This window comes from Bicyclus anynana, chromosome 5 (assembly GCF_947172395.1).
Source record: "Bicyclus anynana chromosome 5, ilBicAnyn1.1, whole genome shotgun sequence".
Taxonomy (NCBI): domain Eukaryota; kingdom Metazoa; phylum Arthropoda; class Insecta; order Lepidoptera; family Nymphalidae; genus Bicyclus; species Bicyclus anynana.
In genome coordinates this window covers 1,734,078-1,804,761 of record NC_069087.1, presented here as the reverse complement: position 1 = coordinate 1,804,761, position 70,684 = coordinate 1,734,078, and the positions used below count along the sequence as shown (strand labels likewise).

General features: G+C 36.6%; 8 protein-coding genes across 9 annotated transcripts in view; 3 read left to right on the top strand and 5 right to left on the bottom strand.

The window, feature by feature from the left end:
* Window positions 1–10,364, bottom strand: part of LOC112056865 (GTP-binding protein 1) — a 12,732-nt gene extending 2,368 nt beyond the window's left edge. Inside the window, exons 1-9 of the mRNA XM_052881463.1 lie at window positions 9,861–10,364; window positions 8,115–8,226; window positions 6,807–6,981; window positions 6,255–6,433; window positions 5,416–5,579; window positions 4,777–4,899; window positions 2,924–3,039; window positions 2,261–2,405; window positions 1,263–1,445 (exon numbers count right to left, since the gene is read on the bottom strand). Of these exons, the coding sequence (XP_052737423.1) occupies window positions 1,263–1,445; window positions 2,261–2,405; window positions 2,924–3,039; window positions 4,777–4,899; window positions 5,416–5,579; window positions 6,255–6,433; window positions 6,807–6,981; window positions 8,115–8,226; window positions 9,861–9,956 (1,293 nt within the window). The 5' untranslated portion in view covers window positions 9,957–10,364. The remainder of the gene's footprint in view (window positions 1–1,262; window positions 1,446–2,260; window positions 2,406–2,923; window positions 3,040–4,776; window positions 4,900–5,415; window positions 5,580–6,254; window positions 6,434–6,806; window positions 6,982–8,114; window positions 8,227–9,860) is intronic.
* Window positions 10,365–11,692: 1,328 nt separating this feature from the next.
* Window positions 11,693–13,928, top strand: LOC112056869 (uncharacterized). The gene has a single exon (XM_024097354.2). The coding sequence runs from the start codon at window positions 11,871–11,873 to the stop codon at window positions 12,549–12,551; it is 681 nt and encodes a 226-aa protein (XP_023953122.1). The 5' UTR covers window positions 11,693–11,870; the 3' UTR covers window positions 12,552–13,928.
* Window positions 13,929–14,735: 807 nt separating this feature from the next.
* On the bottom strand, window positions 14,736–34,611 carry LOC112054259 (E3 ubiquitin-protein ligase MGRN1). 2 transcript variants are annotated; one of them, XM_052881514.1, is made up of 14 exons: window positions 34,385–34,611; window positions 33,466–33,584; window positions 32,798–33,066; window positions 32,342–32,529; window positions 31,679–31,833; window positions 30,499–30,747; window positions 29,103–29,240; window positions 27,472–27,576; window positions 26,477–26,593; window positions 26,105–26,254; window positions 24,596–24,725; window positions 23,075–23,172; window positions 18,761–18,836; window positions 14,736–18,120 (listed from the first exon to the last, which is right to left on the bottom strand). In XM_052881514.1, exons 1-14 carry the CDS (start codon window positions 34,470–34,472, stop codon window positions 18,008–18,010), a joined length of 1,995 nt encoding a protein of 664 aa, XP_052737474.1. In that variant the 5' UTR covers window positions 34,473–34,611; the 3' UTR covers window positions 14,736–18,007. The 2 variants fall into 2 exon arrangements, 1 of the variants encoding a protein (XP_052737474.1); XR_008250832.1 differs by lacking the exon at window positions 23,075–23,172 and having other exon boundaries at window positions 18,054–18,120; window positions 34,385–34,610.
* Window positions 34,612–35,054: 443 nt separating this feature from the next.
* On the top strand, window positions 35,055–37,970 carry LOC112054272 (60S ribosomal protein L10). The gene is made up of 5 exons (XM_024093977.2): window positions 35,055–35,181; window positions 35,306–35,334; window positions 35,427–35,732; window positions 37,106–37,268; window positions 37,770–37,970. The coding sequence occupies exons 2-5, from the start codon at window positions 35,312–35,314 to the stop codon at window positions 37,935–37,937; spliced, it is 660 nt and encodes a 219-aa protein (XP_023949745.1). The 5' UTR covers window positions 35,055–35,181; window positions 35,306–35,311; the 3' UTR covers window positions 37,938–37,970.
* Window positions 37,971–38,672: 702 nt separating this feature from the next.
* Window positions 38,673–44,130, bottom strand: LOC112054270 (DNA polymerase eta). Its single transcript, XM_024093975.2, has 8 exons — window positions 43,808–44,130; window positions 43,063–43,197; window positions 42,505–42,607; window positions 41,980–42,196; window positions 41,496–41,613; window positions 40,817–40,957; window positions 40,385–40,749; window positions 38,673–40,054 (listed from the first exon to the last, which is right to left on the bottom strand). The coding sequence occupies exons 1-8, from the start codon at window positions 43,939–43,941 to the stop codon at window positions 38,781–38,783; spliced, it is 2,487 nt and encodes an 828-aa protein (XP_023949743.2). The 5' UTR covers window positions 43,942–44,130; the 3' UTR covers window positions 38,673–38,780.
* A 360-nt stretch (window positions 44,131–44,490) lies between these two features.
* LOC112054271 (fidgetin-like protein 1) lies at window positions 44,491–50,661 on the bottom strand. The gene is made up of 10 exons (XM_024093976.2): window positions 50,303–50,661; window positions 50,014–50,184; window positions 49,210–49,815; window positions 48,944–49,056; window positions 48,295–48,450; window positions 47,242–47,375; window positions 46,481–46,595; window positions 45,615–45,727; window positions 44,962–45,153; window positions 44,491–44,651 (listed from the first exon to the last, which is right to left on the bottom strand). Exons 1-10 carry the CDS (start codon window positions 50,410–50,412, stop codon window positions 44,532–44,534), a joined length of 1,830 nt encoding a protein of 609 aa, XP_023949744.2. The 5' UTR covers window positions 50,413–50,661; the 3' UTR covers window positions 44,491–44,531.
* Window positions 50,662–51,015: 354 nt separating this feature from the next.
* Window positions 51,016–61,795, top strand: LOC112054261 (josephin-1). Its single transcript, XM_024093962.2, has 4 exons — window positions 51,016–51,308; window positions 52,072–52,244; window positions 52,813–52,993; window positions 53,313–61,795. The coding sequence occupies exons 1-4, from the start codon at window positions 51,228–51,230 to the stop codon at window positions 53,574–53,576; spliced, it is 699 nt and encodes a 232-aa protein (XP_023949730.2). The 5' UTR covers window positions 51,016–51,227; the 3' UTR covers window positions 53,577–61,795.
* Window positions 61,796–63,060: 1,265 nt separating this feature from the next.
* Window positions 63,061–70,174, bottom strand: LOC112054263 (apolipoprotein D-like). The gene is made up of 4 exons (XM_024093964.2): window positions 69,789–70,174; window positions 66,658–66,788; window positions 65,935–66,137; window positions 63,061–63,254 (listed from the first exon to the last, which is right to left on the bottom strand). The coding sequence occupies exons 1-4, from the start codon at window positions 69,921–69,923 to the stop codon at window positions 63,073–63,075; spliced, it is 651 nt and encodes a 216-aa protein (XP_023949732.1). The 5' UTR covers window positions 69,924–70,174; the 3' UTR covers window positions 63,061–63,072.
* Between the last annotated feature and the right edge of the window lie 510 nt (window positions 70,175–70,684).

Below are 70,684 nucleotides of genomic sequence, written 5' to 3'. Positions count from 1 at the left end.
AAAAAAATTCTCTGGTATACAGGTTTCCTCACGATGTTTATCCTTCAACGTTTGTGACACGTGATATTTATTTCTTAAAATGCACACAACTGAAAAGTTGGAGGTGCATGCCCCCACCGGATTCGAACCCACACCCTCCGGAATCATATCCGTAAGATAAATATTTTTTTCTAGGGTACCCTACAAGTAAAGTGCGAACGATTTTTTTGAAACGATGTCATCGAAAAGATGTATATAAAATAATTTTTCAATTCAGAGATCTTATGAAATATTAAGGTTTGAATTGGTATTTTTTGTTACAGTCAAGTGCAATTCCTCTCTCCAATTTAATTTTCCTTTGCTTTTATCGTCTTTGATAAATTTGCCCTGTGACGGACGTAATCCTGTTTATAGCGAATCACAATTTCGTCGACCTCTCATATAGCTTCCTCGGCGTAATAGAAGCGGTGACCGACACGATGTCACGGAGGACTCGGTTCGATTCCCGACTCTCGGAATAATGAAGATGTTAAAAACTCATGGTATTTACTTTTTAGAAATTAATTTTGTTTTTCAAAAAAAAAATAAAGGTTGGCTATGAGAGCCATTTACGAGTCAGTATATATGTACTTTTTTTAAATGTGTGTTATTTTGTGATTTTATGATATTACGTATGTATATATCATAAAATATATATATATCATAAAATTGTAAAATATAAGAACATAATAAAATGTTATGTTATGTAGTTTTGTATGTGAGAGTATACAAGTTACAAAACAATCGAAACTAAATATATAAAGAATGCAAATCTACTATTAAATAATAATTGCTTTTCATTATAATTAGTCTAAAACAGGAAAACAGCTTGACCTATTCCAATATGTATTTTTATCCAATATTTTTTCTTAATGCGGTGTTAAAACTATAAAATTCGTTCCAAACGAAAATCTGCGGGATCTACATTTCTAATTCGAATATATTCTCCCATCTTCTTCTGAATAAAAGCGAAATGTCTTATAATCATCATCGCACGCCGTGACCTGCTGCTCCTCGGTTGCGCACCTTTCACTTTTCAGGCGTACTATTGTGACGTACATAGTGTATGCTGCGAGGCAACGTACACCTAGACAGTCGATCTGAAAGAGTAAACTCCATTCGTGCGTCGAAGATTACACACTTTTTTTAAAATTATATCTTCATAGTTAACTTAATGATAGGGGGGGCACACAGAGGAAGATTGCTTATGGCACCCTGTCACCTTGCTCCGGCACTGGTCTTACCTTCTTGAGCGCGAAGCTGGCCGTCTGTCCGCCGCGCACCTCGGCCACGGCCATGCGCTTGCGGTGGATGCTCTTCACCGTGATGGGCGTGAAGCGGCCCAGCGGGTCGGGGCCCAGCAGCAGCGTGTCGTTCAGCCGGATCACGCCCGCCAGTGTCGTGCCCGACACCACCGTGCCCACGCCCTGCAACAGTGCCCACATTGAGCTACATGGTCAACAGTGCTCCACTTGCGTGACATGGTCAGCAGTGCCTAGCTTTAGAAAACTGGTCAGGAATGCCTAGCTTGAGAAAAGTGGTTAGGAGTCCAGCAACTTGGTCAAGAATACCCAGCTTGAGCGACACGATCAATAGTGACCACGCTCTGAAGTAGTGCGCAGCTTGAGCGACATGATCAATAGTGACAACGCTCTGAAGTAGTGCGCAGCTTGAGCGACATGATCAATAGTGGCAACGCTCTCACATAGTGCCCAGCTTAAGCGACTTGTCCAGCAGTGCTCCTTTCGAGCGACATGGTGCCTAGCTTGGGAAACATGGTCAGGAGTGCCCAACTTTAGCAACTTGGCCATTAATATCCAGCTTGAGCGACATGGTCAATAATGCTCTACTTAAGTGACATGGTCAGCAGTGCCTAGCTTGACAAAACTGGTCAGCAATGCCCAACTTAAGCAAATTGGTCAACAACACCTAACTTGAACGACATGGTCGATAGTGGCCACTCTGAAATAATACCCAGCTTGTGTGACTGGTTCAGCAGTGTCCAACTTGAAAGAACATAGTCAACAGTGCCGAACTTGAGGCTTTAGGCAGCTGTGATTATTCTTTATAACACTGCCCAGCTTGAGCAACATAGTTACCAATGTCCCACCTGAATGACATAGTCAGCAGTGCCCAAGCCTTGTAACATGGCTAGCTTGAGAATAGCATGAGAAAAATAGTTAGTATATAGTTATCGTAGTTGGAATATCAACATGGCCTGCAACAACACTTGTACACTAACAGGCACAGAGTAGGTGTCGTCGATCTGGAACTCGGCCGGCTTGTCGTCCTGCGACGGCATGCGCGTCTTCAGCAGGTTGAGGAACATCGTCAGCAGCTCCAGGTTGTCGCCCGTCACGTTCGACACTTGGAATATTGGGCATAGCCTGCGGAAAAAACAATATTTTAGTGTCATTTATTTATCAAATTACTTACAATATTTACACTCAACACAGTGTGCTGTCAATATTTTTTACGTTTGAGACATTTGATTTGGTATTAAAAACACTATAAAATCCCAGAGGATATCGCATTTCAATATCTAGATCTCTCTCTTTCTCTTGCTTAAAGACCTTGACCGCTCTAGAACTGCAGCAAGTTCTTTATTAGACCAAGTATCCAAAGCTGCTCAAATAAAATTTTACCACACTAGGCAGGGAGAATAACATGAGCGAAGGAGGGGAGTGTTAATCGATTGTCAAGGCATTCCTTAACCCTACGTTCTTTGGTCACAAGTCCAGAACTCTGCTCGAAGTTTTCTTTCTACCACGGGATGGACCTGGCACCCGCACGGTGAATACATGGAATGCTAAGATATTCATCTCTGTGCCAAATTGTTTCCCCATTCCACATTAAGTGTTTAATAAAACTTGTTCAATTTCCTCATCATAATAAATTACTTTACCTCTGAGAAACGAAGTTGGTAGCGCTGACGATGACGTCATCCTTGGTCTTCACCATCACCGGCACCTTGCGGCAGCCGGACGATTTGAGGATCCTAATCAGCAGCTTCAGGTTATCCTGTCCACAAAATGTTTAGTGGTGATCACTCCCAATCATAATTGTGGGAGCACTGGGAAATCAGAGAAAATGTAAACGCCAACAACTAAATAGACCTACAATCATAGCTGGGCACCGTTAATCAAATAGTTAACTTCGTTAATCGTTAATCCGCTGCCAAAAAAGTCAGCTTCGTTAAACGTTAAAGCGTTACATTCCGGAAGAATTAACGCAAGTTAACGTTAATCGTTAATCCGTTAATATGACTGTGTTAATATTACATTTTTATATCATTGTGTGAGATCACCAATTGGAAAAATAATGATGAGCACTGGGGAAAAGTGCCATAATTTGTTTTTTGTTGATTTTATCTATATTTTACATAAATATAGTAATTTGTTGATTTCTTTAAAAAAAAAATCATTCATTTCTTACTTGTCTGAACCTGTTTTTCGCGTCGCGCGGTAAATAGTAGGCATTGGATTAACGATTAACGGACTTCTGCATATTAACGGAAGTTAAGGTGTCCGTTAACATTTTCAAAAGTTAACTTAAAAGTTAATCCGTTAATCAAAATGTTAACGTCGTTAATTAACGATTAACGGATTAACGAGTTAATGCCCAGCTATGCCTACAATGACATATCTCACCTTCTTTCTTTTGTTTTTTTTACAACAAACGAATATATTGATCGACAGTCTTCCTTTCAGCGCGAGATATCTCATCAAAGATTCTACTACAGATATATTACGTGCCTACAAAATCACCGCTAAAGTAATCCGAATTTAACTACCTACTACACTGAGCGCACACGTGCATAATATTGTGTTTACTTACATTATATATTTAGTATATTTGACTCATTAAACCAACTGTTTTTGTTTATAATTACTTCTAGCTAATAAACTGACTGACTTAAACTATGTATTAGTTTATTTTCAACCAACTTCAAAAAAGAGGCTGTTCTCAATTCGACGCGTATGTTCGTATGATTATTTTTAATGTTTGTTATCTCATAACTTCGTCATTTATTAACTAATTTTGAAAATTATTTTTTGTTTGAAATAATAAATAAAATAAAGTATACTTTCAGATTCATTTTCATAAAAATCGGTTTAATAATTTTGTGTTAAAATCATAATAACTGAAATACATCTTTGAAGTCGGTTTCATTTTTATGTTGAAAAGATTATATAATATTGTAAGAAATAGTAGTCTGAGACGGATATGACGTCAGGTGGCGCGAATTGTTTCCGTAAAGAGTGGGGAGTTAGAGAGGGGTAGACATCAGGCAAGAACGACTGGCGATATAAGGCGCTTGCCGTATGGTCTAGCTCATTAATTCTTGTCGTGGCATTCGATCCGTCCACACCTTTTGTTGGATAATCCTTCATGGGTGATTTTGGGATAGGCGGGGAGAGTGCCTTGAGTGGAAAAGGGGAGTGTTTATTAACTGTCAAGGGGCCTTAACCCTACCCACAACGTTCAAAAGCGTGACTCCACTCAAGATCATTCTCTGCCATTCTAGGGTCTTATTTTGGTTACAATTTGATTTGTTAATTAAGTTGTCCTGACAAATATTGTGAATAATCTTTGTTTGACATTGGTTTTCTTATTTTTTGTAATCCACTTATGGGTCTGCTAAAAATATGTATTTTAGTTGTTGTATTTATATGTGTGTATCTGGTGCATTTATTAGTGTGTAATTATTGGTAAATAAACAAATAAATCCATGCTGTATATGTAAGCGTGTACTACCTGTAGCACGTTGGGTGGGCACATGTCAATCTTGGTGACGACCACGAACACGGGCACGGCCAGCGCCAGCGCCAGCCCCAAGTGCTCCTTGGTCATCCCCACTATGCCAGCGTTTGCACCAATCTGCCACAAACACACCAACTGGATACAGTCTAAATTTGCCATATCTTTTTAAATATGACCAATATTCCCATTACTTTGCAATTAGTCGGGAAAGACTGTATTAGGAGTGGGTACAACAATAGACCAATGGGACGGGGAATATAATATGTATTTCACTTGTGAGATACATAGTCTTCATGCGATGGCCAAGTCAATCTATGTTATTTGAAATGCTTTGTCAAGTCAATCTATGTTATTTAAGATTTTTAATATTGATATGGTAACTATAAGATGTTATTAAGTTAGCTAATTACATAATGATTTAATACAGACAGTTCTATTAAGTACTGAATAATGTAACCATCTAGGTATTACATGGATCTCACAACTTTTTACGGTAGAAGAACTGAGTTGCGAGAAGTTAATGGCATAATTATTTTACACAATACTAAAACACAATTGGGATTTTTTAAAATTTTTTTTTTGTCTGTTTGCCTGTCTGTCTGTTTGTTTGTTACTAGAAATATTATTCTTTACCATGAGCATGCCGAAGTCTGGCGCGTGTCCCGTCATGCCGAACACGGTGGTCTTGAGGTACCGCTCGTGGCCCGCCAGGTCGATGAACGTGATCACCTTGGACGACTTCTCGCAGATCTTCACCCAGTCCAGCGCGCCGTGCTCCGGCTTGTTCACCACGTTACCTGACACACCAAACACAACTTCATTAATATGTCATAGCCGGGAAAATGTATTCTCTTTTTTTGTATTGCACATAATAGGATACCAGCAACACACACTGATATCCTTGCTTTTCGTATCAGGACGCCAGGCGTAGAGCAGCGCATTCATCATTATGAGCTTCTTTTAACAAACACCTACAGGGCAAACCCAGCCTTAGACCCACAATCCTGCTCCTATGCGGGTCGGCGGGCTTAGAATAATAATGTTAAATCCATTAACAAACACAATCATATGTTAATGATAATAATCAGAACCGACGGCTTAACGTGCTATTCGAAGCACGGGATTGTAATACCATCAATTTCCCAACTCCAGACTGAGAATTTGATGTATCTCATGATGCCCGACCCAGGACCTCGGGAACCCAAATCACATAGGTAAGCCCGAGAGCAGCTCGTGCTTGTGTCGGAACAGCCGCTGTTGTCCAGCTCGCTGTGAGTCAGCACGGACTTGCCCGCATCTTACCACCGCCACCACTCACCTATGCTGTCGAAACCCAGGATGTCATTCCCACAGAGCTACATCTGCAGCTCTTAGCCTCATGCTTGCGGCGGAACAGCCGGTGTTATCCAACTCGCTGTGATTCATCATAACCAGCTGCGCGAATTTGCCCGCATCCCACCACCGCGACTCACCTATACTGTCGAAACCCAGAATGTCGTTGCCCACGGAGCTGGTCCTGCCACTCTCGGCCTCGTGCTTGTGTCGGAACAGCCGCTGGCGCGCGTAGCCACGCCCGTTGTCCAGCTCGCCGTGCGTCAGCACACCCAGCAGCGTGGACTTGCCCGCGTCCACGTTGCCCACCACTGCCACCCTACAAAATATCAAAGTCCACTTGTCAGTAGCCAAGTTGGTTTGCTTATGACTTTACTATTAAATTGAGGAAAGCAGAGAAAGTACTACTACTATACGATAGGCAAATTCTAATGTCCAGACAGTTATTAGTTCACTAGCAAACATTGTCAAGCTTCGCTTCGACTTATATGTAATCAACTATTTTCGTTTTTTCTTTTCTGTCATATGTTGGACACAGCACTAACATTGAATCCATAAAATGCTAAGTGTAAATAAGCTAAGCTTCTGGAGCAAGCTCGACTGGCTGAAGAGACTCCAGAAGGGATTAGCAACAGTGGACCTACACACCAAGACCAACATTGTGACCAAGTCTGGAAGAAGAAGAATCTCACCTGATCTCCATAAAGTCATTGTGGTCGAGCTCGGTGCGCAGCAGGTACTGTCCGGTGAGGCCGCTGCCGCAGTCCCAGCGCCGCAGCTCCACACACGAGATGCGCTCGCCGCTCACCAGCGACTGCAGCGTCGCCACTGAAGCACTGTACTCATCCTCTGTCAACCCTCTGCCATCTGTTGACAAACTCATTTCAACTCATTGACTCAGTCTCATTGCTTTGAGTTCGCAACTGTGAGTTGCCTTTAACAAATTATCTACTTCATCTGTATCTTTGGTCTGGTACCACATCTGTAGACCTAAGAGATAGCATAAATAATGCTCTCTATAAAAAAAATGGGAATTTTCCAATTTTTCTCACCTTTTAAGCCTTCCCATGAACCGATACCTCCAAGAGCTCAACACCAAGATAAGATAAATCTGTTCAACTGTTCTCGAGTTTAAGCATGACTAACAAACAAAAGTTCATTTTTATATATATAAATGGAGAAAAATTATTTGCATGCAGTATTATAGTAGCTCCGCTCCATCAAGCCATCTTGCTTATAACTTGCTGCAATCAATATTACATTACATAAGCTAACCCTTTAATATCTTCTCTAAAAATACATAATTAATCTATAAACATTACATATTGCATACAGTTATTTGATATTATCAAATAGTGATATATTATCAATGTTACTGGAAATAGTTATGAAAACCTCAGTGACGTCATACTTTTATATCTCTTATCATATATGACTGAGGTTTTTATTGCAAAACATAATTTTTACTATTTATATTATTATTCAATTGCAGAACTCTATTTTTGTACAATTATGCAGTCTAACACTAAGTTTTATTTTTCAATAAAAAAAAGTATCAATTAAAGTCGGTAGTGTTTCACCCTACCCTTAGATTGCATCATCACCAGTAGGTGAGATTGTAGTCAAAGGATAACTTGTAGAAAAAACCCTCATGCCTCAGAGATCACAAAAAGCTCCCAGACATTATCATTAACATATGAAAGTGATCATAAAAGAGTTTGAAATTGCTATACTAAGCCAGCCAACCCACATAGGAGCAGCATAGAGGGTCTAAGTTCTATATCCCCTCTCCTAGGCCTGGCCTTGTGGGCTATTGAAATAGGTTGATAACAATGAGATGAATGATTAGAGCCTCAATAGCTCAATGGTAAAGCTATGGGACTCATCACTGCGGGGTGATGGTTTGAACCCTGCCCCATTGGACTGTTGTCAACCCACTCTTAATACAGTCTTTTCTGACTAGTTAGATATAGCAAATATTCTTAAAAAAAATGACGTACCTTCTCCATGTCCTATATCATAGATGACTTCTCCATTGCCTGTGTCCAGCCTCTCTAGCAAATGCTTGCGCAGTAGGTCATACTCATCAGCTGTGGGGCTCACCAAGATCATCTAAAATAACAATGTAATTGCAATTTAACTGATGGCCGAGAATACATTACATACTTTTAACTAAAAAGCTTAAGTTCTTTAGGGTGAAAATAATGGTTGAGATTACATACTTGAAATATTATTTTAGGCAGTTACTACTTATATTAACCTTCCTTTTTACTTTTTTAGTTATAAGGAATTAAAATCTTCCTGTTACTTAGATTTGCACATGTGTAATAAGAAAACCTAATGAGATATTTTATTTGAGCATTTTTAAAATAAAATGCAACATTGTAATTATTTGGTGATAACAAAATCAATCATTTCCTTATTTGAAATACTTATGCCATAGCGCAGCCCTTATTTCATCATACAACAGAGTATTTCAAAGATTCAAGGTAATTGAACTTCAAGATACCAATGATGCAATATTGCAACAAATACAGATGCAATACAACAATGCAAACATTATGATGTGTCAGAAGTTAGCTGTGGATGTTGCTACATGCAGGTCATACATAGAGTATGCTAAAGTCAAGACCAGTGAAAGGGGACAGTGTCACTGCACCTCCATGTTCTGATGATACTTAAAATTTTGTAATGTGCATCATAATGCATGATAAAGTTTGCACCTTACTATACAATACTATTGTATAATACAAAATAACAATTGGAAAAGTTGCATTTTATCTAAAGTATTCATAAATAACAATTTAACAATATTTTTTGGTGAATGAAATGAATCTATTATAAAAAATAATATTCAACCAAACCAAAATTTATTGATGAGGATTCCCCATGATAATATTTTTTTCATGTGTTTGTTATTTTTAATGATGTAATACCAAGTAGGTACCTTTTCTTGGTTTTTAATTTCATTTAACATAAATAAAACCCAATTTCTAAACTCTATTGAAAGTTTCATATACTTTATCTTATATTGTTTTTAGCAAAAGTAACATATTTTTTAATGATGCAATATCATACTTCTGGAATACTTATTTACATTATACACATCTTAGACAGCACTATAAGAAAGCAGACATTAAATATTATACAACTAAGCTCTATTGATGGGGATTCCCCTGATAACAGATAACAGTTTTAATGATGCAATATCAAAATCTTTTAGGGAATTTCTGTTTATAGTCAGCAAAAACTTTAGATAACAAAATTACTTATTGAATTCTTAAACATGCATTAAAGAAAACTACCTTCCTATTAATCTATGTTCAAACTATTCACTGACTGAAATTGATCATTTTAACTTTTCTGCTTTTCCCAACCTTTCTCTGACTTATCATGTGGGCAACTTAATTGTTTTTCATGAATGAAATGTACCATTTTATAGAAAAAAGGCAGGCAGATACTGCTATGTATCGCAGCTAAACATACTTACTATGGTGAAACTATGATGGGATGTATACAAATATCCATATAATGATTATGATGGATAATTTCCATAAATGATGTACAATAGTCTCTTAAGAAAAGCATATGTATGATGATGATGATGATGATGATGTGTTTTTATTAGTTTTGTTCTAATTTTTCTTTTTGTGCAATAAGTATCAATCAATAAATATATAACTCTAAGTGGTTTCGCGCGGAAATGATGTAAACAATCAATAAACAGAACATGTTTAGAAACACACCTTCCCCCTAATACTGGAGTAGTCAGTCTCACAGTCCCGCGCCTCAGGTTCTGGCAGCGGGCTGGCAGCAGTTGGCGAATCCATATTCTGTTCCATTATCGTGAAGTTTCAGAATTTTCTTTCACAAGCGAACGATTACACCATTATGTCATCAAAATACTTGTACTGTTATTAGTTGTTACCAGCACTGTACACTTCAAAAACCTTTAAATATTAACAATGAACCTGTTATTTATTCCGGGAGTTTAAAGTTTATTAAAACGAAATCACTTTTAGAGTTTATTAAAAAAAAATGTTATAGATACGTAATTTTAGTTATAAGAAATCTCTGTTGTGAAGCGAAAACACTTTTCTAGTAATACAGATTTTGAACAATGACTTTATTCATACACAAAATACACATGAAATACTCAAATCGAGATTATGAAAATAGATTCAAGCTGATCAAGCAAAATAAAACAGATGGAACATAATCTGCCTTGTGCCAACTTTTTGACAATATGTTGACAACACAAGAGCGAAAGTGACATTTGTAGTATTTGAGTTTGACAACTCACCTTTTACGTTACGCCATCTATGGCCAATTACGTGACTCACAATATAACTTTGGTCGCAGAAAACATATGTACAAGTGCAGAAGATTCACTCCGTAACGCCATTTGACTCCTAAATGGACGACCGGTCGTCCATCGTATCCGTTATGTGACATGTAAAAAAATATAAAGTAAACCCACTAAGGGCAATAGGCGAGCACAGTATCATGGTACGCGCGATAGAGGAATATAAAGATTTTTAAATGGCTTACAACGGTAGATTAAAACCGCATTCCCTGACTGTCGGCTTCTTCAACTCGGCTTCAAACGGCTCACCGATAAAATACTCGCGAATCCGCGAATGGTTAAAATTAATTGCAACTCTCGCTACAACACAATACGGCGCAATTCAGTTCGAACTGAATTAAATAAAAAAAAATATTAGCAAGCCGTTTTATTTACCTACAGTTTTATATTTATTACATCTACTCAAACAAAGTTAGGGTTGTCATCAAATACAAAATACTTACTACTAGATTTACTTCGCGGCGATGTTCGCATACCTTGTTAATAAAATAAAAAAGTAGTTATTTTTATTGAATTAAAATAAGTCAGTTTTCCACATTTTGAACGTCTCAGTTTTGATACGCTAGTGCCCCATCTCTAGTATAAAATATCATTGAACCTAACCATTAATTTTTGAGCCACTCAAGTTTTTAGGAGTATGTTGTAGTTTACAATCTTTCGACAGTTCACAATCTCGCGAGTTATATAATAATAACGGTATTTACAATTTTACGGTAACACAATCGATGTTTTGCTGTTCCGTCAGAAGAATCGATTCCTTTTGGATATTGTTTTTATTACAAATTTGATATAATTGAGTTAGAAATAAACGTAACTTCATCTTTTAGTAAACTTGAAGTTATTGCCATTTTTATAGCATGCAACTATTTGACATTATATACTATGATGCAACTACATAAACCGCCATTTGTAGGGAGCTCTTTACACGACGAAAACGATTACACCATCGATAGAAAAAGTTTATTCGAACATGAAGTTGTACTAGTGGTAACTGGTGGTAACGTCTAGCAAGTCTAAGGTAATTAGTCTGAGGTGGTGCGGAGTATATACCACAGACGACAAATGAAGGTACTTGTACCGAATCGTAAATCTATGAGTAGCACAGTTGGTCCGTGGCTTGGTGGTAATAACTAGTGTATACTCCAAGGAACATATTTACTCAGGAGGTATACTCTATGGACGGCGCTTTAAAAAAAACAACCTTCATTTGTGGTCTGTGAAAACAACAAAAAAACTTCATCGATCCGTGATCGCATATTTATAATTCGATATATTTTATTAATTGCATTTTTATTTACTTAGATATTTTAGAGTAATTTAATATAACAATTGGATATATTATTATATTAAACAATGATTTTGTGGATACCATTGTCGGTAAATAATCAGTATGGGTGATCTCAGTGCCTCGGATTGTTCATGGAAGAAAATGGTGATAGCAAAATCAAACAACGAATGGTTTACCTCGATTGTAAAAAGTGAACCTGATGAATCTATGGACGCAATCATGAATACAAACAATTTATCTGTGGAAGAAGATCCTTTTAATTTCGAGATTAAGAAAGAAAACAATGTCGATTGTAACGAAAAGAGCAGCGACGAAGACAGTGACGGGTCGGCGCCGATGGAAATAGTAGAGTCGTTTCTATCGCCGGAAATAACCAAGAAGCGGCGTATCAGTGTGGGACCGAAGAATGAGACGCCCGAGGAGAGGGCGGCGAGGCTCGCTAAGATGTCCGCGTACGCTGCGAAGAGGCTGGCGAATGAATCTCCGGATCAACGCGCTCAACGCTTGAAGCGAATGTCGGAGTACGCTGCCAAGCGCTTGGCGCAAGAGACCAGCGAGCAGAGAGCCAAGCGCTTAGCTCGTATGTCGGCCTACGCTGCCAGGCGCTTGGCCAGCGAATCTCCAGAGCAAAGGGCGTTGAGACTGTCCAGAATGTCTGCATACGCTGCTCGGCGGCAAGCTATGAAGAAAGTGATGGCCTCCCCGAGGCACCTGAACACCACAGGTGTGGACATGAATACAGATTTTGTAGCCATAAACAGTGCAAATGATAACCAAAGTTGAGATTGGTCTCCCATAGTCATATGATCATCTGGATTTGTATGTTTATGGATAATAGTGATGTAAAAACTATTCATTTTAAAACATTCTATTACTTGTGTACACACTAGATGACTAAAACAAAAGAAAGGAACTTTAAGCACAAGCAGTGATGGCCTCTAACTTTATTGTGAATATATGTAAATACCTAAGGTATTTTGGCTCAAAATGCATGTTTTTTTTCATTGAATGGTGTCTGATGATACCTAGCATTACATGATCACTTAAATTATTCTGCTACAAACCTCAAAAATATATTAGCATAATAAATATTGTTGTAAAAAGATATGGGAAAGAAAAATGATTTGATTCTTACCCAAAGTTGAGGTTGTGGTCACCTAGTGTGCGAGAGCCTTGAACCTAGACCCTAGTGTGTGTGTGTGTGTGTACAGAGATTTTATGATGTAAATAATTACTTTCCAGCAAGAAGCAATATATTTAACATATGTATTCTCTCAGGCTAAGTTACACAAGGCAAGTTTTTAAAAATGGGATTGCTTCAGATTATAGAATAGAATAGAAAACACTTTATCTGTTAACACAACACATTGAAAACTTAAAACTAATACACATCTTGATACTTATAAACTATTATTTATATAATTAAATGTGTTGTGCCAATAAAATGAATCCAACTCAGCTACAAAGTTGCAGGTACATACAGTACCTACAACGCTGATATTCTGCCAGATCCTATTGAGGGAAGAATTTTTATACAAAGTTTCATCATCGTCTCCCATTTACGGGTATCCAAAGCTGCTTTAGCTGGATCTTACCAAATTTGGTTAGGCAGGGAGAACAACACGAGTGGAGAAGGCAAGTGTTAATCAATTGTCAAGGAATTCCTTAACCCTAAATCCATTGGTCACAAGTCTAGGAGTCTGCTCTGAGTTTTTCTCTACTGTGCAATGGACCTGGCATCCGCATTGTGAATCCATGGTTTGCTAAAATATTCATCTCAGCCATTGTGACTCAGTGGTACAAATGGGGTAGACCAATTTAAAAAGATCTTTTAACATTGGAAAGCTACATTAGCAGCGAGTAACATTAGCATTTTATCCCAGTAATTCCACAGTAAGGAATTATGCAGGTGGTACAGGATGTCTGCTTCTACACCTATCAATTTCTCCACAATCCTTGGCAATAGGAGTAATGCTTTTCACATCCAAGAAACACCTTAAGTAACTTAGCCTTTATGAAATGTGAAGATGAAGATATTTAGTAGTGATAATATGTATATGCAATATGCATGTAATAATTAAGAGCTTTTGCATTTTTAAGCAGCTAGTGAACTAAGCTTTTACTGAAACTACAAATAAATAGTCATTTTTATAATCACAATATTTTTTCTTCTGGAAACCAATATGCTACCCTGATTGAATAATATGATTTTCTAGTACAGCTTTTTGAGACAGATTTCATTTACAGAGATACCACTACACTTCTTGCCTATAACCAGCATTGCTGTCCCATTCTGTATCACACTCGCAAGATTGTTACAGAGAGATTAGTAGGATTTGTTCCTTGCATTTAGGTGTTACTCTGTTTATATGTTTCAGGCATCTGCTTAGTGCAATTATCTCTAATTACAATAAATCTGTTGAGAGGTCAATTCTGTACATGAAATATATTTCCAAAATTACTATATGGGGGGGTGATTAGTGATCAATATTGATGCAAAAATGCAATCAGTAAAATTTTTGTCTCTGTCTGTATGTTCGTTATAGAAACAAAAACTATGATGGATTTTAATGAAACTAGGTACAATTATTCTTCATATTCCCTGCAGGTTATAGTATACATTTCAACAGGGTATGATCAATAGGAGCAGAGCAGTGCAGGGAAATGTTGGGAAAATGGGAGAAGTTCTCCATTTTTACAGTGATACTAGTGTAAGAGCTGGATTAAAGAGGTTTAAGGGCAGACAAAGTCGCGGGCGTCCGCTAGTATCAAATAAATATGTATTTTACTTCTTTGGGTTTCTGTACCATGAAAACTAGAATCCAGTGAGGTTGTTGACTTAACAGACTAAAGTAAATCAGCTGGTAAATCTGGAACATCTACAGAACAATAATAAAATATTCTTTGAAAATAAAATCTGATATCTGAACGAAAATCATTGCTTTTCATAAATAACATAAAACACAATTACATAAATAACATATTTTATTTCAGTTACTTTTATATTATTATAACTATTTAGAATTTAAGAACATTATTCGAATTTATTTTCATACATTTTATACATTTGAGATTCAAATACAGAAGGAATGTTTCACTCAGTCTAATAAAAATAGAATTACACAGTGTTCTTTATTTCTAATGTACTGACTTTTAAAGTACCTTTTAAAAAAGGAGCCCCTTTTGTTTCTACTATCTTTTATTTTAAAGAATATTTGCCATATCTTTTAAATTCCCATTTTCTTCCAACTAAGAAATACTGTAATAAGAGTGGGTATGACAATAGACAAGACAAATAAAGATAGAGGATTCTTTGTACAATTATTATTGTTACATATTTATTTCCAACCCTAACTAACAAGGCCTAAGAACGACATATTATATCTTGAAATGTCGACCAATGGCAGCTGAGCTGTTCTAGTCGCATCTCTTTCGTCCCAACGCAACAAAAGAGATGGCGATATTTCCGGTTGCGCTCTTAGTTGTTTATTTCTGTTCAGGAGATATATTGTTTTTAGTCGCATGGCCTTCAGGTATTGTATTGTATAGTCGGATGCAGTCTTTTTGACGTTTCCAAACATAGTGCGTTAAGCTGCGCAATACAACATTTTAGGTGTCAGCGGTAACGCAGGGGCGCGGCGGGATAGTATCACCCTGCGCACGTTTCCCACTCACCCGAAGTAGTCTCAAGAGTCTAGATTTTTGTATGAACTGCGCTTTATTTCGGTGACGTCATAAAGATTGCATCCAACTATAGTTAGCCTATCTCATCATCTCTTACACAAACACCTTGTAAGTAAAGTAAAGAGACGCCACCACTGCAGAAACAAGTTGTTACATAGCAACCTGTTTACCAACAAACGAACCATTGTAAGAAATTTCATAACTCAATATTTATAAATGTTTTTGCTTAGCTACCGCCCTTTAGTTTCACACACAAGCTCAGTCATGGCATAGTGTGCATGTCTGTCCCAGCTAAACAGTCTTCCGAAAATAGAATATCTATAACGTTTCTAAAACTGTTGTAGATCTAGTCTAGATACATACTGCAAAGTTGGTTTGATTAAGTATAGTACAGAATAATATGGCTATTTGAGAACTCTGTCTAATACACAGATATTTTAGAAAAAATCGATATATTTTACACTATAGCTGCAACTTTCTTTAATACATTATGAGAGTATATAATATAATAATTATATTATACAATAATATAGTATATAATCTAGAGATTATATATATGTCTATATCTAAATGTGTAAACGAAAAAAAGAACAAATTGTGCTGCGCAAACTCGATTTTTAAAGTATAGAAATATAATATTTCTAACAATATTTTTATCTTACACATAAATTAATAGTTCCACGTTGATTGAATACATACCCCAAAACTAAGTATTTGATTGCTTTTATAGTATGTTAAACAAGGCGAGATAAGGAATGTAAACAAATTGACAACATAATTGTTTACGACAGATAATGACAGAGATAATATTTGTTTACGTATTTATCTCGTTTCGTAAACACACTATACATCTGTCTATATAGTTTAGGATTTATATACAATCACTAAATTAAAAAAAAATACTAATTCTAACGTACTATAGCTATCTGTATGCTTATTATATACACTAATCTTTTTTATAAATTCCAGTCCCATTATAATTTATACAAATCAATTATTTGTAATCGTTAAATTAAATACATCTACACTCTGTTTTGTTTTAATATTAAATATACTAATTAAAACTAATACTTAATGCAGTAAAATTACCAAAATACATAATTACATATATTGATTTTGATTAAAACATTTATAGTAAATAAACAATATAATTTATAGAAATTTAACAATTAATGCAGTGTTTTAGTTAATACTTCAATTGCGCTTATTTAATACTCCGAAATAGTTGCCCATACAGTTACTGTAATCATTGTAACCAGTAGGCCTGACATGAGCACCACGACATGTTTCAAGTCGAGAAAAAGACAAATGTCGACCAATAGCGGCGCAATCGAAAATATCACTCTTTTTAATTGCTACGACAAAGAGCTACATTTTCAATTTAGCCACTGTTGGTCGACATGTCTTTTTCTCTTCTCGCGATATGTCGTGGTGCGCATCTTAGGCCTACAGAATTTAAAAATAAATAAAAAAATACGTTTTATCACATTGACATGCAGAATATTTATTGGTTTCACGTCTTTGATAATATCAAAGTATACAATATTGCCGTTTTTTCTATAATTAATAATTGTGTTGATTAATTTTTTTTTCACAAGTTGTGGATATTTTAACGTCATCAACCCATATTCGGCTCACTGCTGAGCTCGAGTCTCCTCTCAGAATGAGAGGGGTTAGGCCAATAGTCCACCACGATGGCCCAATGCGGATTGGCAGACTTCACACACGCAGAGAATTAAGATAATTCTCTGGTATGCAGGTTTCCTCACGATATATTCCTTCACCGATTGAGACACGTGATATTTAATTTCTTAAAATGCACACAACTGAAAAGTTGGAGGTGCATGCCCCGGACCGGATTCGAACCCACACCCTCCGGAATCAGAGGCAGAGGTCATATCCACTGGGCTATCACGGCTCTAATTTATATATATATATATATATATATATATATATATATATATATATATATATAAATATATACGGATATTTTAACAAATGTGTGTAAATGCATTTCAATGATTCAGTGTAACGCCTAGTTCTAAACTATATTTTGCCATAGTTTCATATTGTTTTGTAAATAAACAGGGCCGATTTAAAGATAATATTTTACGTATAAATCATTAATAAGCGGTAAATGCCACATATTATGTTTTAGGTAGAACATTCAATCAATGTTTTAGTATTCGTTACATAATTAATGTATGTTTAAAACATTTTAAACAATAATCCAGGTTTAAACCCTTATTTCAAATGAACTTTTGTCATCAACAATTTATTTGCAAATGTAGCATGTTGTTTTTGTCAACCGGTGTAAATGGGGTACGATTTTACAAGCGATGCGACTGGCACCGCGGTAGGTAATCGACCCGTGTAAATACTCCTTTAGAGTTCATTTACACGAGCGGCAACTGCTACCGACCGTCGTCTACCGCCGCCGAGACGTCGCTGACTGCAGTCGGTAGCAGCTGCCGCTCGTGTAAATGAACACTTAGTGGTCACGGCTAGAAGGTCCCTTCGAAGTGCGTGAGCGTGGGCTGGAGGCGGGCGCGGCGCTAGCACGGCGTGTCGGCGGCTAGCGGCGCGGCGGCCAGCAGCTGGCGCGTAGACGACGTGGAGCTGTACGAGTCGCCCGACGAGCGGACGCTCGACGCCGACAGCGGTGTGCCTGCCATGCCATTGGCATTATAAACTTTTTTTTTTTAATTTGCTGGCTCTTGATTCTAGCTATTTTGAGCCCCTTTTTTTTAAGAGAGAAAAGAAAGATAGCCAACCGTGTCTTTGTAAGGTCGGGCAAATCATGTTGTTTTATATAGTCAGAATACGACTACAGAATATGTCTACTTAACAGCGCACCAACATACAACTATTGTTTGGTGTGAATATGATACATACAGGACTATGGTAAGGCTTAACCTACAATATGGCATTCTGTTTTATCTTCTACTTTGTCTCAATAACTTATCACACATAACTATTATAATTGCACTATATTTTGATGTCGCAATACATACTAAAACATTTTTAATTACCGCACTATTGTGCAACTTGAGACAAATTAAGCTATTATTTTCAGTGTATGGTTTTCCTTTCATCCTGATATGTATTAGTACTATACATTATGTGTGCCAACAAATTCGCGGTCGTCTCTGTTCCTTTTGCCTGAATACAAAGCGAATGGCGGCGTAGTGTACAAAAACGTATCCCAGCATTGTTAACCTACACATAGTCGCGTCAGAGGGAACTAAAACTTTGACGAGGACCTGGAGGATCACACCTACTTCTCAAATGTTACAAAGCCAACTAACCAGGTAGAGACGTGACATGATGCGGTAGAGCCCAGCGCTGCGGGGTGCACTCGCCCGGCGCACCGCTCGGCACCTCCTGCAACAAACATCATGTTTTGAACTAAACTAAATGTAAATTAATTAATTTACATTCAGATTTAATTAATCAACCAGCATTTATAAACTTCGCAGTGCGCGCTTGCTCCTTGCCTCCCACTATTGGACCGAAAGCTGATAGACATTTGTAGGTTTTTGTGAGACAAGCTGAAAACACTAACTAGTGTAGTCTCAGACCAATTACCATAGGACCTACCTTGCTAAAAAGTTAAACAAAGGCTTCATCTACAGTTCTTTTCAATAGACAGATAAATGAAATCGAAAGTTTCAAAGCTTTTAAACAAGTGTCGCGACCATAACAGACAAACTGATCATATAAAATTCTAACTGAGCCGTTCATTTATTTTATTAATAAGGAAACAGCTTTAAGGAAAAAAAGAAAAAAATATGTGATTGGTAAAATTTAGCACGCAAACTTAGCTACATAAACAAATAAATATAAAAGTTACAAAATATAGCCTAACCAGAAAATTAGAAAAGCCACGTTAATTTTTAGCAATCTGTGCATAGTATGTAAATGTAATAAATTAGACCTCAAAAGGGCCTCACTCACAGTCGTCAAATCAGGTAAAAATTAAAAAAAAAAAGTTCCGTTTTTATCCGCAACACGGCGAGTATTTCTGGTCAGGCTATACAATATACATCGTAATGTCAACTTATCTCATCCATACTACATTATATACCTATAATAAAACAATGAAAACAAATAAAATATTACAAAGCTAAACTATTTAGGTATACCAAACCAAAATACTAATAACTACAATTACTTACAAAATGACGGAAGCCGGTTAGGTGATGACTAGTACTAAACATCGGAAACAGGTGAAAACGAAAAGCAACACAAAGTCCAGCAGCGAATGACGTCACACCTAAATATACGCGCCGATTCTGGCACTTCTTTGAATCATGCTATAACTACGTCACACAAAGCTCTCAAGTACTTCATTGGTTCAATAGTACAAGTTGCATTAGCATTTTAGTAGAAAGAGAGAGCGATATTTTAACTCCGCCGCTATTGGTCGACAATATGTCTTTTTTTCTTCATGAGATAATTTCGATGATGCATGCTAGGCCGAATACGTACTATACGTTTGATCTATAGAAAATATACATGTGATTCGAATTAAGGCTAAGCAGTACTCCATTAACATACAACAATTTTCTTCAAGTATTTTACTCATTTTAAATTATGAATTTAGTTATTAAAAATAAAAAATACCAATTAAGTTCAGAACTTCTTCCTTTTTGAAGTCGGTTATAAGGTATGTAAAATCCCCGGGAAATCAATAATAGAAAAATTTCGCTATTGGTCTGTTCGAAGTGAGGGAATTTTCGACGTTAACAAGTTCAGGCAACCAATAGAAAAGAGCCTTTTGACACTTGTGTCGTCATAGTCCACGTAGTTGCGTGCGCTTATCGCGTCAAAATGTTTTAAATGCTTAAAATATGTCAACTATTTTAACAATGAACACAAAATTTTAATTTTTTTTTTAATTTAATAAAAAAATAGTTTAGTTTGGTAAAAATAATTATTTTATCTCGGAATAATGGGAAATATGTTTATATTATTTTTATATGTTTAATATAATATAAGCATATTTCCCATTATCTTCCTTACAAGAAGTCTATGATTATACCAGAAAAATACTAAAAATAAAGTATTACAAGATTTTTTTTTAATTCTACGTTTTGAGTAAATTGTAAACATTTTTGTAAAATGATTTGTGGATTTTGAAAAATGATTAGTATTATAATTATATAAAACATGTGAAAATATAAATAGAAGGGTGTAAAATAGGGATTGCCAGTTTACATCGATTTTCGTGACAGGACGAAGTCGCGGACGAATGGCGTCCGCTAGTTCTTAATAAGACCGGAAATGCTAATGTGACCCTAATCCCTAAAATCTCTTCGAACGTCGTTAGCCTTGGAGAGCTCGTTAAGCCGTCGGTCTAGGTCACGTTCATTAACATCTGAGTAATCGTACAGGGTCAAACATTATCTTTAGGGTGAACTTGTCCCGAGGCGATTGCGTTATGACTCCGATTAGTATGTGTTCAGTGGCGTAGTGTGCTTAAGGGGTTCTGTATCAAAATTAGTTTGGGGGCCCATTGATAGACCAGCAAATCCTGAATAATTCTTTAGTATTTGATTTAACCCTAACTCTTTCACCATAGTGCACATGTTCATATATGCTTTTTTTGGGTTCCATTGTGGACGACTGAAATAAACTATGAAAGTCAACTTTTTATATTGTTTTTTTTTTTGAGAAACAAGCCCGCGACTTCGTCCGCGTGAAAGTCGTTGTAAACTTTCAACTACCCCTACCCTAACCTACCTCTACCCTACCCCTACCCTACCCTATCCCAACCCTATCCCTACCTTACCACTATCCTACCCTACTCATTAAGGCTGCACTTCTTTATTTATTCCTCCCACAGCGAGTCGCGTCGAGCGCGGCAACCGTTACACAAAAATAATCCTTACAGCATGAATTAGTATTCACGCGCGATGGATTAGCGTATTTCATGTATAACTTTGGTGTTTCTTTACTGATTTTTATGATTCTTTTTTTATTCAATAGGTAATAATGTTAACTTTCTTATTAGGGATGACTGATGAGTGTTATAAACAAAAGAGTAGACAAATATAATTAGAAAGCTCCGAACTGCTAAGCTATCGGGAGTTACACGTGTTATTGTGAGTCAACCATAAAAGATAGACATATATATGCTGTTGTGTTTTTATACATAACTTTAAGGAGAACATTTCCGTCATACATGATTTCTATGTAGCTTTAACCATTAAGGCTGTACACGCGACGGAATCTTGAAAAATTGTGTAACTTCTCCCGTTTTCTCAACATTTCTCTTCACTGCTCTGCTCCTATTGATGGTAGCGTAATGAAAAGTATACTATAACCTGCCAAGGAGTATGTTGAATAATTGTACCAAGTTTCGTTAAAATCCGTCCAGTCGTTTTTGTTTCTATAAAGAACATACAGACAGACAGACAGACAGACAAAAATTTTACTGATTGCATTTTTGGCATCAGTATCGATCACTAATCACCCCCTGATAGTTATTTTGGAAATATATTTCATGTACAGAATTGACCTCTCTACAGATTTATTATAAGTATAGATGTGGGTTACATTTTACTAATTTCATACGTAAGGGTCCCCTGTAGTTCGGGGACCCACCCGTATCATTGATACGGCTGATACGGTGGTGGTGCAGTAGTTGCAACAGTTTCATACAAAGACTTCTCGACTTGTGTTGATTTTCGAGTCGTGTCCTTTAACCTACAAACCGTTATCTATACTAATATTATATAGTGTTGTAGGGGGCGTAATCTCTGGATCTACTAAGCAGATTTTAAAAGTTCTATTACCTACTACTATAGAGCCACGTTATTTATGAATGTGATAGGCTATATTTTAATTTTGTATTCTCATGGGAATGGGAACTCCGCGGTTAGTAAGTATAAGAGAGAAGTTAGCCCAACTCCGACGTTGTATCACGTGAGTTTTAGCCGTGTTTCATAATATATTTAATATGGATTAATTTACAATAACATCGCCTATGAACGTAGTGTGTGACGCAGTTAACATAACATGACTCATATCCTCAGACCAATTATAGAAGGACCTGTATCGCACTCATTGTCACAAATAAAATTGTCTGTCATTTTCTGAGGAAAACGATCATAGATATGGTATATGTCTTATACTAAACTATTTTATTTTTATTTTTATTCTGTACAAGTTAGCCCTTGACTACAATCTCATGGTAAGTGATGATGCAGTCTAAGATGGGAAGCGGGCTAACTTGTTAGGAGGAAGATGAAAATCCACACTCCTTTCGGTTTCTACACGACATCGTACCGGAACGCTAAATCGCTTGGCGGTACGTCTTTGTCGGTAGGGTGGTAACTAGCCACGGCCGAAGCCTCCCACCAGCCAAAACTAGAAGTTTTTGTCCGTTTTTTACTCCATTCAACTACACAAAAGGTATTTTTACGGAGCTGTTTATCCGACGAACACGATTACTACTATATAACATCGATTCTATAGAGACAGCTTTTATAATCGCATTAGATCGTCGATCATATACTTTGACAGAAAAGTAACACCAAGCGAGGCAGGTCCTATACAATAGTTGGTCTGAGCTCATACCAGAAGCGCAGAGCCGGCGCAAGGCAACACAGACTCACAGCTGGCTTGGGCACGGTGAGTATGGTGGTGGCGGTGTCCTCCGGCGTGAAGTAGTCCGAGTCGTCGGCGGGCGCTCCCTCGCGCGCCTCGGGCGCCGCTGCGGCGACCAACACACAACACGGTACTGACGACGCTACATGCTGACCACCGGGGGAGCAAGGTCCCCCGCGACGCACCCGGGCAAGGAGGCAATGCCTCGAGACCCGTCTACACGGGCCGAAGAAGACCCACACATCACATCACATACTGACTGTTGTAATAGACTTTGAGGGCCCACTTATTTCCTATTAGTTAGCCTCTATATTACACATACACTAGCGGGAACCCGCAACTTCGTCCGCGTGGAAACCATTGGCGATCATTTTAATAAATCTTTATTTTAATAAAGCATCTTCGCGAATAGAATTAGATAGATAGATTAGATATTAGATAAAGAGTGCATCTGTGCTTGCACAAGTGTGTACAAGCACAAATGCACTCTCTATTCCCTCACTCTCAGTCCGACCGATGAAAAATCCCAGAAAAATCCATGGTTCCCGAGGGATTATTTTGTAAAAAACTAAATTTTACGCGGACGAAGTCACGGGCGTCCGCTACTCATAGATGTAGTGTCGTCATACCGTGGCCCCTGACGTCTAAAGAGAAAATATATTTAAAGCAATCCTAAGGAGATTACACTGGAAGTCCACCGGTTTCCTTATTTACATAAAAACATATTCATTTTCTATGTATACATGCTTACCGGTAAAACAATGTAACCTCCTTACCAATGCAAGGCCACACCACTGTACACACCCCATCGACATTATTCATATAGACACAATATTTATGGCAGAAATAACTAGACTTAGAAAACCAATTAAATTTTCATATTTCAGGTCATAATTTCAATTATCATCTGAATTGTAAGTTTGATTGAAATGTTGATGCCAGAAAAACACTATGTTATCACCTACACAGCAAATGTTAACTAAGTTTTCTTTGCAACATTACCCCTTCTGTAATAATAAAAAAAGTTGTTTTTTTTTTTCGCTCGGTTGGACATTATTTCGGTACTTATTGTGTCGTTCAATCACTATTTTATTTAGTATCTAATTATTGATTAATAAGTTTAAATTTTACAATATATTTCCAACAGTAGGCAAAGCAATTGACCGTAAATTAAAATAACAAAATTCAAATATGAATTATTATTGGTTTGTATTATTAATAACATACTATAGCTTGGCAAATTCGTTCGTAACACTCTCGAAGGTCCGCGGGGGCCGGGAGGGGGGTAGCGATATCCCGTGCTCACGACTTCATACCCGCGCAGTTATTCTGAGGTCGTCCCGTCGCCCGCATATCATAGGAGTGTCATCAACGAACTTATTAATTTTTATTTTTAAGATTGGCTAAGATGCCTTTAGACACATTAGATAAGGGTAAGACACTATCTCCTGCAACACATGATCCGAAATACATACATATTAGTAAAATTGTTATAAATAGATGTTTATTATGATAATAGAGTTACTCACACAGATGCGGCTGGTCGGGCTCGTCGGTGTCAGTGTCGTCGATGTGTGCGAGCGGCGAGCCGCGCAGTTCCGCGCCCGCTCCCGCTCCCGCTACCGCGCCCGCGCTCGGCATGCCCGCACCCTTCGCCGTCTAAATACAATAACGGTGCTGTTTGAATATCGCTTTAAAATTATAGCAACACCAGATACCAACAAAAATGAAGTGTCATAATTCCATCATTATTAACCCATATTCGGCTCACTGCTGTGCTCGAGTCTCCTCTCAGAATGAGAGGGGTTAGGCCAATAGTCCACCACGCTGGCCCAATGTGGATTGACAGACATCAAACGCGCAGAGAATTAAGAAAATTCTCGCGTATATAGGTTTCCTCACGATATTTTTCCTTGACGTGACACGTGATGCTTAATTTTCTAAATGCACACAACTAAAAAGTTGGAGGTGCATGCCCCGGACCGGATTCGAAACCACACCCTCCGAAATCGGTTGTTGTAAGGACGTCCAAAATATCAATTTAAAAATTGTCTTAAATTGATTGCAAAACAGTCAAAAATATTTTTTTTTTATATATAAATTAGGTTGGAGAATAAGTTATGACTCAGACCAGCAGTATCACACCCAAGTTCACGAAGAAAAAAGTCTGTCACTTTTTGAACGAAAACGAACTTAGATTTGGTATGTATCTTATACTAAACTATAAGTTTTGCCTGTTTTTTACACCACAAAGGTATTAACGGAGCTCTTTGAAAGACGAAAATGATTACAACTATGAAACATCGATACTATAGCGACAATTATCATAATCGCATTAGATCGTTGATCACATACTTTGACAGAAAAGTAACGTCTAGCGAGGCAGGTCCTATACAATCATTGGTCTGAGGCCTGTAATGATCGACATATGAATGTATTCATCAATGATTTGCATATTTATGCTCGTTGTAAAGACTACATTCCTTGTTAAAAAAAAATGTTGATGTTTTTTATTTGCTTCATTTGGCTTTGTTATATGGGATGTTCAAAATGTATGTATATGAAGGGAAATTTCGTCACATTTTACAATCAATTAATTAATCAACTAGAGTTTTTTGGCAATGACCAAACCTTATGAAAGATAAGGCTAAATTTAAATGGCAACATCAACTTTACTTTTGTTTTTTTACTATTAATTTGCTTTTTCTTCTTTGTTCACTTTTGCTTTCTTTATATGTTTATTTTTTGTGTTAATTGTAGTTTATATTGTTTTATAGTGTGTTTTTTATCTGCTTATATCCTAATTATTTCTGTGTCTACTGTACAAGCCAGTTATTGATGTTTATGTTTTAAATCTGTATTTCCAGTATAACTATTTCATATCATATTATATAAATTATTTTGTGTGCAAAAAGGTTGTTGGCCTGTCTAAATAAATAAATAAATAAACAGCAGCCATAAAATGTCAAAAGGTTAAAAATCAAAAAGTCTTGAAAAATCACGTTAAAAATTGATTACTTATTCCCTAAACATATTACCCCGTTGGCGACGGGAGTGAGCAGCGGCGAGCGTCGCTCGGCGTCGCTGTCGGGCTCGGCCTCCGCCTCCGGCGCCTCGCTCGGCTCCTCGGCTATGGGCGTGCTTTCCTCCTCAAACTCCTCCGAGCGCTGCTCAGAGTTAAGTGATGTCTGGAAGTTAACGGTTATAGTCACTGTTAATAAAACGGTTGCAAATGTTAAATTAGATTTTCTAGGCTCCCACACGTCATGACCAAAATTCAGCTTTCTTGGTTAGTTTGCATTTCCAAATGTTTATAACCACTGGGCTGCTAGACTTTACTCAAAATCTCCCTAGCTCCCTTCCACCAGTACGCTACTTCACACAAGTAGCGCGTAATGCCAGAACCATACCTTGGAGAGTTTGTCGAGCGCGCTGATGCTGTTCCTGCTGTAGAGCAGCGGGCTGGCGGCCTTCTCCTCCGCGCGCTTCGCCTCCTCCTCGCGCGCCAGCAGCACCGACATGCGGAACTGACGCACACACATTATTAGAAAAAAAAAAAACAAAAAATGCAGACTCGATAAAATAGAACTGTTTCCTTAAATCTTCCGAAATCCTTAAACCGAAAGGGGTGTGGATTTTCATAATCCCCCTAACAAATTAGCCTGCTTCCATCTTAGATAGCATGATCACTTACATGTGATTAATAATAATTATTTAGTCTAGATTCGTTTGTTGGTAAACTGCACATTGATGCCTCGATCGCACGTACCGAGTAAAAGGGCGAGAGAGTAAAATGTTTCTCGGCCGAGACAGTGATGTAAGCGAGTAGCTGTTCACACGTGTTTTGAAATTAGCACAGCCAGTTCAGTTCTATTGAGACTACAATTCGGATAAGATGGATCGTAAACGATTATTAGAAAATATACAAAGTTACTCATTCCACTATAAGTAGAAGAATTAAAGGAATTGTTGGAAATAGAGCACTAAAGAATTAAAGGAGTTGAATGTTATACAGGCACGGATATAGTTTATATAACTGTATAAATTTAATAGTTGTTTCGACATTCCATTTGTTACCAACAGACATAGTGTATTTTATTTGGAATTGTTTGAAACTAAAATTATCATAAGAAAAGGCGCATGCGCAGGCGACGTGACGATAATCATGTGGCCGCCGGCCGAGCGAGTGGTGAGACAGTGCGGGAAGCGGGAGGGTGGACACTCGGCCTAGTAGATAGAACGGGGGCCGAGCTACTGTCTCGGCGCTTCAATCGGCCGAGTGCTCGGCCGAGCACTCGTCGATATGTTTATACATACCGAGTACTCGGCCGAGGGTACTGTCTCGCCCGTTTGCTCGGTACGTGTGATCAAGGCATGAGTACGGCTTTAGTGTGTAAGTGAGTACCTCCGGCGTGAGCGGGTGGATGGGCGCGCGCTTGCGGCTGCTGCTGCTGCCCAGGCTGGTGGACGAGCTGCGCTCCAGGTTGCAGCGGTTCAGCACCTCCGCCGCCTGCCAACAGTGGAACAGTGGGAACAGCTGAGCGGACAACCCCAGAGTTAAACGTCATACAACGTGCCATCATCATCTTCATCATAATCATCTTCATCATAGTCATACTCATCCTCATCATCATCATAGTCATGGTCATCTTCATCTTCATCATAGTCTTCATCATAGTCTTAGTCATCGTCATCTTCATCAACATCATCATCGTCGTCATCATCATCATCATCATGGTCATCTTCATCTTAGTCATCATCATCATCGTCATCGTCATCATCATCATCATCATCATCATCATCATCATCATCAACCGATAGATGATCACGGTCTCTGGCCGCCAGTGGCTCCCGGAGACCCTCATGATGTTGTCGGTCCATCTAGTAGGGGGTCGATAACATTGCCACTTTGCGACTCGCTGAGCTATGTCGGTGACTTTTGTTCTTCTGCAGAAGATCATCAGAATTATTTCTGATTCTATCACGCAGAGAAAATCAGCTACTGACGAAAACGTACATTTTTATTTGACATCTTTTAAACATGTTCAAATTCGAATAAGATGTATTATAGGTGAAAAGTTGGTAGACGAATGTAATATAGTAGAATGCGATTCTACTATTTTACACTGTGTTGTTGTCACTCTGTTACCATATTATATGCGTATTAATTACTAGGACGTACGTCGCGATATTTACCCACAGTTGACTATCGCTATATCTTTCGTAGCATCGCAACGCAAAAGAACGATATTTTAGATTTCGTCTCAATAGGTCAACAAAATATATAAAATCTCTCTCGGTATGTCGTTGACGCAAGCTAGGCGTGCTTATGAGACAATTCAACTATACTCCAGCTTTTCTTGATGAATACTGTTTATCAACAAAGAAATTAGAAATGAAGGTAGAAAACGCATGTCATTTTATTTTATTTTTTTTATTAAAATATGTATGTGTTTATAAAATGTTTTTTAAAATATATTAGCCATATCTAATTGTTCTAAGCTTATTATTCTAATTTATTTTCTTTAATTTAATAACAAGTTGATTATAATTATTATTAGTTACGAAATGACTAGTGAATTATAGAATAGAATAGAAAATTTTTATTTGTTAACACCACACATCGAAAACTTTAAACGAATACACATCATGATACTTATAAAATATATAAATAATATAGAATTAAATGTGTCGGATCCAATAAAATGGATCCGACTCAGCTAGAATGTTGTGGGTATAACAGTACATACAACGCTGATATTCTGCCGAATCCTATTGAGGGAAGAACAAAACAAAGAAGCTTAGAAGAAGGTTATAAACCTAATATGTAATAATTAAATAGAGAAAGCAGTGTAAAATCATTATGAAAAAAAAATAAATTATAGAAAGCAAAATTAAATTATAGAAAACAAAATTAAATTATAGAATACAAAATTAAATTATAGAAAACCCTCATTTGTAATTTGTTTGTTGGTAAACAGTTTTCATCAAGAAAGGCTTTAGTATAAGTGCACTAAGTGCAAGTGTCAGGTGTACCTGCGAGGCGGTGTCGGTGTCGGGGCTGGCGATGGCGGGCGCGGCGGGCGGCGGGCGCGCGCGCGCCGGCGGCGGCCCGTTCAGCGCCTCGATCAGCGACACCGGCTCGTAGCCCGCCGGGATGTTCTCCATGCTGCCCTATACACGAATAACAAACAGTTTTACTACCTATTTGTATGAAAGTCATTAAAAATAACTAAAGCTTGACGGAGCAGAACATGTAAAGAAGAGAGATATAATCAGAGTTATTATAATAAGTCGACAAATATTCAGAAGGTCACAAGTATATAACAAACAAAATGGGACCCAACACTGACCCTGTGGCACATTTATTAAGAAAGGTTCGTTTTTTGAATATTTTTATGCACGTTTTTAGAGATATATAAGTAAATAAGCGATGCGATGAACCTGAATGCAATGTCTTTGACACCATAATGGTTGAATTACATCATCAAAGTTTCATGATTAATACAATCAAATGCTTTAGTTAGATCACAAAAAATACAAATAGCATTCCACGATCTTCCCCAAGCTTCGTATGTATTCGGAAAGGGACAGGGCACATCCTTGAAGAGATTTTTCACTCTCTATGTTATTCTTTTTTTTTTTTTGTGTTCAGTTACATCTATCAGTGATCAGTCGCTTGACTATAAACTGAATTTTTCATAGCAGATCATGTTTCTAGTTAAAGGTCACTCCATTAAGTGACTCTTCGTGTTATGGTCCTTTTTTCGGGTATTACTGTCCACCACATAATTCATCCACAGTGGATCGCTTTAGCCTTTTGGTCTTACCAGGCGTGATAAGCAATTTGGCAAGACTATTTGTGTGTTCTTGTAGTCTGCTTTTGTGTTTTATGGCGTACTTTCTTATTTCTTCCTTGACAGTCGGCATTTCAAGATACTCATGCATGTCTGCTGTTTTGGTGAACCAGGGGGCGTTTAGTATTGTGCGGAATACTAGGTTCTGGTATCTCTGGAGAATCTCAATATTGGAGTGACTGGCTGTGCCCCACAGCTCCAAGCCATACGTCCAGATTGGCTTTAGAACACTTTTGTACACGAGTAGTACAAAAGTGTTCTAAAGCCAATAGTATGTTATTCTAGCCATAGGATTGTACTTTAGGAGAACTTCTGCGCTCGTTGGTAAAACACCCTGGCGACGCTGCTGGGGTCTCATTAGTATTGTAAGGGTCGATGTAGACTAAAGCCGGGCGGGTTGGCAGTGCCGGCGGTAGCTGGGTTGGTGATGCGTTGCTATATGCGGAAGGGCGTATGGTAGATGGAGCAGTTATTGGCCTGGTGGCTCAGCAAATCACACAGACACAGGTGGCTAAACGGCAGGCTCAGTGTGTCGCGCACGTCACACATGCAGATCATTGCCAAAGTGGACTCACGTCAGGCGGGCTGGCGGCAGCGGCAGCGGCGGCGGCGGGGTTGGTGATGCGCTGCAGCGCACGGATCTGCAGTAGCGCGCGGAAGGGCGCGCGGCAGATGGGGCAGTTGTTGGCCTGGTAGCGCAGCGAGTCGGCGCACGAGTTGCACAGGCACAGGTGGCGACACGGCAGTATCAGAGTGTCGCGCACGTCGCACATGCAGATCACGCACTCCGAGCCGCCATCCTCTGTCTCCTCATCCGAGCTCGGCTGGCAACAACACATACAACTTAATTATAGGTTCTTAAAGTATAATATGATAATGCCCCTGTGTGCTAAACTTTCAAGGACTTGACCAGTCACTAAGTGAATCGTCTTTAAGGACATTTGACTTATGGAGTCAGAGAGAGGAGAGAGTTGCGTACTGCATTCTATGAGCATAATGAAACGGTGTTATTTTAAACTACCAGTAGATGGCGTTCTCAGAGAACTTAGAAACAATCCCTTTTTGTACACTTCAAGGACCTGTTGCCATGCAGTTATGCCTGATGCTCATAGATGGCGTTTTGATTGTTATTTTTTATAGAAGTTTTATTTAAGTTGTGTGGTCTTAAGCTCCCTCTTTTGTAGCCATACAAAAACCAAAAAACTCTTATAACCACTTTTACAATCACGAAATCATCATGATTTTAGTTACTAAAAATAATGTCTGTGATGGACCTGCCAATGCATAGCTTTAAGCAATGTGTTAAAAAACATTTACTTAGTCGAGGGTACTACAACATTGATGAGTTCCTTAATAATAAAGATACTTGGAGGCCGTTGGATCAGCTTCCACCTTCACACAGGAAGTAAAACTATAAGAAATGTAAACAGTAATTGTTATCAGTTGTAAATTATAATACTGTATGACTTTTTCAAAAGAGCAACTGTTGAGTTTCTTGCCAGTATCTTCTCAGCAGAACCTAACTTCTGAACCGGTGGTAGAATCTTTACAAATAGTCAACTGACGTTTCAAAGGTGCTTGTAAAATGAGCCTACTTGAAATAAATGATTTTTGATTTGATTTGATTTAATGTAAGGAATAAAGCAATTGCTTTTGCCAACCATATTACACAAACATAATATCCTAAAAATACTTTTTGCTCAAGTTTATAGGATTCAAGGAAGGAAGTCTTTAGTCTGGATGATGCTGAAGTACCTTAGTGTCAAGATTCTTGTTCTCAATGCCATATATCTCCTGCAGCAAGTAGCACAGTCCATCCACAAACAGCTTCTGTTTGAGTGCTTTAAGCACATACATGCCATCTGAATGTTTCTCCACCACTGCTATAGTTGTGTGTGACTGCCTTATTTCTGCAATAAAAGGAAAATGTGATAATATTTTTTTTACCCTTCTACTTCTACTGTAATTAATACTACAGTTGTAGTATTGTGTCAGGCAGGATAGCTTAGCTTTTGTTGTATGACACCAAACAGAGGTTTTGTTGTACAACCTATAGGCTTACAATGCACTCCACAGCATATCTGGTGACAATCTCACATGAAAGTGAGAGCAATATTTTTGATTCTCAAGATATTGCTTGACATTTGTCTTTTTTCCATCTCGAGATATAAACATGAAACATGTTATAAACTAACTGGTTATATGTTGCCATACATATCTGTTATGTATGGTAGTTACACTTTTTCACTTTGTATAAGATAAAGTAAAGTAAGTGAGGGTAGGCTGTTAGAAAATGAGTCAGTTCTAATTTTACAAGCAACAAAGTCATACGATGTTTTCAAGAACTCAAGTATGTTAATTATGAAATCCCAGACATTAATACCCTAGCCTAAAAATTTATTGACATTATATACATACCATCCTGTCCTTCGTCTACAACACAGTAAATGGCAACAGGTATTATCTCTCTATCAGCATTGTACACAAGGTCTTCTTCAGGGTACTTAGAAGGGTCAAACACATGCAGTATTTGACAGAATTGTTGATTGGCCCCCTTCTTGTAGTGGTATGTTTGTGATGTCATTGTTGTTTCCCGAGGATAGTACCTAAATAATATCAATGATACATTTTCATCTGACTGAGTTCACAAGTTATATAGTTAGAGAAAAAATAAAAATTAAGCAACAAATTATAAAACTGTTCCTTTTTAGAAGTGGATTACAGAAAGGAATAAACTATAAAGCATGAATAAAATTTATGTTTTTACAACAGCCATTTTTTTAAATGCAGGTAAATTTGAATGCAATAAAATAACTGGTAATTTGTGTGTGACCCCTTTCATACAGAAAAAAAAAATACAAACTTTTAACTTACACAACACCTGTGGGAGTGACTTCCTCTGTACAGAAATAGAATATAGTAATTGCGCATCTTGCATCACAGTCAAAAGTGAACTCAATGTTGTAATATGTGCCCTTCCCATTACATTCTACAGACTTTATGACTCCATCCCCAATTTTGTTATCTGTTATCTTCCCCACTGGTTCAGGGCAGCGCACAAATCGTAAAGACTCCTTCCGTATGTTGATGAGACTTCTTAATGTTTTTGTGGGCTCATTTGACTGTGGTGGTGGGTAGGGAAACTGTAAGACAATCAATAAAATATGTTTTCAATTCATTTATGTGTTTCTGTTTTACATATTTTTAGAAACATAAATGAAATATACAATTAATAACATTCAAAATGAGTAGTAAGTAAACAATATTCATTTCACTATGTTTTTTTAAAATGTTCTGTTATTCCAAAGTTAAAGCCTGTCCTAAGAGTGAGTGGAAAAATAGTTTAGCATACATGGATCAAACCCAAGTCCTTTCAGATTTGAGTCTTTTAACTTTGGAACTATTAAAATTCAAAATTCCTTCAATGGAGACCATGCTTTATTCTTCTGTGAAGGATAATTCTTATGGATATCATGCCATACCCAAGTTGCACCACACTTTAGATGCAAATTCTAGTTATTTAAAAAATCAAAGTAACTCACTGGTGTAGGTCTGCTGCCAAGAAAATTTAGATCAGCATTTTCACCAAACAAGTATGCCTCTGGTTGTGGAGTGTCAAACCTTTCTCCTCCCATTATGAAATGACTTCCAAAATAGTTTCCTAAAAAATATATTATACACTAGCAGACCCCCTCGACTCACTTATCACACTCGCTTAAATTTAGTTTTTTACAAATCTCTCGGGAATCATGGATTTTTCTAGGTTGAAAATAACCTATGTGTTAATCCAGAGTAAAATCTATTTCCATACCAAATTTCAGCCAAATCAGTGCAGTAGTTGTGTTGTTAAAGAGTAACAAACATCCATACAAACTTTTGCGTTTATAATATGAAATATGTTTATTTTAAATATTACTCAGGGGTTTTTATATAATGATCAGTAGACGCCCATGGCTTTGTCTGCCCTTAGACCTCCTTTATCCGACCCTGTCGCAAAAGCAGTTCTTATTGGATGTCTACTAACTCCCTACCTTCCTGAAAATTTTCATCTTTGTACATCAAGCGTCGTAGATTGTATAATATAGATATAATAGATAGATTAACGTGTGGGTAAAGTCACAAGTGTCTGCTTGTACAAATAAATGTTTTAAATAGGTATTTTTAGTAAAATTATTAATTACACATAACAGAATTTAAATAGTGAGACTTCTGTAGGTAATTAATTTACATAGAGTGTTAAATAATTATTATGGACGGTCTAAATTATATATATGCATAATTATTACGGGCGGTATAAATTATAAATAAACGTGACCATTCTTAGTTATACTCTAATTTAGTACTTTGTTTACTTTTAACTTTCAGAAAGGAATAGTATATCTTATAATTAATCGGTCGTAATAGCAGAAGAGGAAACAAAATAATGGATAAAAGTAGTCAACAAATAGAGGTCATACGAACCCGATCTCGGAGGGTACTTGTAGGCATGATTGGAAATTACGTCGGCCTCCTCTACCCCAGCGTGCTGCCTGCTTGCCAGAGCACCCATTTCCCAAAACGATATTGTTATTTATCTTGCAAATAACTAAATAGTGTACATGTATGTCTTAGAAAAAAGTTATTTCAAACAACAAAATCTGTATTGATTAAACTTTTTTTTCTATTTTCTCTGAGAAATGACAGATGACAGCTGTTCATGGATTGACAGCTGTGATTGACACTTGACAGCTAGCTGGACGCTGACATTTTGTCTTTTTTTTTCTGTAGTCTTGCCTATGGGGAAAAAGCAAAGGTATTACACCGTAAGCCATGTCTTCAAAAGACATTTTGTCACAATTTCACAATAATATTATGTAAATTATTCAATTTATATCGTAAATAATCCTAAATATGGTATATAAAAAATATCGGCAGTAAAAGCAAAAATTGTTCGTACTCGACTAAAATACTAAAATAGTATGTACGGCCTCTTAGGCCTAGTTCGGACTACTGTACTTTGGTATTTTTAACCGACTTCCAAAAAGGAGGAGACGTTTGGCTGTATGTATGTTTTTGTCGAGTGCGAGCAACTTTTGGTCGGAAAATCTAAAAATTGTTTGTACTCGACTGAAATCTTAGAGAAGTCCGAACTAAATAGGCGTAAACACTAGTACTCAGAGCCGTAAAGCCAGTTAAAAAATAGTAGTCGTACTGTCACACTACCTGTCAAGTGTCAAATTTGTCAAACTTCTTTCAAAGTCGGGGTGCCACTTGTGAAGGTGCTTATTAAAATTTTTCGATTAAAATCTCAAAAAATCACTGTGTTATCAGCATATTTTGCCGTGTAATTGTAATATTTAAGTTCGTTTTCATGTACTAAGTGTATTTTTCTTTGTATTTCAGTTCACAATGGGGCGCCGACCAGCGAGATGGTAAATATCGTGAACTGTCAGAAAACTTTCTTGTGGAATAATTTTTTTATTTATTGTTCTATCTAAATAATTAAGTGTTTCTGTGTTTTTAGCTATCGGTACTGTAAAAACAAACCGTACCCAAAATCGCGGTTCTGCCGTGGTGTGCCTGATCCAAAGATTCGCATCTTCGATTTGGGCAAAAAGAAAGCAGCCGTGGACGACTTCCCACTATGCGTGCACTTGGTGTCCGACGAGTATGAACAGCTCAGCTCTGAAGCCCTGGAGGCCGGGCGCATTTGCTGCAACAAATACTTGGTGAAGAACTGCGGCAAAGACCAGTTCCACATCCGCATAAGGTTGCATCCATTCCACGTTATCCGCATCAACAAAATGTTGTCATGCGCTGGGGCTGATAGGTGAGTAAACTTTCGTTATTATTTTTTTTTCGTAAAAATTAGTGTTAAAACTTAAAATGTGCTACAGTGCATTTTAAGAAATTAAATAAACGGTGAAGGAAAATAAATGTGAGGAAACCTGCATACCAGAGAATTTTCTTAATTCTCTGTGTGAGTGAAGTCTGCTAATCTGCATTGGGCCAGTGTGGCAGACTATTGGCATATATTCAGCAGTGAGCCAAATATCGGTTGATGATGATGAACTTAATAATAATTTAAAGGTACAGTATGTGCTTTACCTTTAAAGTTCTCTAAATTTGGCTCCTAAATACTATACTACAAAAGCAAACATTTAAAATTAGGATTAACATAGCTAACTAGATTTTGAAAATAGCATACAATAGTAGTAGTTAATATCTCTAATTTTTCTTTTTTTCTTATTCTATTTAGGTAACTGTGTTAAGAAAACTAAAGTATAATTTCTTTTTCAATTTACCTTTTTATATAACAACTAGGATTTAGAATATTAATAGTGAAATAAAAAGTTATATTTGATAAGATTTGTTATCTCAATATGCATTAGAATTGTGTGCTTACAAAGGTTACGGAAAAATCACTGTCATGATATAAATTGCAAGCTCATGTATTACAAATAATGACTCTGCAAATGTAAGTTAGCATTGCACAATAATTATGTGAATGATTTTAGTAATAGTAATTGGCTATTAATTAATAAATAAAGTTGATTAATGATTCAAAAATTTCAAAGACAGAAATTAAATTTATAAAATACAATTAAAATTATGAAACACAATTTATCAATAACTAACTGGAGTTATTCATCTGCATACTTCCAGCGCTGTTAAAATTATGGGGATAAAATATAGTATAAGACACTTGAAAATAACATGGCTTTATAATGGTAAAAGAATTTCCAAAATTGGTTGGGAAGACATAGACATTACCCTCTACATCTACGACCTCAAAAACTTTACCTCTTTATAATATTAGTATAGAAGTACTTTTAAACATTGCATTTTACAAGGACATTTTTTTTGTTCGGCATCATGGCACATGATCAAATAAGCCACTCTTCTGTTTGATAAATCTACTCTTATCTTAGTTCTCTTTGGGAGCTAGACTAGATTTCTAATTAAAGACCTACACCTTGGGCTGGTTATAAATCTGTTCTTTAATTCAGTGACGCTGAGTCTAGCCTTAATTATTGTACTTTAGACAGAAGAAAGAGATCTATTATTTATTTTAGATTATTAATGTAAAAGCTTCACCTTGTTTTTACCTTGTATTATAAGTAACCAAGAACAACTATGAACAGAATAACAAATTTGTTCTAACCCAACAGTCGTAATATTATTTGTATCAATAAATTCCAGGCTCCAGACTGGGATGAGAGGTGCGTTTGGCAAGCCACAAGGCACGGTAGCCCGTGTGCGCATCGGCCAGCCCATCATGTCCGTGCGCTCCAGTGACAGGTGGAAGGCGCAGGTCATTGAGGCTCTGCGTCGTGCCAAGTTCAAGTTCCCTGGTCGTCAGAAGGTTTGTGTTTATATTTATCTGTATTATTAATTGTCTCAATGCTCCACTCGTTAGCCTAAGTGGCTATGCACGATGGCCAAGCTAAACAGCTCTAAAGGAAGAAGCCTTTAGATTATTTAGTTATTACATATTACAAGTTAGTAGGTCAGGTACAGTACTGAACTTTTGTTTTTTCTATGAAATTTTCAGTGAAATAATACACCCTTGAGTTAGGTGTTAGATCCCTTTGCTCATAGATCATAACTTTAATGAAATTATAAATATAATGAACTATGTTATTGTGGCCGTGTTCCATTGGAGTTATCTTCCAGATTTAGATTTCAGTGCATCCAATAACAAATGTCTTCTGAAAAATGTCCAATAAATTTGTCCCAACTTATTGTTATGTATTTAAATATCTTTCTTTATATTAATATGCAATAATTACTTATCTCTCGTATTAGTTAGTCTTTGTTGTTTTGTCCATTTTGGTAGGAGATTTTATGTAGATTCTTTCCCCAGATCTATGTATCCAAGAGATGGGGCTTCACAAAGTACGACCGCGACGAGTATGAGAAGTTGCGTGACGACGGACGCCTCGCCAACGACGGCTGCAACGTGCGCTACCGGCCCGAGCACGGCCCGCTCGACACCTGGCGCAAGGTGCAGACCGAGCTGCACAATGTGTAGACCTTACATTTGTAATATACTGTGCTTTCACTAGCTCTTTGTTTTATTTATTGCCTATTATGCATTAGCACAAGTCTCAACAACAAAGCAATAGAAATGCAAATGCGTGAATTTGAACATCAGTAGAGAGAACTAAAATTTCTATGAGCAACCCGAAATATTGATCTGTCCAATATTACGTCAGCCACATTCACTTGTTCGGTGTTCGGAAACCAAATGTATGAAATCAATATAAAATACATTAAATGTTGCTCACATATTTTGTTTTCCGAACGGAATAAATTCCGCGCGTATGTAGTGAACGCGAACCTTCCGAATGAAGAAAAACTAGTCTCATGGTTAATTCGAATCGAATTTAACGCGTTCATAATATCATGCAGAAAGCTGCGCAATGTTATATTTTAGGTGTCAGCGGTATAGTAGGGGCGCGGCGGAAGGCCGTCACCCCGACCGCGCGTATCAAAATTTTAATGTACTACATGTACGACCTGCGGCGGACCTCGTCTGAAGCGGCGCAGGCTAACCACTGGACCAGACCAAATCAAAATCCTATATTTGAAAGATTTTGAACCAGATACATATTGTTTTCATTATTTTAAATTTAACTACACACCATACCAACAATACCAGTAGTCCGGTAGCTTGACTATTTGTACATATGTTTTCTGTGGCTTAACCGTGGTGCTATTAAAGCTTTTTAATTAAGAAAAAATAATTTGAATAAAACGTAAAACGTGAAACAACTTAATTTTATTTACACATTGTACAATATAAATATTCGCATGATTCAGTCCATTGCTATTAATTTTTAAATATTCGAAAACTACAGAAAAACTCATTATGTTACCGAAAAAACAGATCTATTGACTTGCATTGCATTTTAGGCTTCTTGGTTGGTGAACCAGGTTTCCTCTTCCTTTTACTACTACTCGTACTTGTTACACTTGTATGAGGAAAAGCTGTTCTCTTATTTAACTCTCTACTTAACTTTTGGGCTTCATGAAAATCTTGATGTTCTAAAAACTTTTCTACAACAATTTTCTTTCCACATTCTGAACAAATTCTTGTGGGTACTCCATTGTCTATCTTTGTTAAAAAACTTGTAATTGATGTCAGTGTCTCATTTTTATTGTTCATTTCTTCCGAAATTGGTTTCTTTTTATGGTGTTTTTCTTTGTTGTCCAGATCTTTTACAGCATTAATTTCTCTTTCTTTACGCACTTCATTTCTCTCTTCCTCTCTTAACTTTAACGCTAAATGATAATCAGCATGTTCATCTAATTTATTTACAGGTATTGGTTTTCCACATTCAGAGCAATTTATAATGCTAACATCTTTGGGTTTAGGCAGCAAGGGTGATAGACGTGTCGGTTGCGGTTCAACTGTATTTCTTTCATAATTTTTGTGTGTTACGTCATTTTCTAATGTCTCTTCTTTTTTATTCAGTAGTTCTCTCATATTACTGACACGAACGATTTCTTCTGGGTCTTCTTCAAAAAGAGCAATACTTTTATTTATTTCGTCATTAATTGTCGAACTAGAATAATTTGTATCATTGCTGTCATCGCCACAAGGAATAACTTTACATTCTATTGTATTCGAATTATTAACTACATTCATAGCTTCATTATCAGTAGAATTAAGTTTAAGATTAGAGTTACCTTCCACATTATCTATAGAATGTACTATATTATTACAACTATTTACATTTATATGAGATTTTTCTTTATTGACATCAGATTCTTGTAATTGATTTGTGTTTGTGTTATTATATTTGTTGAGATATTTAGCGAAGAATGATTCTTGTCGATCCAGAGTTGCTTCTATGACTCCCGCATTACCTAGTTTCTCTTCTTCCTTTCTAATATCAACTTTTTGGGAACCTTTCCCGCTATTTAAAAATTTTTGCAGAACATAGTTTTTGCCTTCATTATTTTTAGGAATATTTTTCATTTTAGTACTACTTTCATTAGAAGTATGTATATCTTTCGAGGAACCAGCTGAAAAATAGTCATTAATTGTTTTAGTTTTCTTTGTTTCGTTATTGTCCTCAAATTTGCCGACGCTAATGCCTAGAAATTTGAAAGGAGCTTTTAATCTTCTGTTAGTTTCACCATCTGGAAAACAAAAATGTATTATAAATATCCAACAGTTTTACATTTGCACCAAAAAAAAAAACAGTTGTACAGTGTTTGGCTATAAAAAGAACATATACTTGAAAATTACAAGACTACTGTCAAAATCTTATAGCTTGGCAACTTCGTTCGTAACACATTCGATGGTCCGCGCGGGCCGTGTGCTTGTAGCGATGAAAGAAAAACCCACAACTGACGCACCTCACTTCCCCGCACGCACGATTTCACACCCGCGAAGTCTTTCCGCCTGTCGCCCGCATATCATGGGAGTGTCACCAATGAACTTGCTAGACCATAGCTATCAAACCTCACCTTTTGTTTTGCACCCTTCAGAGCTATCCATAACCAATTCCAACGCTTTATTCGAAAAAGTTTCACCGCACAGGTCATCTTCAGATGTGAAATTATACGACCTTGAACTACTGATGTCTCTGCCATCAACTTGCAAGGAAAAGCTTACAACCATTTGCTTCGGGGTTCTATTATTTTCCAGCGCATCCTTTTCCAATCGGTCCTCGATTTCGTCTCCCAAGTCTTTCAACCACTTCTTTAAGCTATCCAAGTCTAGAAGTGCTGCTTTGCCTCTAAGTTGTTTGCAGCAGCCAATGCTTTTGGGATTGAATCGTGCTTGTACCGGTTCTAGATCGGTTCCACGTGCAATGTTGTACAGCCAAGTACTGCAATTAAAATACTTTGTCTTTATTATAATACAACAGAAGTTTGTTTGTTTAAAAAGTCACCTACCCGTTTTTTTCATCGAATTTGGCTTGGAGCTCTTTTTCAGTAAAATGTTGTAATTCCGCCATGGTTTTGATTCTCAGCACTTCGCACACAGCGTCGCCAAACTTCCCTCCTAAATGTTTCACTTTCTTTATTGATAAAGTTCTGTAATGTAAGATAATACATTAAGTAAGATTTACAATATATTTTTAAATCATTATATTCTAAAGAAAATCAAAATTATTTTTATTCAACAATCGTTTGATTTAGAGAATCAGCTACGTTAGTCATTGACCTCTTATAATAAAAGGCTGCACAATCATGTAGAAAATTTCACTTAAAAACTGGCCAATTTTGCTTTGACAGTTTTAGAATTATTGATAAAGAAAATTATACCTAAAGCCTTTTAAATATAGTCCAATATTCAATAATATCCCAAATTCAGAGCAAATATAACCTTAAGGTTTGAGCTTAAGGTTGAATTTGCAAATGCGACTACTTGAATTGAGTGCCAAGAAGTTGTTTGAGTGGGGACGTTTTTTTGGACGCTGATTGTGCATCTACTTTTTAATAAGAGATTGATGTTAGTAAAAAATAACAATATCCCCTGTTTTTGTTGTAAAAACTGTAAGACAAGAATTATATGTTATGACAGTTATAATTATAGTTAGTTTTAAGTATTATTTATAGGGTAGTTACAAACTTGTATAAAATGTCGACAGAGTGTTTCGGCAACACAGTTTGTTTGTTGGGCTTGTTCATGCCGCACACCAGCTTTGCTAAAATCTTGTTGTGGGCTATTCCGGCTGAACAGGTGTAACCTGTGAATGTGGAATATGTAAACAATATATTATGACTATTTATTTTCATAAGTATTTATAATTATCATTTGAAATACCTTCAAAAGGCAACTATGCAAACAAACTCTAACCACATATGTGTGTCAGAGAATGATTATGGCCCATTGGTCAAAAATTAAATTAGGATCTTGATTTTTACAGCTCTTGAACTTTTAATCTATTGAAGGGATATTTAAAATCTGGACTTTTTTAAGTTATGGAGCAAAATAGGTATAGGTAGGTTAATGAAAAAATCCCATTTCCCTTAATTTAGTTTTCTCAAAAATATATAACTTTACTTCAAGAATATCTATTATCTCATAGTTGGTAATAAAGTAATATCTGTACCTGTTTCATTAAACACTGCAGCTCTAATCTCACTAACTATCAGAGCCCCCACAAGCAGTTTCTTGGCATGTTCATAATCAAATTCAATAGAGTCTGAGCCGCATGCGTGCACTTCTGATACAAACTCCTCCATACTGTCGTAGCCCAGGGCAAATGTATGAGGCATCATGTCACTACTTAGTGCTTGTATATTTAATGTTTCAAGTCTTTTTTGTACCTGTAAACAAAGAGTAACATAAAATCTTGTAGTATTTAAATGTGTATGAATAATAAGTAAATTGTCTTTGCAATATTAAGTCAATAGAAACATAAATAATATAATTATCCAATCTTGTTTTTAAACTAAGTAGATTTCAAAGTATTGCTGCATCTACTCTAACTACAACTTACAAACCAAAAGCAAATATCACACCAGTATCAGTTTTAAAACTTGTTAAATTGTATTGAATAGTCAAATAGATTTTATAATAGTTTATTGAAAATTTTGTGATTCGCAATAAATGTTTTTAAGTGTCCATAACTTACAGGCGATGTAATGTCAAGATATGCTTCATCAATAGACGCTCTTTCCAGCAGAGGTGTGAATTTCTGAAGTATTTTTGCTACATCTTTACCAGCATCCCTGTATCTAGACATAATAAAAACAAACTAAAAACATTTTGCAAGTGAGAAAGTAAGTAAGTAAGCAGAAAAATATATGTATTTTCACAAAAGTTAGGATTATGCTTTGGTAACACATAGAAACCAGTTGGTATAGATACCTAATATCTATTACAGACATTTTACAGAGGATTTAATAATTTTTCATGCTTTTACCTACACATGTCTTTGACTGAATGTCATGAAAATCAAGACTTGTTTTCCCTTTGCATATTATTATATATTTTTTATTTCTGTAAAAAAAAAAAATTTTGGCCCAAAATTGCTGCCCTAGCCTACTTTGCCTGCTGGTGAATCCACCACTGTCATTGGTGCAGCTTAGTCAGGAAATATTTCCAACGTTTCCATTTGGGGCCTTGGGTATTGAAGTGGACACAGAGCTATCCCTGACCTTTTGTACTGAAGAATAAAAGAATTCCTCACTTTGTGATATCTGCTTTCCCTCTCTGGCAGGGTACTGATGGCAGCTGTATCTCAGGGCACTTCTCCTTGGCTTCATCCCCCCGCATGTGTCGGGTTACTCCCATAGCTCTTGCTACATAGTTCACTGCAATAATCCTGTAATAATAACGGTAAATATTTACTTTATACAATATACAGAACTTCAACATTCGGCAGCTGTGGAGAACAGCCATCAATTCCAACATCAAAATCCTGGAATAAAGTAAAGAACTGAGAATAATGTTTGACACCCCACAATGTATCAGCAATAAGTATATGTACCTCAATATGTGCATACAAACTGCACATGACGAAATAACCCAGTGCAGCAGTGAGTTATCAGGAGAGACTGACAGTCCACGCAAATGAGAATGAAGGAGTGGGCTCTGAGTCGTAAGGGTGGTCTTTGTTTTGCTTGGCTACAAAGACACAGCATCCCTAACCTGGAGAACCAATGTCTATACCCAGCCAAAGGGGTGCAGCTGATAGGGAATCTGCAGCAAACTATATAAGCCAGGTTAGTTTCCATTTCAACTATTCATAGATACAAAGCTGCTGAAGTGATTTGTATGAAATCTGATACAGAGAGTTTATGCTAATTTTTATCACGATATGCCCATGAGTGAATATCTACTAGAGTGAAACAATGGATTATTCAGATATTTAAAACATAATAATCATTCTGCTATGTTGGACTAAGTAATTTTTTGTAAAATCTGGACTTTACCCTCCTCCTTTCCATGGGTTATATTGCACCACAGCAATAGGTTTTCCTTTAAAATCAGGGTTCAGTTTTTCTTCCACTTGGCAATAAAAACAGTCCATATCAATCAGTACCACTACCCGGTTTTCATGATCCATTTTTATTACGAGGATTAATTCAACATCATCATATAGAAACTCGTTTTATTTACACATGTATTTCACAATATTAAAGTCCATTTTTTCTGTTTTGGCAAATACCGCCAATTTTCAGCCTTATTTTCAAAATTTTCAATCAAATCAAATTCTCTGCCTGTTTATCTGCTGTCAATATGACAATAATATGACATGACAGTGCAATGACATTGACATTAATAGTCATAAACTATAACAAAAAAATAGATAAAGCAAAAATGAATTAACTATCCTCTGAGCAAAAACTATACAACGAATTAATGTTATACACCATTTACTTGTGCAATAAAGATTATCTTATCTAGTAACTACGATCTATAGTATCCATCTGATTTTTATTTTGATCGTTACAGAGTTATACATAATCACCCTAAACCCACTAATCTAACTCATAACAGTTTTGAGAACAGTGTGCTCTTTAAAAGGGATATTCATAATGATAAATGCTTGATTTACAGGTGCTCGAGGAGAAACATGAAGAAGTTTCGACCTTAAAGACATTAAAACAAGACATTTTTAATAACAATTATATTTATTTAAGTGTTCAGAACACACTAAAATCCTTGACCATAAGTATTATTCCACTTGACATATTGCCAGAGATCATCTTGCGATACACTCGGTCGAATCCGTTGCAGTGCTGCGTTGAAATCCTGAACATTGACTGGACGAACCTAAAAAAAACAAATTATTAGATCCTTTATCATAGTGAGGAAACCTGCTTATCTGAGAATTTTCTTAATTCTCTGTGTGTGTGAAGTCTGCCAATCCGCTTTGGGCCAGCGTGGTGGATTGGCCCTCTCATTCTGAGACTCGAGCTTAGCAGCGAGCTGAATATGGGTTGATAATGACATTTCAATTGATCAATCACTTAAGGTGCATGCCAAAGACCGGATTCGAACACACACCCTCCAGAATCGGACGCAGAGGGTCACTGGGTTATTACGGCTCTAATATTAAGTGTAGAATTATTAAATGATTCACCTTATCTCTATCAATGGTGACGATCTGCGACAGTGGCACAGATCTAATGGGTCCCATGGCGGCTTCAGAGCAGAGGGACTTCATGTCGGCGCCGGAGTACCCGTCGGTGAGGCGCGCCACCTCCGCCATGTCCCGCTCGGTCAGCTCGTGGGTCTCTTCCTTTAGCAGGTTCGACATTATCTGTTTGCGGGCCTGAAAAGAGCAGTACTTAGAAACTCATTTGGTACTAGCTGACGCCGCGCGGTTTCACTCGCGTGGTTCCTGTTCCCGTAGGAATACGAAGATAAAATATAGCCTATTACCTTCCTCGATAAATGGGCTATCTAACACTGAAAGATTTTTTCAAATCGGACCCTGAGATTAGCGCGTTCAATCAAACAAACAAACTCTTTTAGCTTTAAACTATTAGTATTTTGAGAAACGGACCTTAAATTCGTTTAACGTGCTCTGTAGCTCAACATGTAGGGGCCGGAAGTCATCACTGAGAAGTAGTGAATCGATGCTCGCCTGTCGTCTGTTGGACTATTGTCGTAGGTACCCACTTTTATAGTTTGGCAAATTGGTTATTAACACTATCGATGGTCCGCGCGGGCCGGGAGGGGGCTAGCGATGCCTCACGCGCCCTCTACTATACAAATGGGCATGTCACTCACATCGATGTCAGGCAGCGGTATGTACAGCCTCTTGACGAGCCGTCGGCGCGCCGCCTCGTCCAGCTCCTGCGGGCGGTTGGTGGCGCCCACTATCAGCAGCCGGTCCTCGTCACCTGCCGACAGTTTAGCTTGTACACCATGGAACACCATCAGTGTACGCTAGCCTTCTTCCTCTCCTTTCTTCTGGGCCGTTGCCGCAATTGACCACCAGAGCGGAGATATTGAGCTTAGCGGAGGAACGAACTAAGAGAGGAGCGAGGCTGCGGAGCGAAGTGAGAAAGTAATGCGCAGCCGAGTTACAGATCTGATTCCCCGCTCCGTTTACCAGTTTTATATGAATTTTTAAATTAGTTCGCAAGTCCCTAAGAGGAGCGAAGCGAAAAATCTATATTTTTCCGTTTCTCGGCTCCGCTGCCTCGCTCCGCTTCGGTGGACTGGCAGCCTTTGGTGTAGGTCCCCGCTGGATTCACTCCAACCAACCGAGCTCGCTCCAGAACCATAACAGCTTATCTTATACGCTAGCCTTTTTATTACGCCACGAATTATAAATTAACAAGCAGACGCCCGCAACGGCGTCCACGCAAACTTTATTCACACGATCTTTACGGGTTGAATTTTAAAAATTCTTGAATCATATTATATTTAGTACTTCTTTTATAATTTTTGAACTAATTTTTAAGACACAAACTTTCAACCCCTATTTCACCGCCTTCTGTTTTTATTTTGTGACCCTACGTTTTGCTACAAGGTCCCATTTACCATTAAACTAAAAATTAATCTTGATCGGTTCAGCCGTTTAGCCGTAAAAGGTGACAGTTATACTTACTTTCGCATTTATAATATTAATATAGATAATAGAAGAATACCAATAGCAGCTCCGTCGAACTGCACGAGGAACTCGGTCTTGATCCGGCGCGTGGCTTCGTGCTCCGCGTCGCTGCGCTGCGTCAGCAACGAGTCTATCTCGTCTATGAATATCACCTGACACAACCATATTACTTTTAAAAACTACAATAAATTACCATCATTAATAATTAAAAATGCAATATATATACCTATATTGTTAAAAATTAAAAAAAAAGAAGTAATAAATAAATGAGAGAAAAAACAAAAAAAATGCAATAAAAATATTCGATTATCTATATGTAGATTAGATAGATCAGATATTTAAAGATCACTTTTAATGCACACATACAAATGGTATGTAAAGATCATGCGTATTGTACTAAGGTGTTTTGTTGGTCCTTCGAGCCGCATAACCCAAAGAAGTTTTGTTCAATTAAAGTAAGAATCAATGGTTCAAAAAATAGATTTGGCAAGTGTCAAGATTTGCGTGGTGGATTTACAGACGGAGGTCCTGGATTCGACTACCCCGGCTGGACCGATTGAGGTTTTCTGAATTGGTCTAGGTCTGGCTGGTGGAAGGCTTCAGCCGTGGCTAGTTACCACCCAACTGGCAAAGATGTACCCCTGATGATGACGATGCAAAGTATTATTACTGGATATCTGCTGGATGTAGGCGGCTCAAAACCGTGCTGTTTGGAAGACCTTAAAGACGCTATATCCAGGAGTTAACGACCATCGGCTGATGATGATGATGGACGATGATGCAGAGGTATGAACTGACCGCGGGCTGGTGCGTGCGCGCGACGGCAAACAGCGCGCGCACCATCTTCTCTCCGTCGCCGATCCACTTGGACGTGAGCGACGACGCCGAGATGCTGAAGAACGTGGCGCGGCACTGCGCCGCCACGCACTTACCTTCGACAACAGAGATTCTTTCAATTATCATTCCAAAATTTGCTATCTTTAAACGTGTTACTTTTAAATGAGCAATTCTTGTATATCACCAGTAGGTATTCTGAATCTCAGAAATAGCTCAACTATTTACACAAAATTTAGTTGACAGGGGGTTTTGGAGGCGATAAATCGATCTATTTGAGTTCCTAAACCCTACATCCATTGGTCACAAGTCCTGGACTTCGGAGGTTTTCTCTGCCACGCGATTGACTCGGCACCCGCACGGTGAATCCAGGGATTGCTAAGATATTATATCTCTCTAGCTAGGTTTAATTTTTTAGAAAACATACAAAAAAATACTGGTGCAATATTCTTCACAAGTATTTGGGAAACGTTGCCCTTGACATCTTTTGTTTTTAATGAATATCATATGGAATATTACAGTTTTAAAGTAACTCTGGAACAAAATAAAGCTCAAATAAGTAACTAAAACTTTTAAACACTTGCATTTATAAAGGTAGTGTGCTAGCAAGTCTGCAGGTTCCTTTGTGGATTGTCCTGTTTCAAATATTTGTTAGTGTCCGTCATATTTGAGTCTTTGATTTTTTATGGGGTAAAAACTTTTAAACTTCTCGAGCCAGTATACAACGAACGGCACCTCGACAAATAAATGTTTCCAGCTTTTCAGCGGTTTTTCAAACTATGAGAAAATTTTGACAATAGATTCCTCATCCCCAAGTTCTCCTTCAAGAGAACGCAGAACTACAAACAGATCGTCAAACCTGCCTTTCAAATATTCAAAAGTTGTTGGGCATGTAAATCGGAAGTGTTGAGCAGAGGTCGCAACGAGACACGTGTAACCTATCGCTGTGCGCGGCTCGCTCGCCTTGCGCAATTCAAATATTCGTAAGTGTCTGTCGAACAAGTAGCAAGAAGTCACCAATGAGAGTCTTCCCCGTGCCCGGCGGACCGAACAGCAGGATGCCGCGCGGCGGGCGGCGCAGCCCCGTGAAGATGTCGGGGCGCAGCAGCGGCCACACTACCGCCTCTTGTATCACCGACTTAGCCAACTGCAGCCCTGCTATATCCTCCCAAGCTAGTCGAAAAACAAAAAAAAATTTAATTCATTGTGGACTATTAATTATTATTCATATGAACGACCTTAATAACAGGAGCATATGGTCTACAATTGCTCAGAATTGAACATAAGAAGTTGTTTGGTCAAAGGTTCAAAGTACAATGAACCTTACTGCTAGGTTCTCAAAGTTTTTGATTGATAATTGTTGAAGTAGTTGCAAATTTGTTTGCAGGTAATTTTTGCAAATAATTGTGACCCTTTTCTGTCAATTAAAGAGCTCCTCTTTTCATTACTAACAGTAAAATAAAAGTAAATAAAAGTTTTGGCAAGTCCTGGTATGATTTTGAACTACGAATTACTAACATTTTAGAAGTGTGTATTTTGATTAATGCTTATATACTACTCAATTGCTTAAATAGCTTATAGGCTAATCTAGGACTGATAGTCCTATCTTACAACTTTTATTAAAAAGTGAAAAAGATGTGAAATGATATTTCACGTCTCATATTACCAACAGGAGCTCCCTGGTCAATTATTTCACTCTCAATAAGTTCAATCATTTTTGGATCAATGTGCTTCAGCCGTTCATCTGATACCGGACTACTACTTGTCTCCTGTTTCTCCCTGTGAAATATACTTATTGGATGTTAATACAAGACGAATTGATATAAAATATTAACTAATGAGGGAAGAGACCATTAGGTTATTTGAAATTTTGTATGAAATACATATGAGAATCTATTGGTTTTAGTGCAAATAATATTTTATGAAACTAACACAGAGCCCAGCATTGGTGAAATAAATTTAGCTTGAGCCTTCCTTGATGCCCCCAACGTTCTCCGTGCGGCCGGGTTAGTTGCTAGCAACTGTTCCTTAGCGCTTTTAAACATAATTTTAGCAACTTGGCTCTTATGGGCTTTCTCTTCTTCCTCTTCAATATCCCTGCTGGAAGGTTTAGGTTTGTCGACATCCATACCATATTCTTGATAACTGTTACTTCTAGAACATTCTTTTTCTTTACCAAAATATTCCATACTTGTACTTGTTCTTGGTTTATCATATTGAATATTATATTCCTGAGGATTATCCTTATTTTGATGATATTTATCTATTGTTATGGAGGAATTTTTCTTAGAAATATGTACTTTATTTAGTGGTCTCTTAGATCCTGGACAAGATTGTGGTTTACAAACTTCAGTGTCCTCTTTAGATTCCTGACTTGAGTCTTGAGAGGATGAAACATTGTACACATTTGATAGTGGTGGACTGGGTGGTTCACATTTACAAGTAGTTTTCAAAAAGTCTACATTTCTTCTTTTTGATTCAGAGCATTTTTGACAATGCAAATACTTTTGAAACACTATTAGTGGATCAGACAGGTTACTGTAATTTAAAACATTATTACTTAAGAAATGTATTTTGTGAATCAGGAAAAGTATTTAAATTTGAAGCTGTCTATTGTATTTATATAGGTTAAAATAGTGATAGCCAACCCATATTTGAGGAGTGTTGTGGGGAATCTACTAATTCCATTTTCTAATGAGAATATGCTGTTAATCATGCAAGTTTAGACTTACTTACCATATGGCACTTTTCCATGAAGTAGGTGATTCTGTTGAATTTTTCGAATTTGAATTATTTACAAGCTGCTTAGCAGCACCTAAAATATCATCTATTGCATTTTCATTGAGAACCTTATTATTAGCTCGCCAAGATTCTTCTAATAGAATATTAGATGTGATATTTGATGCACTAAAAAAGAAAATAATCTTTTCAAAAATATTAAGTTGATATTATCCAAAAAAATAGAAATTTATTAATGTTCTGTAACTTTTTAGATCTATCTAAAAATCTGCCTGACCTTACTTACCTTTTAAGCGAAGCTTTATATTGATGAGCAGAGCTCTCATTCAATAGTGAAAAGTAACTTTTATTATGCCGATCGTTAAACTGTTGCATGTTTGTTTGTTTTTTGTTCATATTTTGAAGAAATTTTTAAAGGCTTTTAAAGAAATTATCAGTAACGGGTAACGGTGGTCATTATAAAATAAACAAATATGTTAACAAATGCTGGAAACTATATTATAAAATAAATGTTAAAAAAACTACAAGCTAATAACTTTACTATAAGTTTAAGCTACGTTTTAATGTTATTAATTTGGATTTGGATTATTTTTCGTGAGTGGCGCGAAACCGCGAAAGTAAAAACATGTCAAAAACAAAAAGATCAAAAAAGAAAAACCACAAACTTCAAATGACAAAAACTATTTTTGAATGAGGCATTTCGGTTGTGAGTGCCAGTTTTTTTAATTTAAACTACAGATGTTACTCATACTCTGTGGTTTAATAACGCGCTCTCTACATTTTCGGTATGACTTAGTAGAGGCACATTTGTTCTTGTCAAATTCAGGATTAAACTACTATGAGATTATAGCTAAAATCCATTTAAGATTTTTGCGTGCGATATCTATCAGAGACTTTAATAGTAGAGCAGGCTGGATAATATATTCTTATGTCAAGTGGCGAATAATCCTCGGCGATAGTGTGGCGGCAGTATTGATAACAGTTTTTTGATGTTATTTGTCTTTGTCTCAGTTGTCATTTGTCAAGTCGATAAATTTATTGTGAGGAGAAAAAGCTCCACCAAATTTTATAAATTTTCATTTAAATTTGCTGATTTTAACACATACAAAATTGTGTGCACGAAATTCTTTATCCCGTACAAATAAACGCCATCTGAAAACGCTGGACGAACGCTTTTAACAAGTACAAATCATGGTGATTGTGTGATCGAGATGAGTTCTAAACCACAAATATACCATGAGAAGCAAGTAAAGGAGTTGTGCGCACTGCATGCGCTTAACAATTTATTCCAGGTGAGTTTCGTCCTCGTATTCGGCGTCGGCCTTTCTGTTGTGTTATCACGTGAGGAGCGGCCGTGAATGAGACTTCCCGCGACTCGTCAAAGTAAACAGTTTGCTCGGCACGCTTGTTACTATTTAATTATCATCTCCACTGTAATGATTGTGGTTAATCTGGATTTGTTTGTTTGTTAAAAGTTATTGCTTTTAATAGAAATGAAAATCCATTTTACAAATACCTTACTAGATAAATCCCACAGTTTCACCTGCATAGATTCTTTTGGATATCAAGTATAAAGGAGCCTGTGACCTGTTTCAAACAATAATGTATGTGTGCCAAATATCAGTTCACCCATTGTTGTATGTCAATACAACTAACAATTATGTCTAAACTTTCTTTTGCAATTAAAATATATGTTAGATTAGATATTTTTTAAAATGGTATAAGAAATAAAGTTTATTACTACATGTAAATATAAATGTTATTTGCTAACAAACTAACTATAGTGTATTTCAGATAGCTTAAGTGTGTTGACAGTTTGTTTCACTCTTGAAAGTTTGCCACGATTCACAATAATAGTATGTATTATGAATGTCATAAGGCAACTGACACCATACCTATGCTGTCTGAAAAACACTTTAGCTGAAATTTAAAGCATAAGAGTTATAAGAAGATCTAACCATTATGTTTTTAATTGTTTAAATTCTCTGAAAACTACCAAAATGTTGTCATTTAGTAATTTCTCTGTTATAAGAAAATAATTTTATTCTTCACCAGACCCGTAACACATTCTCAAAATCAGAATTAGACACAATATGCAGCCGTCTGTCTCCAAATGTCTGGATCAACCCCCACCGCTCCATGTTGGGCCTCGGCAACTATGACATCAATGTGATTATGGCAGCGTTGCAAAAGAAAGGTTGTGAAGCTATCTGGTTTGATAAGAGGAAGTAAGTATTAATTTATATTCAGTCATCTCAAAATCAAAATCAAATCCTTTATTTGCTGATACAGTTTACAAGGTCTTAACAAATAAATATAAATCTCATCTTGTCATTATAGAAAAAAAAATGTGAATATCTAATTATATAAAAGAAAAGAAAAGAATTGAAATTCAGTAGAAGGTAGTTTATAATTAGTAGATGTCTGCTAAGAACAGATTTTCTGGCAGAGCTGGATTAAGGAGGTCTGAGGGCATAACGAAGTTATGGATGTCTGTTAGTTTTTAATAATTAAATCATTTATTTTAAATTATATTCCTCATATTCTGTGTTAATCTTACATGAAGTGGTTATATTATATTTTTAATTAAGAATGAAGAGAGAACAGAAAGAATAAGAAATTTTTTTGCTCAAACAAAAATAGTAAAATTACAACTTTGCAAGGAACAAAATTTTAATTTTTTTAATAGAAAACTCAATAGCTTATAACCTAAAGATCCAGAGAGATTAATTAATATTTTAGTATTTACAAAATGTTTTGCCTATGAAATTATAATATAAATAATGCCCTGCGCAGAGATCCTGGATGCTTAGATCTGTCGAACATCTGTGGGTTCATTCTGAATGTCCCATCAGACTACAAGCTGGGCTTTGTCATGCTGCCGCTGCGCAGGAGGCACTGGATCACCATCCGACAGATACAGGGGAACTTCTACAATCTGGACTCCAAATTAGATACACCACAGTTAATAGGAAGGGTATGTATTGTCTGCTATTTGACACTAAACCATAGCTAACAATTTAAAACAAGATGTTATAGTACATAAAAAAAAAATCTAAGTCACTGAGAAACTTAAAAACAATTTGGAATTGTAGTTTAATGCTGTAAATTAATTTGATTTTCTTTCTGTGCTACATATAACATGGTATTACTTATTGTTATCAAAGATTTGATGTTAAGTTGGTTTATGTTGATGAGAGCTCCAAATTTTGATATTGATATTGTTTTTGTAATAGTTATGAAAATATATCATCAAAAACTGGACAATATTTTTCTATTTTTTTTTTTTCTTTCAGAGTAGTGATTTAATAGCATACTTAAAAGAGCAGCTGGAGTGCAAAGAGAAGGAACTGTTTGTGGTTGTGAGCCAAGAGGTGGAGGAGAAACAGTTGTGGATAAACCAGTTCATCCTGCAGGACAACGGAGGCCACAACGTCTCCATCCACAAGGAAACCCCCCTCGAGACCCCGGACTCCAGTCCTACTTGTGACTACAATACTCGCGACGCGGAGTGCTTGAGGTTGAACGAAGTGAACTGTGTCAATAGTGAGACCTTTTGAAGTGTATTTTTTTTTTCAATTCACTAAGCTCTATAATATAGACAATTATAATACACATGGCACAGACAAAAAAAAACAGTACATTTACCACAAAATAATTTGAACATATTTAATTATTTATTTATTTATTTATTATACATTATTGCACAAAAAAGAAATATAACAAAAGAACACAATAATTTTACAGGCAAAAATAAAGGTGACCTTATCAGTAATAGTGATCTCTTCCAGACAACTTAAACGTATATTATCTAAATATTATCCTGTGAAGCGAAAAACTGCAATACAATAAATAATTACTATACTCCATAAATAATAATAACAATAATAATCGTTTATTTATCACACAAGGTGTACAATTTTTCATGAGTTCAAGAACTGGCTATCCTAGCTAGATTTTACGGATCTGTGTTAAGGATAATCAGCCCTCTCAGCCCAGTACAATCTGACAGTGATTAAAACCTATGGAAAGATGTTTCCATTTTTCCAACTTTTGGAAGTACGCTTAACTTAACCAGGAATAAAAAGAGATTGTGGATTGCCTAGATTTTACAAGTTTTTGCGTTCACACATAAGGGGGTCTGTATAATTGTTACAGCCTCTGCTGTCATATTTGGTCATATTGACTACAATCTACAGAGCATTATCAACATCAGGGGATTTGGATGGACTCGATGAACCCACTATTTCATTCCAAAGTGGGTTTGCGAGCTACATGTATCTGTTGTTTTCTGACGTGTTTGTTCCCGCCACTAGAACTATTTTTGTGGATTGTCAATATAAATATTTGTCAGTGAAATTGAACTATGTTTAAAGATGAAGTGATAAGTTTAAGGTGGTGATTATTTGTTTAGTTTATACATTTATTTCGTATTTACAATGTTACTATAATATCTCAATGAGCTTGAAAATATTTTGGGGAAGGATTTGAGATATAAAGAGAAGATTGCATTATTTGGTAAAAAGTTATGTTATAGATGGCATAATACATCTATATCTTTAAAAAAAATAACAAGATATTGTTTTTAATATTTTTATTTTACAAAAATTTTAAATATTTCATCCTCAAATGACCTGCGCAAAGGGGGTACCTACGGTAATACCTATCAGACTACGAAATTAGGCCTCTTTACTGTGGTACCAGTACAGCTCGTGCAGATTAACTTGACACCTGGCCCAAATGATGTTTGTGCTGTGTTTGATAGCTATACTACAACCTTTCATAATACTGTTTACCAACAAAGGAATGAAGGTCAATGCATGTCATTTCATAACTTATTTATTTTAATTAAGTATGGTTTGTTTATAAAATGTATTAAACATATCTAATTGTTCAAAGCTTATTAATCAAATTTATTTTAATTAATTTAAGAACAAGTTTATTATAATTATTATTTGGTTATGAAATGACTAGTGATTTATACCCTCATTTTTAATTTGTTTTTTTTGGTAAATAGTACTCGTCAAGAAAGGCTTTAGTATAGGTGACAAGTTAATGCGCACGGATTATACGACTTATGTATGCACCAATGGTGTAAGATTATTATGAGATTTTATAGTGACAATTGTCAATATGGGTGTGCATGTGTTCAGTTGTGTATAACTAATGTGTTTGTGTGTGTACGTGTGTGACTGAGCGATACAATAATTAATTATTATAATTATTATTAATATAAATTGTCATAGTGTAAGCTAAGTACATGTAGGATTTGGACTGTCGGGTTTTCTTATAATGAAATTCAATTATCTTCACCAATAAATAATAATTAGCATTACATATACCATAATAGACGTTAGTAAATCAAAATACAAAAGGTTTTCATTACTTATTTGCACCATTTCACATATTTATTGGAACAACACTATAAAAAAATATATACTGACTTAATAATAACACACAGTTATCATGGCACCATAGTATTGAAGAATTTATGGTGAACTTATACATACAGTCGAATATAAAATTCCTTTTCTGAAATCAACAAGTTAAAAACAACAGTGTTAAGTGCGTCCTGTAACACATAACGCAAGCCATTTCTAAGGACAAAGTTACATGAGGTGTTTCAAGGGCAATGCCTCATTAGTGCGTTGCGTCGTCGCAGTGGATCAACGCATTGTATGCCACACGTGCGTTGCAATGACAAGAGGTCTCAGCGCAAAAGGACGACGCACGCACCCAGTCAGTCGCAACCACAGAACAGACAGCACTGAAAGCTAACGCTTTAGCAATAGAAGTAGCAAAGGGGCGTGGCCCGCTTACACCCGGGTGTGCGGAACTTCGCAAGCGTTTCCGCGCATGTACTAGCAGTCTTGTTTTGCTCTGTGAAAAAAGGAATAAATAATATTCAACTGGTAAAGAATTGGCACTTTATAAATCTAGTTACCTCTTATATCTGTGGTCACAACAATGCATGCAAAACAAATGAGCACTGTCCGCTGTCCGTTGAAACGTCGCCTGCGACGACCCAACAATTTAATGTGGTTGCCATTTAAAATATATGGAAAACAACGCAACGTACTAATGGGCCACTGCTCTTATTCGGATTAATTGCATTATACCATTATGCATTTGATAAAAGATAAAAATATATTTTAATAAAAAGTGGTCACACTTATATCGCGATTATTACGGTTTCATGTCAATGTGTAATTTGGGGACTTTTTTTTAGATTGTTTTGTGTACTTACTTGCGTCTATCATTAAGTTTTCGTTCATTGTTAATTTATTTATTGTTTACATGTATATTTTGTTGTTGTTTATTTGTTACTATTTACTAATTAAGTAGGTACCTAGATTATCTCGTTGATATTTCGCTGTGCTTTGTCTCTTGTCTATTTATATTATTTCTGTCTGTCATCAAACGCCATGCTAGTGTGAAAATCAGGTGCCACGGATTACCTATTTTGTAGGTATACCGTGTCAGTTGCAAATTTGAAAAAAAATCACAGTTTTTTATTGAATTTGTAAATTTTGATTTTTAAATAGATTGTCTATGTTGTAATTTTGTTATTTCACGCGAATGCGCCTAATTTTCAGTTAATTTTGTACATATCAAGCTTTTTATGTAGCATACAAAGTGGTGCCAGGAATACGACCTTAAATTAATACACAATCGCTAACAGTCAATCAAAATACGATTAGGTGATTAAATTAATTATTGTATAATAAATAAAAAAACTAAATTTTCAAACAAAATAAATTCGGAAATAATCTAAAAAATTCACAACATCCTTTATAATAATATAAAACTAACCTCAAGTGACCTATAGGTAAAAGCGGCAACATCGCGTCTCCTAGTTTTTGGTTATTAGGCGGTCCGTTTGTAGTGCGTAAAGTTCTTTCATGCACTTGTAGGTACTTATCTACATAAGAATAATCACGCCGCGGCGGGCGGGAGCGCCAAAATTTAATTAATTTGTATTTTGTACGCCGCACGAGACGAGTAGATATTGTTGTTAAATGTTACTCATCAAAACTCACACATTTTAAACATGATAGGTATAGGTAGGTACTCGTACGTATTTACAGTACTTAGCTTGAATTTTTAAATGCTGGAAATGTCCACCATTGATTAAAATACACATGTTACAACGTCGCGAGATATCGGTATACTCAGTAGCAGTATCACCGAAACGTGGCATTATGTTTCAATACCAAAACACACTTCACAATAAAAAAAACTACACAAATCACAAGAAATGTTTGATTTGTATAAAACAATGCGCAAGGGTAGCAACTGGCTATCACTCACTGAGTCACTATTCAAAAGACGCCGCCCGCGCCGGGAACCAAATCTAGCAAAAACACTAAATGTATTTCTATCCTATTCCCACTTAGTAAATCTTCCAAACACCTACAGTTAGCTAAAAACATATGATATTGAATGAAAGCCCTTATAGGCCAGGATCCGGTGAATATTTTAACAGTTGATGACTGTCAAGTTAATTTTCCGTGAGTAGCTTCGTCTTGATGAGGCGCCCAACTTGTAAATTTTCGAAAATTATTTATTTTGGTAGCTAACAGAGTTACTAGATAACAAAAATGTCTGAGCATAGGAACGAAATAACTGACCACGCTATTTGTAAGACAATATGGGTGATAAGTTGTATAACTATTAATTTATACAACTTTTCAGCCATATTGTCCTACAAATTCAATGTTATTTATGCCTCATCAAGACAAAGCTACTCACATAAAATTAACTTGGTAGTGATCAACTGTAAAAATGTTCCCCGGATCCTGGACTATTAGTGCCCAATTGACAACGTCGCAATTTTCGTTTGTTTACATTAAAAATAGGTACAAAATTTGTGGTGCCGAATAATTATTGTAGGTAAGTATGGTAAAGATAATAAGAATTTTTATTCTTATGTGCATTAGGTCTAAATTTCAATAGGATTTTTGTTTTTTGTAAGTTACCAATATTTTTTAAAACGCACATTTTAAATTGTTATTTTGGTTTATCAAGGTGAATGACCTAGTGAATTTTCGTGAGGTATTTGTAATACATTTACAGCGTGTTCAGAAATTGTTTAAGTGAAAAAATTATCCTGTGGCTAAACCACTGCATAGAAATTAATAAAAATTGGCGTGCAGACTACTTACACGATACCCCATATGTGGTTGAAATTAAGGTCGTAATCGTTTCACCACTTTGTATAAAGCGGGTTTTATGATTATTTTTCACTGGCAGCCTGTAAGGACGGTTTACCAAATTTAAACCCAACTGTAAACGCATCGCTTCTTAAGCGGTTTTTATCACATATGGATATTGACTTTATATTTCGTTATTGTTTATGTTCGTACTCGACTAAAATACTAAAGTAGTCCGAACTACATAGGCATAAGGGTCGTTGCATATCTGGCGAGTTTATTACTAACGCTGACAATTTATTGGTTTGTTCTCTCATTGATGATCACGGCTTATCGAATTGAATCTAACATATCATATTGGATTAAAATATTTAATTTATTAAATAAATCGTACATTTTCACAAACGGGTTCGGCCTTCTGAACAGTATCGGTTGTGGTAGAACTCTAGAGTCGGACTGGTGGTTTTGCTGCGTTTGCTGTGAATAGGTTTTGTTATAATTCTTTTTTTGTGATGTTACAGTTGTTTTTTGGGAGGTGTTATATGTATCACGGGCACGTTGAGTCTTCTTTAAATTTTCATTATCGTCGTCTTCATAATTATTAATAGAGAGGCGACTATGTGCCTGAGTGTTATATATTTTTGACTATTTATCAACGTCACAGAGAAATTCTCAACGCCCGATATGCAACGACCTTAAGGATTTGTGTAATATCGAGTTTAGCAGCCCCTGCGTCGGCCTAACGATAAATTTAGATATGTAAGCGACTGGTTTTTGTATTTCTAATTAATATAGAATTTTACTGAGAAAATATATGGATACCAATATTTGTAGTTATAAAATTAATATCTATATATTTGTGTATGCAGTTATATACGGGTGTTTTATCAAATCCAAATTCGTTTATCAAGTGAGTATTCATATATTCGCGTTTCAATAATAATAGTAATACTCATAATAACAATTAATTCTTTATTTTTTAAATTTTAATTTCTTTCATTTTATCATTCTGTGATATTAATTTGTTTGCATATAATATATTATACTATTGACAAAACACCTGTATGTATGTATGTAAGTTAGGAACAAATAAATGAAACAAAACGTATAACGCCAAATACCTACTCACCAAAATGTATACTATAGAATGAATTAAACTCCATAAATTAATTACTTACCAACAGTTTTCATCTTGTGAAGCTTAAGCATTAAAGATCTGTAATTATGTTTAATTTTTAAATTCGATTTCTGTGTTATGTAATTATTTTGTATTCTCTGAGCAGTTAACAGTTTTTAACTGTCACACGATGGCGCTCTGCTCAACGTTTTCATTTCAGATTTCAGGTAAAATCTAACGTAGAAAGAGAAGTAAATAGACATACACCACACCATATATTCACTAATATATTTTATTTATAACTTGCAACAAGTCGAAACTGTAATGTCGTACTCGCAATAATTATATATATTTTTTAATAATTAAAACATAATACACAGACAACATATTTGTCAAACTTTTTTGGACGATCGTTGTGCTTTAAATTAAGAAATTTCCACGTGCTATGACGTGTACCGCATTATCGAATCGCTGTTTCGTTCCTTTACGTGATGGATGCTTTCTGTCTATTTAATTCTGTCTACGTAATCATAATTATTTTTAACTGGCTTCATAACTTTGCTTGTGTATATAAATACCGTCTATGATGTATAGTTAGTGAATGAACTCAAGATGTCATTTTCAGTGCGAAGTTATGTCTTCTTTAGGTATATAGACACTACACAAGAGCAGTGCGAATGTGTTAGTAATAACCAGGAATAAAATAACCAACATATATTAAAATTTACTTACAATCATCATCACTTCTACACAAAAATTCGAGCATGTGGCATAAATATTTTGAATAACCAATTAACATTGTTATACCTAATTCCATTTACTAAGAAGATAAAGGTAATAAAAAGTTAGTTGTGAATTTTAAACGAAATCTAATAAAAATTGTGCCTGTATTGTTTAAGGCAGTTGTATGTCGTCGGTGTAGTGCTCGGAGGATTTAGACTTGTTGGCTCCTCAGATGGTATGAGTCAATGATTTTATACTATTAGATATGTCGAAACCAAGGCGAAGAAATGTGGCTAATTGTTTTAATTTAATTTAGTCGCATAGCAAGGACAACGAAAGTTTTTTTAATCAAATATTACCTAAACATTGTCTACAATGTCGAGTTGTGTGTTCAGAAAGCGTAAAAACTATACATACATGAATATATAATGTAAGTAAACACAAAATTGTGCATGTGTGCTCAGTGGAGTACTAAATTCGGATTACTTTTTGTAGTCTTACAAAATCTTGTAGGCACGTAACATATCTAGTACTATAAAATCGTTGGTATGACTACGTCAATTTTATTCGCGATACGCACATTTTGGACAGAATCTGCGATAGCCAGACCACATTTTATGAAGACTAATATTTTCCTCATCATAAAGAAATGATGTCCGCAGTCGCCCCAGTGAAATTCATAGACAATGCGGGGGCGCCCCCAGGGGACCGTTCATCCGCTGAGTTTCGAATTTAAACTCTGCGTTTGAGAATTCGACACTAAACGGTCTCCTAGGGGCGCCCCTAAGGCGAATTCCACTGTTAGATTCGCGACAACCCTTCTAAAAACACCGTTAAAGATTTTTTTCAAGACACGGAGCCAAGGTTCTAGCGACTGGATATGCGAGTATGATTAATCATAATATCCTATAATATAAATAAATATAAAAAAAAATTACGTTTTATACTTGGACCGACCTTCAAACTTTTCAAAGCCACCACAATCCAAATTCCATAATAGGGTAGTTGACTCATCTTTAATATAAACAATATTAATTTCGTGTATTATTTCCATATTTAATAAAAAATAGTAAAATAATTATAGGATGTCCGATTTTTTGCTTAAAAACGATTTAAATGCTTTAACTCACAATTTTCCTAAAAACTCGTTAAACACAGAGATGATAATTAACTACTATACTCTCGATATAAACATTAATCATGGTTTTAATAAAAAAAAAACAGGAAAGGGCGAAAACTAAACAAAACTTGCTTGACCTAATGTCACATACTTGAAGACCATCATGGTGGATAGCGTTTCAGACGTTTAATCAAAAGTTTTATTTGAAATTTGAGAGTAGGTAACTAAGTCTCAAAAATAAATATACGACAAACAACAACAACACGATAACATAACGAAACAACGATAATGAATAATTAAAGACCGTTTAAAAAAAAAGTGTCAACTAGCTTATTTGCTTACCATATTTTCATTTGGTAGGAGCGTGAACTGACTTACAGCTTTCATAAAATGCGATGTATCTGGCTGTCGCAGGCTCTCATTTTATTTATTTTTATTGTATTTATTAAGTATAAAATATATTTTTTTATTTTTAATTTTAACACCACGTGTTCAATTCAATATTATTTATACACTTGTACTTCAGTCGCGTATCACGTAGAAAGTTGACGCGTTTAAATTATATCTTGTGACTTGTAAGGACTAATTTCGAATCTTATATCTTTTACTCTACTTACATTGTTGTAAATAAATGATATTTTTCCAAAAATAGATAACGTGATAATTCTTTGCCTTTGTCTTTTGTACCACTCTCAAGTTTTATAACATATCGTAAAAGCACCCGTTACAAAACTTGGACATCACAGAACAGAGTGGCTACTGTGAGTTTTCATACTCTGACAATTGCGTAAACGTAAACGCGAATTTCTAAGAAATTGAAATAGCACCATCTAGTGGTACTACTGCACAACTGTTTCAATTCCTTAGAAATTCGCGTTTACGTTTACGCTATCGTCACAGTATGAAAACATTGAAAATTGGTACTAGGCACTCGGCACTAGCTTACGCCAGTAGTATGAATATAATCTAAAAGATTTTATTTCTATACTAACATTATAAAGAGGTAAAGTTTGTGGCGCTTTAAGGGGTAATCTCTGGTTCTACTGAATCGATTTTGAAAATTCTTACACCACTAGAAACCACCACCACCGTGACGCAGTGGATTGATAAGACGGAGACGGAGGTCCTGGGTTCGATCCCCAGCTGAATCGATTGAGATTTTTCTTAATGGGCCCAGGCTTCGGCGTGGCTAGTTACTACGCTACCGCCAAAGACGTATCGCCAAGCGCAACCGCTTCCATCATCACTTATCATCAGGTGAAATTGTAGTCATGGTCTAACTTGTAAAGAATAAAAAACACTGATATACGCGTACGTTCGTTCATCACACAAATAATCTCCACTTGTGGGAATCGAACCCACGTCTGTGTGTGCAGAAAGCAGGGTCACTATCCACTGTTCACGCGGCCGTCAGCAATGATGATGATTTATAAACATGTGTCTGCTTTGCTGACACTTCTTTAGTTTCTTACATAAATGCGCCTGGGTATTACAATCAAAACCAAAACTTTCGATAGCAGAATACCTATTCATTCTGTAATAGTATTTGAAGGTATTTAGATTCATCATCATCATCATCATATCAGCCGATGGACGTCCGCTACGGGACATATGCCTTTTGTAAGGACTTCCAAACATCACGATCCTGCCCTCCTAACCAAGTGGCACGTCGATTCTCTTTCTATGATCGCTAACGCTTGGAAAATTAGAAAGATGTATGGGAATGACATTTGCCATCGACAGGTCACGTAATCAAGATCTGTCATTCGCATACATTTTTCTAGTTTTCGAAGCGTTAGCGATCGTAGAAAGAGAATCGACGTGCGACTTGGCTAGGGGGGCTGAGCCATCTGCATTGATGTCGTCAGTCCACCTGGCGGGTGGATATTTAGATTATGAGGAATTAATGCTAAGCAATAATAATGCGGGTAGTCAATAAATAGTTAGTTTATTTCAGTCGTTTCCTCGAGCTGTCCGTACAGTTCGGTGTCGGTGATGGAGCAGTTGTGGTTCTTGGCGAGGATGAGGCGGTCGGGGTCCAGGTTCAGTTCCTGGAGGATGCCGTAGATCTGCGCGCGCAGAGTCGCCTCGATGTCTCGGCTGCGGCCCAGTACCCACATGCGGTCTATAAAACGGTCGTCATAATCAGCCTATACTAATGGCCCACTACTGTGAAAATGTTTTCTCGTTATAGTAGAAAAGATTTAGAGTTTAGACAGATAAATTCTATATTGCACATGAACGATATAAAACAATATTTATCTATACTAATATTATAAAGCTGAAGAGTTTGTTTGTTTGTTTGTTTGATTGAACGCGCTAATCTCAGGAACTACTGGACCGATTTGAAAAATTCTTTCAGTGTTAGATAACCCATTTATCGAGGAAGGCTATAATAATAATAATAATAAAGCCTTTATTTCCAATAATATAAAATTAATTACAAAACATTTTTCATAATAAATCTAATATTAATTTTAATTTTGTACATGTCAATTTTAATTCGAAATGTTATTAAATGTTTTATGTCAGAAAAATTCTTCGTCATTGTTACTATTAGTTAAGTCAAAAGAAAATTAGTTACAGTTTTACGTCAGTGCTTTAAATGTCAATTAATTATTGGAACGCCCATTTTTGGGCATAGGCCTCCTCCATCCTTCTCCATGTTTCTCGGTCTCTCGCCAACCTTGTCCAGGTGGTCCCCGCTGCGTCGACGATGTCGTCGCGCCAGCGTCTTTTTGGCCGGCCTCTCGACCGGCGCTCGTCACGTGGGTACCAATGCAATACCTTCTCAGTCCACCGCCCGTCCGTTGTCCTTGTTATGTGTCCAGCCCAGCGCCATTTTAGGCGACATGCTAATTTGGCCGCGTCTATAACTTTTGTCCTATTTCTTATTATTTTATTTTTTATTTTATGTTTTATTTTTAGGCCTAGCATGCTCCTTTCCATGGCTCTTTGGGAAACCTGTATTTTATGAATTATTTCTTTAGTGATCGGCCACGTTTGGCAGCCGTATAAAAGAGTTGGCGTTATTACAGAGTCCATTGCGTGTTTCTTCAATTTAACATCCATATTTGATTTAAATATATGTTTCAAGGACCAGTATGCAGCCCAGGCTTTTTTGATCCGCCTTTCGACTTCATCGACATAATGTCCATTGAAGGATACGTTCTGACCTAGATATACATACTCATCCACATATTTAATATCGTTGTCCTGCACTGAAACTTTATATCGGTCACTGTTTGTCATCACGCAAGTTTTTTCTAAATTCATTTCTAAGCCACACTCTCGGCTGCGGGAATCTAAAGTATTGATCATATGTACAAGCTGATCGTGATTGCTTGCCAGTAAAACTATGTCGTCGGCAAAGCGAAGGTTACTTAAATATTCCCCATTTATATTTAATCCTAAACCGGTCCATTTTAGCTTTCTAAAGATGTACTCTAGGAGAGCAGTGAAAAGGTTAGGCGAGATTGGGTCTCCTTGTCTTACTCCTCGCTTTACTTCGAAAGGTCTCCCTCTCTTTTCAAGTTTCACTATTGATTTACTCTTCGTGTAGATTTCTTTTAGGACATTGATGTATTTTTCAGCAACGAGGAATGCTATAGGCTATATATTATCCCCGTATTCCAACGGGAACGGGAACCACGCGGGTGAAACCGCGCGGCGCCAGCTAGTCAAGTAATAAAATAAGTATGTTGAGAAAATCATCACTGTTTATTATTTGATTGCGAAAATATCATCACCGCTGGGATATATGAAGATACAATTTGGTGGGGAAATGCTTAGTTTATAGTACCAATATCCATTAATATATATTAAGGAGGTCTAAGGGCAGATGGACTTACCAAACAACTAAATGGCAGGGCCCAATTGGCAAAAGAAATGTAGGAAGACAGAAAAAGAGATGGGTCGATGACATAATAAAAACAGCAGGAAAAAACTGGATGCATATGGCCAAAGATAGGGAAAAATGGAAAAAGATGGAGGAGGCTTTTACCCATAGGGGCCCACATAACAAAATAACAGAAATACTTCAAAATTTATTGTTAACATATTATGTATTGTAAAACTGTTAAGTGGAAATAAAGCTATAATAATAATAATAATAAAGGGCAGCGCCGGCTCGAAGTAAATTTTAAAATGGAGCGAGATCCAATTACGACGCCTCTATATATATTTATATTTGCTCCTAAAAATAAGCAGATACCTAATACCAAATTATGAGTGTAAAGTAAGAATGGAACGCGAAGATCTCGACATATTCTGGGGTGACCAATTGAAAATCAGGCGCAGTGCCGTCTACGGTTGACTAGGATTATCATTTAGGCACTCTCTAGGATTTGGCGCTGGAGCGCCTTGACGCGACTGGAGCTTCAATCTTTGAGTGCTGTAATTAATGATTTGTGATGTGCTTTCGGCTGTTTACGACCTAATCACAAGTGTAGCATATAAATAAATCATGCTGGTAGTGTTTACTTTGCGGGGTGCGCGCTTCGCATAGTCGAGCTTCGGCTAGCGCGAGAGACAGTCGTGTCGGTTGTTGTACCAATTAGAAATTACGGGAACTGTGCACATCCCGGTCCGGTGAAAGTTTACAAAATGGAGTTGAATTTCATAACGACCCTTATAAAATACGATGTGAACCAAAATGTTAGACAGTGCATCAAATCGAAAAAACCAGTTGGCCATTAAAAGTAAATTTCCAACGACTGCTCCGTTCGCCGTATGGACGGACCGGCCCTGTCTAAGGGCGGACATCGGCTAGTATTGGTATTAAGCTACCAGATAGATAAAGCTACCAGAGTGCGCGATGCTGAAGTTGGAGCATGACCAGAGTATGGCGAAGCTCTCGTAGTCCGTGTACAGCACGCTGTACTGGCCGGCGCCGGGCAGCAGGCGCCCGATGATGTAGGGCATGCGGTTGTTCAGCTTGTAGCGGAACGAGGACGAGCCGTCGTGGCTCGGGATGCCGAGCCCGTAGCTGGTCCCGTGGCTGCCTGTCCTGGGGAATTGAACACTATTTTATTTGCAAGCAAGCTTGTGTTAAGGGCAGTGTTGGCCGACCCCCCACCAGGTGGACTGACGACATCAAGCGAGTCGCAGGGATTCGCTGGATGCATACAAAATGCCTTTGTCCTGCAGTGGACGTCCATCGGCTGATATGATGATGATGATGAAGCTTTTGTTCTTCCAATTATTGTAAAAAGTTAATTGGTATGTCCTAACAAATTGGGTTACGCAGTAGGTACACTGTGGAGGATTTGGAAACTACCCGCCAGTAGGCTGTTAAATTGCCTCCTACTGACCTTTGAAATTCGCTACCGTACTCCCATTTCTCTTATGTAGCCAGACGACGGTATTCACTTTCAGGTTAGAACGCTTTAGTACAGAGGGCCTAGTGGCAGTTTGATACTGTGACGATCACGTTAACGTAAACGCGATTTTTAAGGAATTCAAACAACGCCATCTAGTGGCACTACTGCTCAACTGTTTCAATTCTGATACTGATAGTGGGTACTCACCACCTGTTGATGGTGTTGACAGTGATGACCAGATACCCTCGATCGTTGAGCAGCACGTCCAGCTCCGTGCAGCTGGCCGCGATCTCCATGAGGTGGAACGAGCGCTCCACCTCGTACCACGTGCCTGTCATCTGTGGACACCAAGCCACCCAGAAGCAGTACGTTACTATTTATTTACAATTATAATTATATATACAATCATAATAATAATAATAATAATTTATTTATTCATGAGAAAGTACAGAAGGTTTACAGAACAAGCTATAGACAAACATACTTTCTACCTTGACAGGTGTATGAATATTAAAAATAATATTATACTAACTAATAATTCCATAATTCCAATAATTAAATATTCAATCGGTGAACATGGTTTAAATAAAAAAAAATACAAGTACAATTAGCATAATTTGACGAAGCATTCTTAACATCAAATAAAAATAATGAATATACTATCAGAATCCATTAAACAATGTCAATATAAATGCCATGTCAGGTGTAATGCAACATTAAATCAATCAATGTCATATAATTAAAAAAAATGAAGTCAAAAATTAAAAATTAATGTCAGAAATTAAAATTAAAATTGTCAATAATTTATAAGAAAATCATAACTGATTATATTTATTGTTGCATTCAGAATTTGTCATTTAAAAAGTCTTTTACACAGTAATAATTTTTATATAATAATAATTTCAATAAATATTTTTTAAAAGACAAAAATGACATGTCAGAACTGTGCGCTGGCAACTTATTATAAATACGTATAGCTGAGCAATACACATTATCCCTATACAAGGCCAAGTGTTGGTAGGGTACACATAATTTATTTTTGAGCCTTGACTTTGGGTTTAATTCTGATTTAAACTTGAAATATTCGGGATTCTTTTATATTAAAATGCAGATTTCAAATATGTACAAACATGGAAGTGGTAGAATTTTTAACTTCTTAAACAAAGGCTTGCAGCATATTTCGTGTATGTCAAAATCTACTGATTATTATTATCTTTCTTCGGGTAGACACAGAAAATAGTTACACATTTCCTCAAAATAGGTCAATTCCAAGGATCATTATTAGGGTCCTTACACTGATCTATTGTTACGAATACAAATACAACATTCCACATAATGAATTCGGAATACAAATGAGTCAGGTGTACTTTGTAAACAATATTAACATGTTAATAATATACGAAACTTTCTACCAGCCACCGAGCTAACTGTAGGGTTAAGGTCGACATACTATGATCGATGAAAAATGCAATAGGTAATTGTTTATACAATAGCTTGAATTTATATCATATGCCAGTAAGCATAAAAGCATAGAAAAAAACGAACCGCATCTACTCAAATTTTCCTAAAAATTTTCGTTTAAATATCGATACCCAAAACTAAATCCCCATTGTTTTTTTATAAAATAACTAAAATATATATAAATTATACAAACATTTTCCCACAAGTATTATTAACAAATTCCGTTCAGAATTTTAAAACGTAGACACATGAGAAAACTTATGTCTTTCGAATATGGCCTGAGTAGCTCAATAATCAGGCTGAAATAAAAAAATAACCCGGCCAAGTGCGAGTCCGACCACGCGCAATGTAGTGTTCCGTAGATTAAATTAGCACTTTAAACCCTTATTTAATCCACTAAAATACCGTTATCGATACTTTGCATGTAGGGAAGGAACCCCTAAACAATTTCAAATTTTCTTTTTATTTAAACTTACTGCTCTATAGACGTAATTAATATAGGTTCATGCCCAATTTCAATTTCATCAATGCCAAATTCCAGCTTTCTAGTTCTAACACACTTAGTTATTAACAACTTTGTCATGTCGAACGGAATTTGTATGCATTTTTCGTGCTTCGAGTACGTTTATTAAGTTCGTCGACTATAAGACTCTAGCTGTTTTAGTTTTCCTTCTAATTTCAATTTAAAAAAGTTATGTAGGTATCCTACTTGTGTAAATTTTTTCACGTATCCTTTTTATTAACAACCGTTTAGCTGGTAGACAAAAATTAGCTCTTAAGCTATTTTGCAAACGGATGCCTGAATCGAAAATTAGTTGTAGAAGACACCAGACTTGTGAACTACTGAACCCTAAAAAGGTCGTAGGTTGTACGGCCTAGTTGTTGAAGGCCGTGTCGCAACATAGATAAATTATTTGAACCTGGCACGACCATAAATTGACGACGAAAATGTTAAGCCTCAATAGCTTCACGGTAAATAAATTTTAAAAGGTTCAATATCGAATAGTCACGGGTTCGATTCCAGCCCGTTGGACTATTGCTGTACGCTTCGAACATAGCAAATCCCACTAATTGTATTGTATGTTGTCCATAGGCGTATATAGACACCTTAGAATGGACCTATGTCCAGCCTGGGAAATAATCCTTGATACGCCAATGAATTGTTGCCTCAATAGCTCAGTGGTAAAGGGGCCGGACACATCACTGAGAGGTGGTGATTCGATCCCCGCCCGCTGGACTGTTGTCGTACCCACTCTTGAGTCTTTTCCGACTAGTTGGAGTAGAATGGAAATATTAGTCGTATTATTATTATAGGAGCCGTGATAGCCCAGTGGATATGACCTCTGCCTCCGAACCCGGAGGGTGTGGGTTCGAATTCGGTCAGGTTTATGCACCTCCAACTTTTAAGTTGTGTGCATTTTAAGAAATTAAATATCATGTGTCTCAAACGGTGAAGGAAAAACATCGTGAGGAAACCTGCACACCAGAGAATTTCCTCAATTCTCTGCGTGTGTGAAATCTACCAATCCTGTCAATTAGGCCAGCGTGGTGGACTATTGGCCTAACCTCTCTCATCCTGAGAGGAGACTCGAGCTCAGCAGTGAGCCGAATATGGGTTGATAATGATGATGATTATTATTATAACTAAAAGAATATGAAAGGTAACAGGTAATTTGACTATTTAGGGTCGAACAGGTCCAGTCGTTAACACACATCGAATGAATACTTATAACACTCCACTTTTTTACGTTGTAGGTTGAAAAAAAATTGAATGGAATGGAAATATTGGTTCTGTGAAGTAACATACATATTCATTAGCACTTTCAGCTCTTTCAGACACCACACACATTCAATAGTATAGTAGAGAGGGTACTTACACGAGTAATGTTGTAATTAGGGAACTGCGGGTAGATCGGACATCTTCCTAATCCAGTACTAATCACAGATCTGAATATCGCGCAAAACAGTACAAACTGTATTCTGCTGGCGCCCATAACACGGAAGTCCCCCATTGCATTGCACTATTGAACTTAATGTTAAGCTAATAAGGTTGTTATTGCAACGCGCGCGTGTTTAGTGCAAGTTTGGTGATGTGGGTGTGCGCAGTGTCGCTGCCACTCCTCACACTGACCCATTCGGTCCGATTTAATCGATATTCATATTAATTGTTTGACCCGCAGTCGATTTATTGTAGACGACACGATGACGCGACGATAAATGATGATCCACTTGTACCGAATCGTAAATCTATGATGATCCACGATTAAATTATAAAATTCGCATTCTTTTTTTCTTTCATTTTACGAGTAGCATCTAATGACTTTGTAATTTTACAAAACGATGCCTTATCGCTTTTAAGATAAAAGACACAAAGAAAATTGCATGTATATTGTTAACTGCCAACATAACCTTAGTTTATAATTTGGTCATCCTACAACCGCAAAACTAAAACTGGAACAACACTCCAGAAATCTAGATCTTTAACTGCAAGATAGAATAGATCTTTCCATCGCCGCCCTATGACAAAAGTAGGTATATAAAATGATTCTAGATCAGTCATTCAGGTACATGAAATAGGTAGATTAATCTTTAGTATCAAAGTACGTAACTTTAAAAACTTATCAATCACAACTATGTTGAGAAAACATCAATCGACATGCACACATGTTATAATAAGAACTATTCGTTTATACTACAGTCCTACCACAGTAGATATAACAAGCAGTATAATAACTCGGCCGTATTTTTGAAATAAATACCTACAGCCGCGCGG

Bases quoted from the DNA above. Each gene is read 5' to 3' on its own strand.
- LOC112054263 (XM_024093964.2), bottom strand. From the start codon at position 69,923: ATGGGGGACTTCCGTGTTATGGGCGCCAGCAGAATACAGTTTGTACTG. The intron at 66,789-69,788 runs GTAAGTACCCTC...TGGTGTCCACAG, and splicing joins CTAATTACAACATTACTCGT to ATGACAGGCACGTGGTACGA. The intron at 63,255-65,934 runs GTAGCTTTATCT...ACCGTTTTATAG, and splicing joins CTTCAGCATCGCGCACTCTG to ACCGCATGTGGGTACTGGGC.
- LOC112054261 (XM_024093962.2), top strand. From the start codon at position 51,228: ATGAGTTCTAAACCACAAATATACCATGAGAAGCAAGTAAAGGAGTTG. The intron at 52,245-52,812 runs GTAAGTATTAAT...TGCCCTGCGCAG, and splicing joins ATCTGGTTTGATAAGAGGAA to AGATCCTGGATGCTTAGATC. The intron at 52,994-53,312 runs GTATGTATTGTC...TTTTTCTTTCAG, and splicing joins CACCACAGTTAATAGGAAGG to AGTAGTGATTTAATAGCATA.
- LOC112054259 (XM_052881514.1), bottom strand. From the start codon at position 34,472: ATGGGTGCTCTGGCAAGCAGGCAGCACGCTGGGGTAGAGGAGGCCGAC. The intron at 31,834-32,341 runs GTATGTATATAA...CTTTTATTGCAG, and splicing joins TGTAGACGAAGGACAGGATG to AAATAAGGCAGTCACACACA. The intron at 26,594-27,471 runs GTACTCACTTAC...TGTGTGCGTCAG, and splicing joins TCCACCCGCTCACGCCGGAG to TTCCGCATGTCGGTGCTGCT.
- LOC112054270 (XM_024093975.2), bottom strand. From the start codon at position 43,941: ATGGATCATGAAAACCGGGTAGTGGTACTGATTGATATGGACTGTTTT. The intron at 41,614-41,979 runs GTACAGATATTA...CCACATTCACAG, and splicing joins TGCAGTGTTTAATGAAACAG to GTTACACCTGTTCAGCCGGA. The intron at 40,055-40,384 runs GTGAGGTTTGAT...TTTGTTTTCCAG, and splicing joins TGAAGGGTGCAAAACAAAAG to ATGGTGAAACTAACAGAAGA.
- LOC112054271 (XM_024093976.2), bottom strand. From the start codon at position 50,412: ATGAACAAAAAACAAACAAACATGCAACAGTTTAACGATCGGCATAAT. The intron at 46,596-47,241 runs GTCAGTTCATAC...TGGTTGTGTCAG, and splicing joins CGCGCACGCACCAGCCCGCG to GTGATATTCATAGACGAGAT. The intron at 45,728-46,480 runs GTATTCTTCTAT...AACTGTCGGCAG, and splicing joins GTTCGACGGAGCTGCTATTG to GTGACGAGGACCGGCTGCTG.
- LOC112054272 (XM_024093977.2), top strand. From the start codon at position 35,312: ATGGGGCGCCGACCAGCGAGATG. The intron at 35,335-35,426 runs GTAAATATCGTG...CTGTGTTTTTAG, and splicing joins GGGCGCCGACCAGCGAGATG to CTATCGGTACTGTAAAAACA. The intron at 37,269-37,769 runs GTTTGTGTTTAT...TTCTTTCCCCAG, and splicing joins AGTTCCCTGGTCGTCAGAAG to ATCTATGTATCCAAGAGATG.
- LOC112056869 (XM_024097354.2), top strand. From the start codon at position 11,871: ATGGGTGATCTCAGTGCCTCGGATTGTTCATGGAAGAAAATGGTGATA.